The sequence below is a fragment of the Dendrobates tinctorius genome, unplaced genomic scaffold (genome assembly GCF_039654945.1).
Source record: "Dendrobates tinctorius isolate UK_male_01 unplaced genomic scaffold, ASM3965494v1 ptg000192l, whole genome shotgun sequence".
Lineage (NCBI taxonomy): Eukaryota > Metazoa > Chordata > Amphibia > Anura > Dendrobatidae > Dendrobates > Dendrobates tinctorius.
Genome location: NW_027361859.1, coordinates 3,462,261 through 3,534,349, shown reverse-complemented (window position 1 = coordinate 3,534,349; position 72,089 = coordinate 3,462,261). Strand labels below are relative to the sequence as shown.

General features: G+C 45.3%; 1 protein-coding gene across 1 annotated transcript; it reads right to left on the bottom strand.

Moving 5' to 3' along the window:
* Positions 1-15,474: 15,474 nt before the first annotated feature.
* LOC141055815 (uncharacterized) lies at positions 15,475-40,135 on the bottom strand. The gene is made up of 7 exons (XM_073552529.1): positions 37,858-40,135; positions 37,211-37,358; positions 36,902-37,081; positions 36,700-36,823; positions 36,522-36,616; positions 24,210-24,300; positions 15,475-16,907 (listed from the first exon to the last, which is right to left on the bottom strand). Exons 2-7 carry the CDS (start codon positions 37,286-37,288, stop codon positions 16,234-16,236), a joined length of 1,242 nt encoding a protein of 413 aa, XP_073408630.1. The 5' UTR covers positions 37,289-37,358; positions 37,858-40,135; the 3' UTR covers positions 15,475-16,233.
* Positions 40,136-72,089: the final 31,954 nt, after the last annotated feature.

Genomic DNA, 72,089 nt, shown 5'->3' with positions numbered 1-72,089 from the left:
ATATGGAGGACTATGGGGTGCATTATACTTCTTATACGGATCCCCATGACTTCTATGTAAGCCCCTGATGAGTATAATGGTTTATTTTCTTCTATACATTACAGAACAATGGCAGAACGGGGGACAAATATGTACCAGGATGAGGCACTGGATAGTTAACGCCACTGAAGTCAGACTATATAACATTGCAACAAAGCTATGGTGAGTGAAATGAATAGGGAAAATGTGAATTTGAGTGGAAAATATTTTGGCATGAGGGGGCCCCATTTGAAAGTTCGCACCAGGGCCCATAACTTTGTAGTTACGCCACTGCCTACACCTACCCCATGGCCACGGGCAGCAGTGGGTATCCGTGACCAGTGTTACCTGACTGTACAGTGTGCTCCTATGTAACGCTCGGTGTCTATGGAGATAGTGCTCAGCTGTCAGTATTGGTAGCAATGTGTCCTGCCTGTGATCTATCATGTATCCATTTACTTCCTTGGCCTACTGAGAGAAATGTTTTGACCAGTTGAAAGTTATACAACCTGAGGATTGTGCATGTGTGCACTGCCCACATGTAGTAATATGTGCATGTGTGTGTGTATGTATATATATATATATATATATATATATATATACACATATATATATATTATAATTTACTCCGACCCCTATATAAACCCTGCCCCTGCAACCACTTTCTCATGCTCCTGTTTCAATCCTGGGGTCTTTTTGTCCCCCCTTGGTCCTCCACATGCTGAACATCTGGGACATGACTAACATTGCGCAATGTGCGCTTGTTCGTCGCCAGATGCAGCGTCGTGTCCAGTGTGTGAGGAGACGGCGACTTGTCTGTGTTGTTAAACCCCTTGCTGCCATGTTGGGCACAGCCTATGAAGAGGAGCATCTCTTCCTGTGTATCTGGCCACAGGCTGCACATAGGAGGCTGCTTCTTCTATCTGGTGAAGTTCCTGAAGCAGAAGCTCCTGTGTGACTCATGTGAAGTAACTTGTCTGACAGGTCATGGGTCCAGGTCAGCAGATGATTGCAGACTATTAGCTGGTTTCGATGTTACGTACAGGTGAGTCAGGACTAGATGTTGGGTGGAAGCCTTCCAGTATTTGTAAGGCCTTGTGCACACACTGAATATTTGGTGAGTTTTTACCTCAGTATTTATAAAGCCTTGTGCACATGCTGAGTATTTTGTGAGTTTTTACCTCAGTATTTATAAGGCCTCGTGCACACGCTGAGTATTGGTGAGTTTTTCGCTCAGTATTTGTAAGGCCTCATGGACACGCTGAGTATTTCGTGTTTTTTACCTCAGTATTTGTGAGGCCTCGTGCACACGTTGTGTATTTGCATTTGTATTTGTTTTTTACCTCGGTATTTAACCCCTTCCAGCCCCTTGACGCACCGTATGCGTCATGAAAACTAGTGACTTCCCGACCCTGTCACATGACCCCGTCACATGACCAGAGTGCCCACTGAGTCTGAACAACCCAGGGGCCTGGCTACCCTTAATCCACCCTTGTATAGAGATATAGGTAAATTTGTGTAATATATGTATGCAAGTGGGCCCCCAAAGTCAGTATTACCGGTTGGCCCTTAGCACCCCAGTCCGACACTGTTCAATGGGATGGTGTTTAGATGGTTGGTGACACTGCTGGTGATGGTGCTATGACTTCCTCACTACAGTCTTCATCCCAACCCTATCCCATCTCTTTAACCTATCAATAACAACTGGTGTCTTCCCCTCATGCTTTAAACACGCTGCAATCACATATACTCAAAAAGCCTTTCCTTGACCAATCCTCTGTTTTTAGCTATCACCACATATTTCTCCTCTATTTCTCAAAACTACTGAAACAGCATGTCCATCTTGAACTGATCTCCCACCTCATCTCCTGCTCCCTCTTTGACTGATTACAATCTGGCTTATGACTGCATCATTCTACCAAAACTGCCCTAACTAAAGTCACCAATGACCTACTAACCGCCAAGGACAAGCAACACTACTCTATCCTGGATCTGTCCCCTACCTTTGATGCAGTGGACCATTACCTCTTACTACATATTCATCTCTTGGCATCACAGACTCAGCATTTTCCACTCACACACCACCTCCTCATGTCGCCCTGTTGGTGTCCTCCAAGGTTCTGTTCTAGAACCCCTGCTATTACCCATCTACACTTTTGACCTGGTACAGCTGATAAAGCCCTACAGCTTTCAGTATCTTCTGCATGCTAATGACACACCGATCTTAACAACATAATTGTGCAGGGCAGGGATTGCCCACCTGGAAAAGTAGTGCCGGCTAGAAACCATGTAATGTGGTTCCCATGATCCCAAAGTATTGATAGCCCTTTAAATCACTTATGAGACCACATGTAGAATATGAGAGCCAGTGTTTCGACGATCTGCAGTTGAGTGCTTCAATGGGATGGTGTGGAGATTCTCTGTGATGCTGGTGGTGGTGCTGTCACCTCCTCTCTTTGCAGAAAGCTTGGTGACTCTGTTGATCGGGAGCTTGAGGAAGAGGCCGAGAATGCAGCAGACGGGAGCAGGAGGAGGCTCAGATATTTCCTGTTTTTTCAGGTCTCTATTAAACGTGCTTTGCATTCAGATGCTTCGTCAAGCAGGTGGTGCTCAGGTAAAGAACATTTATGCCTCGCTTCAGTCTCTGACAGCACAGCATGCAAACCACCCGTGTTTTGTCTGGGAACTCCTTTGAGCTGTCTATGGTATGTCACTGGAATGAGTACCCAATTCCGGTGACACACTAAGTAAATTATTTAGTACCTACTTATCTCCTATACAGTGATTTCTGTCTGTAGTATGTCTACAGTATGGTATGCTCAGTTCATCAGTGCAGAGGGTAGAAGCAGTAATTTCTATTTTGTGATTTGTAAGTAATCCCTCCTCATGTACACCACCATGGAATTAATTAATGGTGCTCGAAAAATAAATATTAATAAAAAATAATCACCCACATGATATTCCACCCAGTCCTCACCCCTGCCTTCCTTGCCAGTCTACACACTGCAGAAAGCTGCAACAGCTGGCACCCGTGTTTCACAATCATCATCAACATCATTGTGCTGCGGTGGTTCGCTGACCATTTGTACTACCCCTCCCATGTACTCATTCTCAAACAGAACAAGTGGTTGGGCAACAGGTGGATGACCCGCAGAACCACAGCCAGCAAAGTCATAAAAAAAACAGAAGTTACTGTTGCATGACTTGGGGCTTAGACTGGGTGCCTGATTTGCAAAGGGGGTGGGAGGTGGAAGACAGTTGCCCATAGACTACAGAAGCAAAATCTACACTTTCAGCAGGGAACCAGGAGGAAGACAAAGAGAAGGAACTGAAGACACTTTCAGCCACACAATCTAAACGCACCTCTTCTTGTTCTGGCCTCACCATTCATCCAGCGGTACCAGTCATCCAGTCAGGTCCCCGGAGAACATGACTTGGGTCGGTTTCTACCGTGCCCAGTCTTATGATCGCCGTTATTCACCGAATAACGGCGATCGCAAAAAAAAGGTCTGATTTCCCATTCATTTCTCTCTCCTCTGACATGATCTAGCATACCAGAGGAGAGAGAAATGGGATCCCCCGATAGTACCTCCGCTATCCCTGGACCCTTGGTGTCTTCTTCCTGGAAAAAACTGGTGGTCGCATGTGTGGTGCCCCCGCCGAAATCTGAAGGCCGGTACCCGGCAACAAAAGGAGATTTTTCCTATTTGTTCATTTTGTTCACTGAGATAAACAATATCACAGTGATCAAAATAAAGAAAATAGTAAATCAAACCCCCCTTTGTTAGGTAAAAGTAATAAAATAAAAAAAAAAAAGTGTTTTTTTTCCCATTCTTTGCAGGTAGGGTTGGGACTAGGGTTAGTGCTAGGGTAAGGGTTGTGTTGGGGTTACAGTTGTGGTGTTGGTGTTAGGGTTACATTTGTGTTGGAATTACGGTTGGGGTGTTGGGGATAGTGTTGTGGTTAGGGTTGAGATTAGGTTTAGGGATAGGGCTGTGTTAAGGTTGGAGTTAGAAATGGGGGGTTTCCACTGTTTAGGTACATTAGGGTGTCTCCAAACGTGGCATAGCACCCTCCATTGATTCCAGCCAATTTTGCGTTCAAAAAGTCAAACGGTGCCCCGTTCTTTCCGAGCCCTGCCGTGCGCCCAAACAGTAACTTTCCCCCACATACAGAGTATTGGTGTACTTAGGAGAAATTGCACTACAAATTTTGTGGTCCATTTTCTCCTGATACCAATTTTAAAATAACAAAGTTTTGGTCTAAAGTACTTTTTTTTTTTTTTGCGATAAAAATAAAATGTTCATTTTTTTCCTTCCACATTGCTTTAGTCCTCGTGAAGCACCTGAAGGGTTAATAAACTTCTTGAATGTGGTTTTAAGCACCATGAGGGGTTCAGTTTTTGAATGGTGTCACAATTGGGTATTTTTTGTCTTATTGACCCCCCCCAAACCCACTTCAAATGTGAGATGGTGCCTAAAAAAATGGTTTTGTAAATTTTTCTGGAAAAATGAGAAATCGCTGGTCAAATTTTAACCCTTATACCTTCCAAACGAAAAAAAATTATGTTTCCAAAATCATGCTGATGTAAAGTTGACATGTGGGAAATGTTATTTATTAACTACTTTGTGCGATATGACTGTGATTTAAGGGCACAAAAAAATAAGTTTGAAAATTGCAAAATTTTAAACAATTTTGCCAAATTTTCATCTTTTTCATAAACGCAAGTCATATTGAAAAAAGTTTAAAACTAACATGAAGTAGAATATGTCATGAAAAAAAACATTCTCAGAATCAGTGGAATCCTTTGAAGCGTTCCAGAGCTATGACCTCAAAGTGACAGTGGTCCGAATTGTAAAAATTGGCTTGGTCATTAAGGTCAAAATTGCCTCGGTCACTAAGAAGTTAATAGAGGTGCCAAAAACAGCCAGAAATAAACTTAACCCTAGAACCCCCAGGGCATGGGGTATAGTAATCCCTACTAGAAAACATGGCAGTTCAGAAAAATAATTTGTTTGGCCTACCAATGGCAAAGAGACAGGTGCAGCACAGACAGACAAGCAGCAGCAAAGTGAGAATGCCAAAATCGCGCACACACTGCCCTCACTTTCAGCAGCAGCTCTAACAGTCTCGTAGAGACACAGCGGAGTATAATTATTTTTTTTATACAAACTACTCGCACACAGATGGCTGCAAAGTATAATTATTTATAACGTCCGGACACAACTCGTACAGACACCACTGTACAATAAATGAATTTTCTAGACCCACAAATGGGAAGAGATGGCTGCAGACTAGAATTATTTTGTAGGCACACTACAGGCACAAAAAACGCACCAAAGTAGAATTATTTTTTGGGTCCACAAATGAGGAGACAGTTGCAGCACAGACAGGCAAGCAGCAGCAGAGTGAGAATGTCAAAAGCAAGCACACACTACCTGCACTTTCAGCTGTAGCTCTGACAGACTTTCGGAGAGACACAGCGGTAGAGTATAATTATTTTTTATGCAAACTACTAGCACATAGAATGCTGCAGAGTATAATTATTTATTACGTTCCGACAACTCGTACAGGCATAGCGGTACAATAAAATAATTTGTTAGGCCCACAAATGAGAAATACAGCTGCAGACTAGCATTATTTTGTAGACTCACTACTAAAGACAAAATGAACCACCATGTCCTCACACACAGAATAGAAGGCAAAGGAGTGTGTATTTCAACAATAATTTTATTAATCATCCATTTACATAACAAAAAAGATGCCTCAGGTCTAAAAAAAAGACTTTCAACACACCACTGCTCGAATTATAAAACACTGGGAATATACATCACCAACGCACAATATAATGCCATAAGTGAACCTGTTCTTATGTGGACAAAATCTTCAAACTATGATTCTTAACACATCTCATTACCTATAAATTCACAAGGGGCCCAACCTCACTCTAAAATCAATAAAGTGTCTCTGTTCCCGTAAGTGATTAATGAATAACCAATATCCCCATTTATCCTACGTCATGCTCCCTGTGAAAATCACTTAGAAAAAAAGCCTCAAAATATCAATGAAATAAGCTTGCACTGTATATATATATATATATATATATATATATACACAAGTGTAAGTGCTTCAATGCATCGCAAATAATCAAATGATCAGGGCTAGCAGTAAAGGCTGTAAAGAACGCATGTAAGCAACTTTTACCTTAATGGTGAGCAGGGGTATACAGCGTCTATCACCCCAATGCGCGTTTCGCAATCTCTTCTTCCGGGTGCGTGTCTAATGGGAGAGGCGGAGCGTCTATTAAAATGCCCGCTGTCCAATCACTTTGTTGCCTTACTCTATCACATAATCCCCAAGGTAAATAACGCCGCACTTCCGCCCCTCTATATCAACAGATGTATGAAGGCTAGGGAGAGGACGGCGCATCCGGCGTCACTGCCATGAAAGGACCTCCCACCTCTGGACACAGTGACATGATTGCGTTCCACCTAGCTGACGCCAGGCAGAAGTCATCGCTCCACCTGATGTCGGGAGTAGGACGGCCCAGCAAGACGACAGCAGCGCAAGCCCGCCTCCCGGATCATAAAAGTGATCACACTGCATCAGTGTGCTAATATAACAAACGAGAATTGAAATTCCATATTAAAATTAAAGTGATAACGTGAAGTTTCTATATAATAAAGTGCCAATACTAAATATAATTCTAATGTAAAGGCATTAGTGAGACCTATGAATCCGAAACTAAGCAAGTGATATATTCATCAGGTACAAATCATGATTCATACATTTCATACATACAAACAAATACATTAAGATACATAATACAGTGTTATGAATGAGTCACCATAAGAGGCAAAAACAGAAATACAAGCTAAGTCCAGAAAACCAGAGAAGTTGGCAACTATCAGATTGCAGACCCCTGAACCTATCAACACAACTAGCAGTAGCCGTGGGGTGTTCCTACGATGCCCTAGACCCCTCGATCACAGCCGGAGAATTAAATAGGCCTAAAGAAAGAAAGGGGAAATCTAAGCTGCCCCAGAGCAGACCCCAAAGCAATAGGCAGCCCCCAACATATAATGACGGTGAAGCAAGATGAAAACACAAACACAGACAGAAAGACAGACTGAGCAAAGACGGGGCCCAAAACTACCTAGATAGGAAAGGACAGGAAGGCTGCTGTCTGCAATCTGCCAAAACCCTATCAAAGACAAAGCCAACAAGCTGATATGAAAAAGGCCCTGAAGCAGCTAGGCTTCAAAAACTAAATCAACACTCAGGTATTTTCAGAAGACAGAGCTAAAGGAATTCAGTACACCCCAGCAGGGAATGGCAGAAATCCAGAAAAACAAAGCAAAACAAAGTCAAAGCACCAATGCAAAAAGCCGAGCAGAAAACTTAGCTTTAGAGGAGCAGGAATTCAGACTGGTCTCCAAGGATCCCACAGAGAAACCACCCGCAGGGCAGAAGGGCGTCGGCAGCCTTATATCCAGTCAGTAACTCCACTCAGCCAGTCATCATCATCAGCCTCAGGTGTTTGATAATCAGGCTCACTACCTTTCTTTACCAGAAGAGAGAGTTCCTCGGGCCTCAGTAGTGAAGGGGAAAATGAACTCACAATAGTACAGTATATACTGTATAATAGATACATAGAACATATTAAAAAACATGATAAATATGCATGATTATTACATGACAATTCAAATGAATGATAATCAAGGGGACCGAAAAATTTAAAAAATTCTCTTGTTGCAAGGCGTTGAATCTTCAATAGCTTCCAAAACCACCAAAAGTGGAAGTTGATGAAATAATAACCAATGGTGCAGGTCAAGAGGGTATCACAGCCAAATATAAGCGCGGGACAAGACATCTATATAATGAAGTAAACACATGATTAGACAAATATATAAAAACATATAAAGACTCATATAAAAACACCCACCCTCCCATAAAACTGAAATACCAGAATAGATACTAATGTTTGACTCCAAACATCAATGAACTTCATAATACCCAGATTCACAAAAAAAGCCCCAAACCCGAAGTTTTCATTTAACCCTTGTGGGGCCAGCCAGTAAATCCAATGGCTTTCTAATTGAGCCAAAGGCTTTCCTACATGCCCACTCTAACTCCTATTAAAATGGAGTCAATGCCCTTAACCTTGAGCCCCCCTGCATTGCATTGATGATACCTCTTAAAATGTTTAGGTAAGGTTCTTAAAAAGGACTCATCCTCAATAGTTTTAGCTTTTTCTATGTCCCTGCAATGCTCACGTACCCTAACCTTTAATTCGCATGTTGTCAGCCCAACGTAGATTTTCTGGCACGGGCAGGTGGCATGGTATATGACACATCTCGAAGAACAGGAAATATACTTCCTGATGTCATACACCTTGGTATTATCAAAGTTTGTGAAGGTCTTTGCCTTACTTAAATTTGAACATGCCTTACACGTGCCACATGGAAAGAAACCGGCATTTGTTGAATTTCTAAGATTAGTTTGCACTCGAGTTGGATTATAGAGGCTATGCACTAGTATATCACGAAGACTTTTGGATCTTCTTGCCACAACTGATGGTTTTACGATACAGGATCTGTAGAGAGTAACTTCCAGTGTTTATTTATAATATCCTTAAATTGAGGCCATTTATTATGAAAGGTTGTAATCATTCAAATTTGATTAGATTTCTCCTCTTGGATTCTCTTTTCACCATATAATAATTAATTTCTGGATATACTTACTGCTTTTTTATATCCCCTTTTGATATTCCTTTGACTATAGCCTCTTACCTTGAATCGATCCTTCAGATCTTCTGATTGGATCTCAAAATCATTAGGATTAGTGCAAATTCTTTTAATTAGAAGAAATTGTCCTACTGGAATTCATCTTATCGTAGAAGGAGGATGAGATGAGGTAGCGTGGAGCAATGAATTTGTTGCCGTAGACTACACTACTAAAGACACAGTAATTATTTTGTAGGCCACCTACTCATAGGACACAGCAGCAGTTTAATTATTTTGTAGGCTCCCTAAACACAGAGGATTCCTGGCACAGTTCTACCATAGGCAGGGGTTCAGAGTACATACAGAGGCTTTTTAGTACAGTACTCCCACAGGCGGGGATTTGCAGAGTACACACAGAGGCTTAAAGGCACAGTACTTCCAGTTTATTTTTTGGAACTGACTTAAAACAACCTACAATTAACAAAACTAAAATTATCAATCTAGAACCAGGAGAAATAGGTTCAAGGATAGAAAGAGGTGGACTTGGCGGTGTAGGAGGAAGAGACAAGGATGCAGAAATCCAACATGGTTTTTGTATTTTATTTTTTTTACTTTTTTTATTTTATGGAGCTGACCTAAAAGAACATAGAATGAACACAAAATAAACAAGGTACAACCAGGGGCAGAGGTCCAACTGTAGGAGGAGGTATAAGAGGTGTTTGTGTCGGTGTAGGTGGAAGAGGTAGCCAACACTGATTTTTTTTTTTTAATTTGAGAAGGCATTCAAATGAAATGAATGGCAAATACAGTGGAACGCTGGCTAGGTGCAGCTGGTATAGTGGTCTAATCAACCAAAGGTGTGGGCAAGTCCTGTGTGATCCACGCCTGGTTCATTTTAAGGAATGTTAGCTTCCCCACATTGGCTGTGGAAAGGTGGATGCTCCTGTCCTTGATCACACCCCCTGCCATGCTAAACACACGTTCCAACAGTACACTTTCTGTAGGGCAGGACAGTATGTCCAAGGTATAAAGGGCAAGTGAGTCACCCCCAGGGCAGGTGTGGGGATCACTCGGTACTGGGCCGGTGTCTTAAAGGGGAAGTGTCGCGGTGGCGGTGACCCGGTCCGTGGCCCTGGGTGTCCATGTAAAATAGGTGGAATGAAGCTGAATAAAGTTTATAGGTAGATAGTTCATGACGCCAACTGTGGTATCTGGTCATAAGAGGGACCAGCGCTGCATTGCAGATCCTCTGGGACAGATGGTGTGGTGCAGCAAAGATGTAATAGCTCTCCACAGGCAGAGCTGTAGTCCCAGGGCAGTGGTAGTAGATGTGAGGTAGATTATGTGGTGTTAGGCACAGAGATGTAGCAGTGCTGAGTAGGTTGGCGCAAGAAGAAGTCAATGACACAGCTGAATGCAATTCCGATCCTTTACTCACATTTCTTGCAAAGACAGGTGCCCGCTTCAGTGCCGCAGCCTCCAGGTCAGGGGCTCAGCCAACTCCCAGGAGGATGGAATACACCATTCCAGCACTCCTTTCTAAATGTGCCTTTTCTGAATGTCTCCTTTCTAGTGCTAATCTGAAGTACTTGTAGTTATGAATTACACTCAAGTTCCTCCTTCTTGATGTTACTTATAACTCCACTCGCATGACAGGCAGCTGCAGCCTGCTTCGGGGACTCCAGATAATCATGTCCCGGCTAACACACGTTGCTGCTGTGTCTTCAAGTCTTAGGTGGGAATAAAGTGGTCACAACTTCTATTACTCCGGTTTCTGCTGTAACGTCATTAGTATCACACACAGCCTCGGATACCGGCGCCTGGCCTTGGCGCATTAAACTCAGAGAAGGGCTCCGCTCTAGCCCTAGTCCCCAGTCTCTCTCCTCCTCAAATTCCGTTCTTATCTATCTTCCTTCTGAACTGATCCTTCTTTCTTCCTCTTTCCTTGCCAACAGCTCCAGCTCACAGGAGGCTGCTGCATCTACATCCTTTCCCTCCTTTCCCCAGTGGGGAAACTGTCTTCCTCCCCCTCTATGGGGATTCTGACTGCAGAGAGGTCCTCTCTCTGCTTCCCCTTGTGAGGAACTGACCTAACTTCCTGTCAGCTTTCCCCTCTAGTGTAATCTAAGCTCCACTCACCACCCAGCACTCTTCATGAACCAAAGCAGCTGCCATAAAGGGTGCTCTGCTGTTCTAAGTTGTCTGTACAGGATGGAGGTGCTGGAGTCTGGTCAGGTGTTACCATCTTACCTGGGGAGTGGGATACTACACCTTAGAAGGAGGTTCAGTACCTCTGTGGCGACTGAACCCTCAGGGGCGCCTGAATCCTCAGGGGCGCCACACAAGCTCAGACCATGTGTGCAATTTGAACATCCAGAAGTTTAATGGGGCGAACCCATCAGTTAGTATGTGGAGATGTGTGGACACATACTCTTCCACCTTGTAGTTGTATCGTTGCCTCCTGCTAATATGGACCATATTAGATGGTGGTGCCAGACGTTGTGGCATGCTGAGACAGTTTTGTCACATTTCCACCATCCTAACACTGCCTTCTGAGGGTGTGGATGAGCCCCAGATGCATTGGCGACTTCCTCTTCCACCTTGTTCTTCCACTGAGTTCCCGCTGTCAAGTGGGAAAGTCATCATTAGTTTGTCTACCAGTATGTTTTTCTAGTCACGCACTTTGCGATCCTGCTCCAGTGACAGAAGTAATGATAGTCCTTGTAGCAGGGATCCAGCAGGGTGAGCACCCAGTAATTAGCACAGGTAACAATCCAGGCAATTCAACGGTCATTAAGCAGGAACAGCAACATGCATTGGCTCATGTGATCCAAGCTGCCCAAAGGCATCAACAAGCTGTCCTTAATGGGAGGTGTATGGTCTGGGTCCTCCGGATCCTCCCAGCCACGCTCCCAAACTGCATAAAGCCCCTGGCCTGGATGGGTTCTCGGTAGAGTTTTATAAACTGTTACAACCCTTAATTACTCCACACCTCACCTCTCTTTTTAACCATATTTTGGACTCGGGTTCTCTGCTGGATCGATTTAATGAAGCCTGTCTGTCATTACTACTAAAGCCGGGCAAAAATCCGCTTCTCCCTGCCTCGTACCGCCCGATTTCCCTTTTAAATTGCTCACCAAAATCATGGCTAATAGATTATAGTCTATGCTTCCTGATATTCTTACCTCATCTCAAACGGGCTTTGTCCATGGTCAGTCTATCACTTACAATATCAGGACGGCGTTAGCGGCCATCACACATAGTTATCAGGCTAAGGCCAAGCAGAATATACTGGTCAGCCTCGACGCTGTTAAGGCTTTTGACCGTGTGTCCTGGTCTCATCAGAACTCTGAAGTATAGACTGTTTGGCTTTACATTTTTTAATTTTATACGCACAATTTACACTAACTCCCAATCTTCGATTTGGTTTAATGGTATCCAGTCAACCCCTTTTTCCATCTTCAGGGGGACGAGGCAGGGCTGTCCTCTGTTACCTTTGTTGTTTAATATTGCCCTTGATCCCTTACTAAGATATCTGGAGATGATCCCTTCCTTTGGGGACATAGGGGTCGGTCACCATACACTTAAAACGTTGGCAGTTGATGATATCTTACTCATGATATCCAATCCTAAGGAATCCATTTCCTCTATAATGGACGCCTTTAATGAATTTGGAGCAGTTTCGGGATTTTGTATAAACTTTAATAAATCTCATGCTTTAGCTATTTTTAAAATTGTTCAGAAACGGTGGCCGTTCCCTTTTCCCTTTCAGTGGAGAAATTCTTTACCTTATCTTGGTGTTGACCTACCATCAAATCCTCATGATATCTATAAATTAAATGTTCAGCCTCTTATTTCTGTAGTTATACAAGAAATTCAATCCTGGAAATCCCTTAAATTATTCTTTGCAGGTAAAGCCCATCTAACTAAATTGATCTCTTTCCCTAAAATACTCTTTCCTTTACAGACGCTCCCGATTCTACTTTCTAAAGCTGATGATAGGCTACTGACACGAGCCTTCCGCCGATTTATTTGGGGCTCAGAAGGGGGCTCTAGAATTAGTGTTTTTAAGCTACAGCAAACCAAATCTTTGGGTGGACTTAGTCTCCCAAATGTACGCCTCTACAGTATAGCAGCTGCTTTTCGCCATTCCCTTGATTGGATATACACCTTTGATCGCTTCACTAATGCCCCAATAGATGAGGCCATGTGTAGACCCTTCAGCCTTCCAGCATTGCTTCACCTACGAAATGCTGAAATTCCAGTGGAGGTTAGAGATAATCCTCTATTATGGTTGGTAATCTTGGGATGGTGTCAAGCTAGAAGAGTTAGCGGTCTTGACCCCTACATCTCGATGTTTCTTCCCTTTCAAGGTAACTCCTCTTTTCTACAAGGCAAGTCACCTCCGATTTACAAGGTGTTGGGAAACAATGGGTGTAGACTAGTCCGAGATACATTAAAAAATAATCAATGCCTTCTTTTAGAGGGCATGGTTTTCAAATACCCAATCCTTACAGAAGACAATTTTACTATCTCTCAAATTAGACATTACGTAAGCTCAATATTGAGAGACATACCGGATGATGCTAGAACACACCCTCTAAATGTAATATCCATTAAAGCCCAAATGGGAACTTATTCTATGAGTCTTATATATAAATCATTAAAGCCTTCTATAAATTGGTCAGACTCTTCACCAGGCCCTAGAAAATGGGTTGCTCAATTAACGAACTGTCGGGTAAATGACCTTTAGAAAGCCACTCTGAATATTAACAGTGGGCAGCATTAACTAGCAGAGGGCAGCACCAAGGACAACATCTGCAAGGAGTTTGTATGTTCTCCCTGTGTTTGCGTGGGTTTCCTCCGGGCACTCCGGTTTCCTCCCACACTCCAAAGACATACTGATAGGGAATTTAGATTGTGAGCCCCATCAGGGACAGTGATGAAAATATGTGCAAACTGTAAAGCGCTGCGGAATATGTTAGCGCCATATAAAAATAAAGATTATTATTAACTCTATATTACCATATGACAGTTACATAACCATGTCTCTTAAGATATTTCATAGAGCATACATCTCCCCGGAGGTCAAGTCTAAAATGTCCCCCTCAGGGGACTATCCCTGCCCTAAATGCTTACACTCTCCAGCTGATATTTTCCATTGCCATGGGACTGCCCAAAAAAAAGGGAGGTGTGGGCTACACTTCTGCAACATTTCATCAACACTTTTGGCATATCTATCTCTCTCTCTCCAGAGTGGGCCATATTTAATATTCTCGCACAGGACCAGTTGGTGAGGCTTTCTGTCCAGCAGCTCTGCATCTTGTTCATATGGTCGGCAGCCACACGTAAAAGTATTCTCCATTTGTGGGCACAGGATGTAACACCTTCTTTAAGCTTAATTACTGCAAAAGTAACATATCTCTTCAAAATGGATTGGATAGAGAAAAAGACACTGAACGCTTTTATTTCACATGATCCTCTTTTATCAATACTTAGACATCTTCCACACGCCAGGCGATACATAGTTGTTTCCAGATCACCAACTGGTATATGAGAGAGCAGCTTGCCGGTAATATCCCTATTAGACTGGATTGAAATTGTGTTACGAAGTTATGGAGTTTGCCCGGGGGACAGAAGGGGGAGGGGCAGGTGTTGTGAGTTCATTTTCCCCTTCTTCACTGAGGTCTGGGGAACTCCCTATTCTGGTAAAGGAAGGTAATGAGCCTGATTATCAGGCACCTGAGTCTAATGCGGATGACTGGCTGAGTGGAGTCACTGACTGAATATAAGGCTGCCGACGCCCTCCTGCCCTGCGGGTGATTTCTCTGTGGACTCCTAGGACACCAGTCTGATTCCTGCTTCCCTAAAGCTAAGTTTCTGCTTTGCCTGTTTGCATTTATGTTTTGTGTTTGTTTTCCTTGCTTTTCTGGATTCTGCCATTCCCTGCTGGGATGAGCTGAATCTCCTTTTGCCGGTTGCTCTGTCTTCAGAATATTCCTGAGTACTGACATAGCTTTTTTGAAGCCTAGTGTCTTCAGGGTCTTTTTCACTGTCAGTTTGTTGGCTCTTATTTTCATAGGGTTTTTCACGGATTGCAGACAGCAGACTTCCTGTCCTTTCCTATCTAGGTAGTTTTGGGCCCCGTCTTTGCTCAGTCTATCTTTCTGTCTGTGTTAGTGTTTTCATCTTGCTTCACCGTCATTATATGTTGGGGGCTGCCTATTGCTTTGGGGTCTGCTCTGGGGCAGTTTAGATTTCCCCTTTCTTTCTTTAGGCCTAGTTAATTCTCCGGCTGTGATCGAGGGGTCTAGGGCATCGTAGGAACCCCCCACGGCTACTGTTAGTTGTTGTGATAGGATCAGGGGTCTGCAATCCGATAGCTGCCAACCTCTCTGGTTTTCTGGACTTAGCTAGCATTTTTGTTTTTGCCTCCTACGGTGACTCAATCATAACAGGCAGGGGGGTTATAGTTAAAAAAATGCCGTCTAATGTTAATAATATTGCATAAATGTTCTTCTGTTATGTTATTGGACATTATATGTATACTTTGTATTACACTCAATAAAGACGGCTTTAAAAAAATAAAATAAATAAATTATTTTTTAGGCACACTACGGCTGCAGGGTACACAGACGCCTTTTGGAACAGTACTCCCTCAGTCAGGGGTGCAGAGTACACACAAAGGCTTAAAAGGAACAGTTACTTTTTAGGCTTTTTGACTTCTACAGTAGAGTAAAATTTTATTTTTTAGGCAAAGCCAGAACTCATACAGATATAGCGATAAAGTAGAATTATTTTTTAGTCCCCTTACTCATACAGATACAAAGCAATTAAACTGTGCCGCTGTAAGCCTTCTACTCGTACAGACATGGCTGCAGATTACAGTGGATTTTTGCCATAGTACTCCCACAGGCAGGGGCGCAGAGTGCACAGTACTATCACAGGTGAAGGTGCTTAGTGCTCCTACAGGTGGGGATGCAGTGTACACACAACAGCTTTTGGCACAGTTCTCCCATTGAGACATGTGCAGAGTACACGGCGGCTTTTTGGAAGAGAATGCTACCTAACACTGTCCCTCACTCCAGCTGCGTCCTATCCCTACACTAATCAGAGCAAAATGGCAGTGGAACTCGTGATCCGGCCTGTATACTTGGCAAGGCTGTGATAGCTCCAGAAATGCCCACAGCCTCAAAGCTTGTTGACTGGCTGCGCTGCAGCCTTTCATCTAGCATTATTAGTCTGACAACCCCAAACAGAAAAACGCACTTACAGTTAAAGAAGGGTTTGGTAAAGGACCCTAGGTGTTCCGTCCAAACCCCGAAATTTACAGTTTTGGTTCAGTTATCCCTATTACTCCCATGTGAGTTCGAAGAAATTAATTAACATTTTCTTTGACATATTCTGAACATGAAAAGGACTTCTCTCCCATGTGAATTTTCTGGTTCTCAATAAAATCTGATTTCTGGCTAAAACATTTCTGAAATTCTTAACAGGAAAAAAGCTTCTCCCCTGTGTGAGTTCTCTGATGTTTGATAAGATTTGATTTCACTGTAAAACATTTCCCACATTCTGAACATGAAAATGGTTTCTCCCTTGTGTGGGTCCTTTGGTGCACAACAGCATTTGATTTCTGGTTAAAACATTTCCCACATTCTGAACAGAAAAAAGGCTTCTCCCCTGTGTGAGTTCTCTGATGTGCAGTAAGATTTGATTTCCCTGTAAAACATTTCCCACATTCTGAACATGAAAAAGGCTTCTCCCCTGTGTGAGTTCTCTGGTGACAAACAACATTTGATTTATGGTTAAAACATTTCCCACATTCTGAACAAGAAAATTTATTCTCTGCTTTTTTAATTGTTTGATGTTTAAGAAAAGTCTTTTCAAAGGGAAAAATATTTCCATATTCTGAACGTGAAAATGGCTTCTTTGGGTTAGGAGCAATTTGTTTATTAATGCTTATTTTGTTACTTTGATTTTCCTTAGTAGTCTGTAATGAATCAGAAGACAGGACTTCTTTCACAGGATCAGATGACAGATCTTTGCTGTGAAGGAATGATCGTATATCTGGAGCAATGGCAGTCACTTCAGTTGTATTCTGTGGCATCTCAAGATCATCTGATTTAAAAATTGAAGATGTCAGCTGTCCCTCTGTGCAGTCATCTGGAAGAATAAAACCAATTATTATCTTTGAATAAAATATCCTTGAAAGTTACATTTTTGAACATTTCTACTTACTGTCTGTAAAAATGTCAAGTTATGTAAAAATCTTGAATTATTCACCGAGACAATGACAGTTCACGGTCTAATAGAAAACCTCATGGGATGAACCAGCAGAGTGTGGGGTTCAATTATTTGTTCATTCTGGCTCCCAAATAAGGAATAAAAAGCCACCAAACAATGTTATGTAGATGAAAAGAATACCATTAAAAATGTCTACTCATTCCACAAAACACAAGCCCCGACTTAGGACCATTATCTGTCAATGGAAAAACAAGTTCTCCACATTAATAGTGGCTCAAGGGCTGTTGAAAAGCAACATGGCTTCCATAAACCAATCCAGTAAAATCTGCTCTGCCAAAGTCAAATCTCCCCCTCGATTCTGAGCCTTGTAATGTGCCCAAACCACATTTAGCATCCTAGTATTTGGCATTACTATGGTGAGAAGAACCCACTTCATTTACGGTGTGCGTGTGTTTCCTGGAGCACAATCTGGCCACTAGGTTTTTGGCAATAAAATAGGGCTTCTGCAAATGGTGTGTACCACTTTCTCTGGGATCTGCTTCTGTCACCATACGCTGTGATGGAGATGTTGGAACCAGAAACTCTGGGCGGCACAGACTCTGTCCTGCCACTAAGATTAGGGTGCCTGCGACCAGAAGTACCATCCAGTCTGGCAGTATGGGTGTTTGTGCAATCTAGATGGAATAATCAGCTTCCTGATTCAAGTAATTGGAAATCATCACACCCCACTAAAGTTCAAAGCATATTGCCGGAAGCTGCCAGATATAGCTTTGTTCTCGGCTCGTATTTGTTTCCTGTTTTAACCCCGAGTCGTTTACTGACTGTTCTTGTGTCTTCTGATTTTGTATTTTCTCTGCCCTTCCGGTTTTGAATCGGCTACCTCACTATGCTTCACATGTTAAACCACAGAACACCATGGCCCAATCGTAGAGGCCTCTGTGTAAATCCAGATACGTATAGAGGGGTTACAGGATGATGAGTAAGGTAATTCATGGGATCTGGAAAACAGAGTAGATAGTGCCAAGCCTGTTCATGGTGGCCATCTTCTGAGCTGCCAGGTGACCACGCACAGTGCCCACGTTACATTGTGTCTGAAAACTATTCAAGCAAGAGCTGCATTCAAATAGCTAAATGGAGCTCCTTTCCTTCTAAACCCTGCCATGTGTCCAGACAGTAGTGTACAATCGTATATAGGGTACTGTCACATTAAAGAGAAGTTGGAAATAATTTGTAAGGTTCATTTGTTTCCTATTATACCTTGTGGAACATTCCAAAGTTATCACTACAAAATGTGACACACGTCAGATTTGAAAAATGGGACCTGGTTAGGAACAAAAAAACTGTCTGCAGGAAGTGGTTAAATCAGAGTATTTTGAAAACTAACTACTGTATTCAAAAACTGTAAGTATAGACAACATCTACTGAAATGATCAAACTCAACAGTCTTCATCAGTAAAAAATGAGTAACTAGTGGTGAAACCTCTCTGGGGTAATTAGAGTATGGGGCCCGGTGGCTCTTGGCAATCTAAACTATCGTAAGGGCCAATATTTTTCATCAGATGAGCTTCTTTAAGAAATATTAGACATATAAAAGAAAACTTTTTTTCTTTAATAGTGCAGAGCTGAGATGTCCTAAATTTAGATCTCATCATTTGGGAGAGATAATGAATTGTTGGGTTTTTTTTAATGACTACCAGGGAGTTACAGACTCACATAAGTGTGGCAGGCCCATCCCACCACAATCAAACTAACAAAGAATTGTTAAAAACATAGAATAAAAAAGGTTACAACCCCAACAACAATGTATGCGTATGCATGAGGGGAGAGCGCCAACATTAAACCGTTGTTCTTTATTTATGGTGGACCACTGGAGCTACGACGAGTTCTGACCAGAAGTGTAGAGAAAGTATTAGCACCCCCCATTTCAGGAGAGATTGTGCAGTAATCTGAATTCCTTAGGATCAAAAACAATGTAACTTATGATGTGGAGTGAATCCATAAAACCAGAGATCAAGCCATGCCAACACATCTCCTGCAGGTGTGAATAAATGTGTATTACAGTCATCAACCGGGCACAGCTAAGAGATCTATCATGGCACAGGTGTAATTTTTTTCTATAGTTTATCATGAACCTGTTTGAAGTTAGTTGGTTTTAAAAGAAATTGAAAAGTCAGGAAAAAGGGAAACTCTGTTGTTATTGCAGAGAAATTCACACTTGGCCTCACAGCACATTTAATGTTGTTGACCATAAAAGTGAAGTTTGGAAAGAAAGACTGGACCTGGTCTTGTAGGGACCATAGGAGAACATTCAGCAGTACAGAAGGGGGAGAAGGTAGATTCACCCAATAACATATCTGGGTTCTAAGAAGCCAACAGCATCATTACCCTCTGCTTTCTCTTACAGACCCATCATAATATTTTCTTCAAGTGATTTTCTAACTTGTCAGCACATTCTACATATGCAGTTAATTGGCTTTGTAGTTTACAGACCTGGGCAGGTAAGGCCTCTGTCACAATTCAGTTTTTTGTGTCAGTTAAAATCCGCCAAAAAGGCGGACACGTTCTTAACTGATGTGAACGGATGCCACAGGATCCGTTTGACGGATTTGCAAAATGAGGAAATTTAACCCCTTCCTGCCATCCGACGTACTATCCCGTCCATGGGACCTGGGTCCCTATGCCCATGGACGGGATAGTACGTCTCAGCGATCAGCTGCGCCCACGTGGTGAGCGCCGCTGATCGCGGCCGGGTGTCAGCTGATTATTACAGCTGACACCCGGCACAATGTGTCAGGGGTGGTCACGGACCGCCCCCGACACGTTAACCCCTTGCACACTGCGATCAAACATGATCGCGGTGTACGGGGGGTTAAAGGGAAGCATCGGCAGGGAGGGGACTCCCTCCGTGCTTCCCTGAGCCCCCCACGGCAGCGCAATGTGCAGCGCTGCTGCGGGGGGCTCCTTTCCTGCAGGCCCCCGAATCCAAGATGGCGACGGGGGCCTTCGGGGGCCTGCAGGAAGCTGGCTTCCTCAGTGCCTGCAAAGCGCAGGCATGAGGAAGCCTTCTGCACTGCCTGTGACAGATCGCTAATCTGTCACAGTGATTTGTGATGTGACAGATCAGCGATCTGTCACAGGACAGTGATGTCCCACCTGGGACTATTTAATAAAGTTAAAAAAAAATAAAAAAAAGTGTTAAAATAATTTTAAAAAAAAATCGCCAAATAAATTAGAAAAAAAAAAAAATATTCCCCCAATAAATCCATTTTTTGGAAATAAAAAAAACAAACAAACAATAAAAGTACACATATTAGGTATCGCCGCGTCCGTAACGACCCGCCCTATAAAACTGACTCATTAGTTAACCCCTTTAGCGAACCCTTTAAAAAATAAAAATAAAAAACGAAGCAAAAAATAATGATTTATTATCATACCGCCAAACAAAAAGTGTAATAACGCGCAATAAAAAAGACGCATATAAATATCCATGGTACCGCTGAAAACGTCATCTTGTCCTGCAAAAAACGAGCCGCCATACAGCATCATCAGCGAAAAAATACAAAAGTTATAGCTCGCAGAATAAAGCGATGCAAAAATAATTATTTTTTTATATAAAATAGTTTTCATTGCATAAAACCGACAAAACATAAAAAAACGACCTAAATGAGGTATCGCTGTTACCGTACTGACCCGAAGAATAAAACCGCTTTATCAATTTTACCGCACGCGGAACGGTGTAAACGCACCCCCCCAAAAGAAATTCATGAAACGCTGGTTTTTGTTCATTCTGCGTCCCAAAAATCGGAATAAAAAGCGATCAAAAAATGTCACGTGCCCGAAAATGGTACCAATAAAAACGTCAACTCGTCCCGCAAAAAATAAGACCTCACATGACTCGGTGGGTCAAAATACGGAAAAATTATAGCTCTCAATATGTGGTGATGCAAAAACTATTTTTACAATAAAAAGCGTCTTTTAGCGTGCGACAGCTGCCAAACAAAAAAACCGCCATAAATAGTAAATCAAACCCCCCGTTATCACCCCCTTAGTTAGGGAAAAGTAATAAAATAAAAAAAATGTATTTATTTCCATTTTTCCATTAGGGTTAGGGTTAGGGCTAGGGTTAGGGTTAGGGCTAGGGTTACGGCAAGGGCTAGGGTTAGGGCTGAGATTAGGGTTAGGGGTGTGTTGGGGTTCGGGTTGGAGTTAGAATTGGGGGTTTCCATTGTTTATGCACATCAGGGGCTCTCCAAATGCAACATGGCGTCTGATCTCAATTCCAGCCAATTCTGAGTTGAAAGTCAAATGGTGCTCCTTCCCTTCCAAGCTCTGCCATGCGCTCAAACAGTGTTGTACCCCCACATGTAGGGTATCAGCCTACTCAGGACAAATTGCAAAACAATTTTTGGGGTCCAATTTCTCCTGTTACCCTTAGGAAAATAAAAAATTGGGGGCAAAAATATCATTTTTGTGGAAAAAAATGATTTTTTTATTTTCACGTCCGAGTGTTATAAACTTCTGTGAAGCACTTGGGGGTTCAAAGTGCTCACCACACATCTAGATAAGTTCCTTAGGGGGTCTAGTTTTCAAAATGGGGTCACTTGTGGGGAGTTTCAATGGTTTAGGTACATCAGGGGCTCTCCAAACGCACATGACACCCGCAGACCATTCCATCAAAGTCTGCATTCCAAAACGTCACTGCTTCCCTTCCGAGCCCCGACGTGTGTCCATACAGTAGTTTTCTCCCACATATGGGGTGTCAGCGTACTCAGGACAAATTGGACAACAACTTTTGGGGTCCAATTTCTCCTGTTACCCTTGGGAAAATGAAAAAATTGGGGACTAATTGATCATGTTTGTGGAAAAAATACGATTTTTTTATTTTCATGCCCGGGCATTATAAACTTCTGTGAAGCCCTTGGGGGTTCAAAGTGCTCACCACACATCTAGATAAGTTCCTTAGGGGGTCTAGTTTTCAAAATGGGGTCATTTGTGGGGGGTTTCCACTGTTTAGGTACATTAGGGGCTCTCCAAAGGCAACATGACACCCACAGACCATTCCATCAAAGTCTGCATTCCAAAACGTCACTACTTCCCTTCCGAGCCCCGACGTGTGCCCATACAGTAGTTTTCTCCCACATATGGGGTATCAGCATACTCAGGACAAATTGGACAACAACTTTTGGGGTCCAATTTCTCCTGGTACCCTTGGGAAAATAAAAAAATGGTGACTAAAAGATCATGTTTGTGGAAAAAATACGAATTTTTTATTTTCACGCCCGGGCGTTATAAACTTCTGTGAAGCACTGGGGGGTTCAAAGTGCTCACCACACATCTAGATAAGTTCCTTGGGGGGTCTAGTTTACAAAATGGTGTCATTTGTGGGGGGTTCCACTGTTTAGGTACATCAGGGGTTTTCCAATCGCGACATGGTGTCCGATCTCAATTCCAGCCAAAAACGTCAAATGGCGCTGCTTCCCTTCCGAGCTCTGCCATGCGCCCAAATAGTGGTTTACCCCCACATGTGGGATATCAGCGTACTCAGGAAAAATTGCACAATAACTTTTAGGGTCCTGTTACCCTTGGGAAAATAAAAATTGGGGTGAAAAGATCATTTTTGTGGAAAAAATATGATTTTTTAATTGTACCGCTGTACGTTATAAACTTCTGTAAAGCCCTTGTGGGTTCAAAGTTCTCACCACATATCTAGATAAGTTCCTTGGGGGGTCTAGTTTCCAAAATGGGGTCACTTGTAGGGGGCTTCCACTGATTAGGTACATCAGGGACTCTCCAAACGTGACATGGCGTCCAATCTGAATTCCAGCCAATTTTGCATTGAAAAAGTCAAACGGCGCTCCTTCCATTCTGAGCTCTGCCATGCGCCGAAACAGTCGTTCCCCCCACATATCAGGTATCAGCGTACTCAGGACAAATTGCACAATAACTTTTGCAGTCCAATTTCTCCTGTTACCCTTGGTAAAATAAAAAAAATTGAACCTGAAGTATTTTTTTTATGAAAAAAGTTAGATGTTCATTTTTTTTTAAATATTCAAAAAAATTCCTGTGACGCACCTAAAGGGTTAATAAACTTCTTGAATGTGGTTTTGAGCACCTTAAGGGGTGCAGTTTTTAGAATGGTGTCACTTTTGGGTATTTTATATCATATAGACCCCTCAAAGTGGCTTCAAATTTGATGTGGTCCTAAAAATAAAATGGTGTTGTAAAAATGAGAAATCGCTGGTCAACTTTTAACCCTTATAACTTCCGAACAAAAAAAAAAATTTTGGTTCCAAAATTGTGCTGATGTAAAGTAAACATGTGGGAAATGTTAGTTATCAAGTTTTTTGTGTGCCGTATCTCTGTGATTTAAGGGCATAAAAATTCAAAGTTGGAAAATTGTGAAATTTTCAAAATTTTCGCCAAATTTCCGTTTTTCTCACAAATAAACGCAAGTTATTTGAATGAAATTTTACCACTAACATGAAGTACAATATGTCACGAGAAAACAATGTCAGAATCACCAGGATCCATGGAAGCGTTCCAGAGTTATGACCTCATAAAGGTACAGTGGTCAGAATTGTAAAAATTGGCCCGGTCATGAACGTGCAAACCACCCTTGGGGGTGAAGGGGTTAAAGGGCTGGCTGGCTGGCTGGCGAGAGAGAGGAAAAAAAAATAAATAAATTTTTTTCTTCCGGCAGCCAGACAGAATTTGGGGTTAAATCAGTGTCTGGAGCATCCGCCGGCCAAAAAAAACGTTGCAAGCTCCATTTGGAAATCTTTGAGGATGTCGACGGACAGCAACATTATGGCGGATCCGCACAAAAACGGATGCAACGGACAACAATCCGTCAAGATCCGCCAATAATGAAAGTCAATGGGGAAAAAAACGGATCCGCAAAAAAAATTGCGGATCCGTTTTTTTCAAAACCTGGCGGATTTTGACTGATTGTAAAAAACGGAAGTGTGAAAGAGGCCTAAGAGTCAACATATAAAAATTCCAGTGGGTAGCTGAATCCTCCATGTTGTAAGTTCTATAGAACAGGGCTTTCACAATTTCAAAGTAATTTGACATTTTCGGATGGAAGAGAATGTTATACTCTAGCAGAAAAATGGTGATCATACAATTGCAATATGGTCGAACTACACCACAGATAAAGTAGCAACAGCCGGTGACTGAGAAGAATCTGTGACTTCTCTATATTTAGTGATTACTACTCACTTGGGCTGTTAATTGTAGGAATCTCCTCTTTATACCGCACATCACCCCTCATATATGTATCTGTAGTATTAATATGGGTCAGATCTTCACCCTGAAAAAAAGATTGTGAAAGTCACATCCAGATGGAACAGTCACATCTATGGTCATCTGTAATCCTGCTATCTCCAGCGTTTTCATTAGACAAGAATAAAACATAATACTGGGGCGTGGCGCTGTAGCGGCGATAGAGGACACGTCTGAGGAGAGCTCCTGCCATCCTGATCATATTTGGCCAGCGGACCCTTACCTTGGCGGCGCGGTCGCTGCTTTTTTGGACCCCCCTGGACTCTGTGGAGCTCCTGGCCCCCCGCGGGAGAGCGGAGCTGGAATCCGGAGTGCGGTGAGGCTGTAGAGAGCGGGGCGGCCGGCGGGGCCTGCACAGGGCAGCAGCCATCTTGGAGGCATGCGCTCTGCCTGTGAGAGCCGCGGCGTCAGATTCCCATCCCTGTTGCGCTGGAGGACGGTGAGCAGACACCCTGAATATTTGTGAGGGGCAAGCGGTGAGTGCCCTGAAAGATTGGGCCCCGCTCCCCCTCTGTTACATCACCTGGCCTGCCAGCGTCATTACTGTAGGGACTTGGATCCCTCCCTCTCAGACTGCTGTCCCTGTGGGGTGCTGGGGATCTCTCCCTGGGCTATAAGGGCCCTTGTCTGCCGCTTGGTGCTGGACATTGCCTCCCTGTGTGACATTGTGGGTCTGTGCTGCTCCCGAAACCCTGCAGCCACCATCTGATAATCTTATTCTATTTATAACCTCGATTCAGGGGACTCCGAAGTGCGCTGTCCCTGATATCCGGCTGTGCCCCATTGCTATTAAAATGAGTCATTCCAAGGGGTCTGGAACAGCGACTGAAAGCCTGAAGGAATACGCCAGAGTGGACCATTCTGAAGGTTCAAAATCTCTTAAACTTAATCCTTCACAATCTCAGCGTAAGAACCGCCCCTCTGAGGGTGGGGAGGACAGTGAGCAAGAAGAATTAACCCTTAAGCAGGCATCTGACAACTCATGCAGGCCATCTCCTTAACCAGGACGTCTCTGTCTGGGAAGATAGAGGACGTGCACACCGAGGTGGGACGCCGCCGACAAGACATGCAAGCCATGAAGGGCCACATTACGGAGGTGGAAACGCGGGTATCCCAGGTAGAAGACGCCATTACACCCATGGAAGCCAAACTAACGAAGGTGGCAGGCTCTATGAACGCGTGGAATAACATTCGAATTGTTGGTCTACCAGAGCGCTCGGAAGGACAACATCCGGAGCAATTCCTAGAAGACTGGCTTAAAACCACTTTGGGAAATGAATTCTCCCCAATCTTTGCGGTGGAAAGGGCTCACAGGGTCCATGCTAGGCCTCTACCTCCTGGAGCCCCACCTAGACTTTTTCTGGCGCGTCTCCTCAACTGCAGGGATGGAGACGTGGCTCTGCGTCTGGCGAGACAAAAGAGTCCTATCAAGTTCAACAATGCCACGATTTCGATTTTCCCAGACTTCTCTATGGAACTCCAGAAGCAACGGGCACAGTTTACGGAGGTCAAAAGACATCTACGGGAGAGGAATGTTATGTACTCGATGATTTACCCGGCCCAACTCCGGGTGGTCCACGGGCGTTCTACTTTATTTTTTACAGATCCAGCGGAGGCGGTGGAGTGGCTGCGGTCTCACAAAGGCTCTGCTGCAAAGGAATCCTAACGTATCTATGGCCAGTTGGTACGTTTTCTATTAATCAGCTGATGGGAGCTCTATTCGAAAGAGTCCAAGATACCAACAATACCGGACACTGAATTCAGTGATGGTATCCCCTAGTTTGCTTTGTGATCTGAGTACAGGATTCTGCTCCCGCGTTGTTAGTTGTTTTTTCACTTTGTTTTTTTTTTCCGCTGTGGTTTTTTTTTGTATTTTTTAGGTAGTAATCGCAGTCGACAACAATTTCAGTTTCTAGGTGATGTCTCTAAATTTTGCCCGGGTAATATTATGCATTATATTCAGCAGAGTAAAACATGGGGTTGGAGTTGATATGTATGACATGGAATGTGAGGGGGTATAAAACCCCCTAAAAAAAAGATCAAGGTTTTCTCACAGATCAGACATTATCACCCTCACATTGTGGCCTTGGTGGAGACACACCTGACTAGGGATACAGTGCGGTGCGTACAGAAGCCTTGGGTACAATGGTCTGTCCATACATTTCACACCAGCTACTCAAGAGGGGTCTCACTGTTGGTACATAAAGATGTTAGATGGGAAGCTAGGGAGATGCGAAGGAACCCTGAGGGTCGTTTTATTTTTGTCCATGCAATGATAAACACCAGGAAATATGTGTTCTTATGTATTTATAATCCTCCCCAGGCCCGCATGTCCATTCTGCAGAAGGCAATGAGTTTTGCCCTTAATTACCCAGACGCTGATGTTATTTGTATGGGAGACTTTAACATGGTTATGGACAACTGTCTCGATAAATTAAGGTTGGATGATGGAGCGACTGGGGGGTCCTCTCCACCGACTACAACCCCGTTGTCATTATTCATGGGGGGTGATGGGTGGTTGGATTTGTGGAGGGTGCGTCATCCTGAGTTAAGGGAATATACCTGCCACTCATCCACTAAACGCTCTCTATCACGCATAGACTACATATTTGGTTCTAGTGGCCTGGCAATGTGGGTGACTGATATAGAACATGGAAGCAGGGGGATCTCAGACCATAGTCCGGTTATCCTTAAACTCAAATATGGGCATGTAAACAAAGGGATAGCTTGGAAGTTGAATCCTTTCTGGTTAAAGTAGATGGGAACCCCAGACAGAATAATTGGTCAGTTGCATTGTTTCATCGCGTCCCATCCGAAACCTCAAGATATTAATTTACTTTGGGATGCCCTTAAGGCATATCTGAGGGGCTTTTTGTCCTCCACGATATCTTATATTAAGCGGGTAACTTCGGAGAGGGATGATGAGGTGGATCAACGACTAAAAGATTCAGAGGCTACATATATATCTAACCAAACCAGTGGGAACAGGAGTGAGTGGTTGGCTGCCCAGAGGTTATATACTCAGCATGTGGACACTAAATCTAAACGTAAATTATTCTTTACCCGTCAATCCTATTTCTAATTGGGGAACCAGACGGGCAAATTCTTGGCCTATCTGGTGCGCCAACATAACACCTCCAACACGATATTACAGATTCGTAGAGCGGATGGTGTCTTTGACCGAGGAGATTCTTGGCTGTTTTCAGGAATACTACAGGTCATTATATGAATCTAAAAGTGACTCTTACACTCTGGGGTGCCTAGACTATTTATCAGATGTATCATTCCCCACATTAGATCCTGAGCAACGGGCCCTTATGGACGCTGTGTTCACCGCAGAGGAGATAGATAATGCTATAGTAGATATGGCCTCTGGGAAGGCCCCTGGACCCGATGGGTTCCCTATTGAATTATATCGGAAGTACCGGGATATATTGACGCCACTTTTGGTGAAGGGGAATTTGGGAAGGGAATTCTATGCCTGAGTCCTTTTACGAGGCTAACATCATAGTGCTGAGGAAGGAGGGGAAGGACCCTTTGGAATGTGGATCCTATCGTCCCATTTCGCTAGTGAATGTGGACTATAAAATTTTCACCAAGATTCTAGCTACTAGACTGAATTCAATTATATTGAATCTTATACATCCTGATAAAACGGGCTTTATGCCTGGTAAAAGTACTTCCATTAACATCAGAAGAGTCCAGTAAATAGTCCAATATAGCTCCCTGGTGCCAGACAACAGATGGGCATTAGCATCGTTGGATGCTGCCAAGGCTTTTGACTCTCTTGAATGGCCTTTCCTCTCCGCATGTTTGCAAAGATATGGCTTTGGTGATAAATTTATAACATGGATCAAAGTATTATATATGAAACCCAAGGCCCGTATTATAATAAATAATTCTATATCTGAGTCTTTCGCATTGCATAGGGGAACCCGTCAGGGTTGCCCTCTTTCCCCGGCCCTCTTCGCCCTTGCGATAGAGGCACTAGCAATACGTATAAGGTCCTCCCCTAACATCCGAGGCATAGATATAGGGGGTCGGGTGGATACCATGGGCCTTTATGCCGATGATATGGTGATATTCTTGAATGATGTGGAAGAAACTTTGCCGCAGGTAATATCCCTTATAGATAGAGTCAGTAAATATTCAGGTTTACATATAAATTGGGAGAAGTCTGCCCTGTTACCCCTTTCCCATGCCCCAGCTGGAGGCTCTCTCCTCGCTGCCTACTGCATCTAGTTTTAAATATTTGGGCATCCATATATCTAACAATAGTACACTAATCTACAACTTAATGTCCACCCATTGTTGGAACTAGTTAAAGTTAAATTTGCATCCTGGAGTAGGCTCCCATTATCTGTGGCTGGATGCATTGACCTGATTAAAATGATATTACTCCCTAAATTTAGCTACTCGCTTCAGCACAGTGTGGTAGCGGTGCCCAAGTCCTTTTTTGTTAATCTCAATTCCCTGGTCACGTCCTTTATTTGGGGGAAAACTAGGCCCAAACTTAAACTGTCCACTTTACCAAGACCAAAGAAGGGAGGTGGGGCGGCGTTACCAGATTTTTTCCTATATTACTTAGCTGGGCAGGCTAAAGCTTTAAGTAAATGGATGCCGGGTAATTGTCTCCCCAATTCTGAAAGCCACCTGCTTCACGCTGCACAAGCGGATTGTCCATTAGGTTTCCTGGAGTTGGAGAAAACTAATGTCCCATGTCTATTACCTCTGCTCCGGCTGGCACGATTAATATGGAGACAAATCAAGAATGTAATAGGGTTTAAAGATTTTATAGCTGAAATGCCCCTGTGGAATAATAACTATTTTCCGGGGTTGTTGGATCATCCGTCCATTGTTTTTTGGACCCAGTGTGGCGTCTCTTCAATGGGAGACTTGTACGACAAAGGGATCTTAAAGTCTTTTGAACAATTACAGGCCACACATGATATTCCGAGATCTCAATTTTTTCTTTGCAGTTGAGATCGGCTCTTCAATCACACATGAGGGATGGGGGTGTGGACCGTACTATTTCATCTTTACCTCTGATAGGAATCCTTAATTCGCAGGGTCCCCAGGGTCTCATATCCTCTTTGTATACGTACATGCTACAGTATCAGTAAGGGCAGAATTGGCCATAAGCTCTATTAAGAGGAGGTGGGAACGACTCATCCCTAATACGCAAAGAGAGGAGTGGGAGGAGATTCTGGAGTCTCCGATTGGAGTATCACCATCTATTAATAACAGAATGATACAACTGTATATAATAAATCAATCATATTTGACTCGTTGCGACTTTTTAGGATGGGTCGGCTTCAATCATCATAATGTATGCGATGTCACTCGCCAGATGCTGATTTTATTCATATGGTGTGGCAGTGTCCCACTATCCTACATTACTGGAAAGAGGTAACTACACTCTTACATCCCTGGTGCAGGCCCCTGTCCCTCTAGAGCCATTGGTCTGCTTATTTGGAGTGTGGGGGGAGGAGATTTGGGATCGCTATACTGGGGTCTTCCTGCGCGAGACGCTGTTTATGGCACGGAAGGTGCTGGCATTGCGGTGGATGGGGGTTCATGTCCTTCCATTAGATTCTGGATCGAGTTGGTAAATTCGATTGTTCCATATGAGCACACGTTATACCAAAATAGGGGATGCCCGGGTAAATTTGAAAAGATTTGGGAGAGGTGGAATTCCTCTCACCTCACTTTCCAAGGCTGAGACATCATACGCGATATAATATGATATAGGAGACCAGGCTGCGGAAATAGTAGATACGGTACTAGTTGATGTAGTGGTAGTTGTAGTTTAGGAATTTTAGTTAGATTTTATTTCTGAGTGATATGACAAGGTTTGTGAAATTGGATTGATATATATGCTTGAAAATGTATAAGTAATTATCCTTCATGTGTGCTTGGAAAGATATTGTGGTGTAGTAACCACTATGTCCGCTAGGGGGCGCTGTGTGGAGGTTCCAAGAGAAAGGATGAGTGGCAGAATCCTGAAGGATGGTTATGTATCTCAAAGTGAGTGGCTTTGAGATGGAGACTTAGTTATGTGTATTGATCAGCAATGATATTGCTGAAGTGTTATTTCAAGATACAAGGGAGAAGTCTCCAGGTAACTCAGGAGTTGGGCGGGCCGGTTACCTACAAACCCACCCAGGGGTGTGTCTGAAAACGCCTGTAGTAAAAGACTATGAAGGACCTGTGATGAGGTTATAGTCACGTGACCCGGTGGGTGTGGCTATAGACCATATAATGTGGCCAGGGAAGGTCACATGTGGTGAATGCTGGGACCTGGTTGGTCCAGTGTGGAAGGTCCTGCAGAGATGGAACTTCCTGCCTGACAGCACGTGTGAAGTGGCTGTGAGCAATGGCGATGTGTGCCTGAGAGTTCCATGGAGGGAATGAAACGTGTGCGGAATGCTGAAGCCGCATGTGGAGCCCTGACCTGGGTGAGACCGTTGTGAGGCTAAGTGAGCCTGCGTACTATATATTGGTAACCAGAGTAAAGCATTATAATGGACGCTATGCTGGTAATGCTGTTAAGTGCACTTTCTGTTGCTGCTGTGGTTTATGAGGCGTGAATAAACCACAAGGACTGTATAATTTGTTGGAAAATCCTGTGCCGGAACTGGTTTTTATTCGCTGCAAGCGAGAATCCCCTAAGTAGATGACTGCGCTACCTCACATTTGGTGGAGAAAGCAATGGGCAATGTTGTAGCCTTGTTGCTGGGAGAAACGGAAGAGGACTGCAAAGATTCGGTTGCTAAGGGCAACGGTTTCCAAAGGCGTATGTTGCAGTGCTGGCAATGCTGAGCCAGGAAGGCCGAAGAGGAAGCCACTGCCCGGCTGTGGTTCTGGAGCCGGAGGGCGGCCTAGTGAGTAAGGCACTGTCCGGTGAGCCCAGTGCGGCCGTTTCCTCAGGAGAAAGACTGGTGTTTACTAGGATACCTCTGCTGTAGAGGGGTCCGAGAACCTGCGCCGCCAGCAGGTGATGGTCATGAAAACCATGTTGTACTGACCGGGGTCAGTGAGCAAGAGACTTGTGATTGCTATAGGGTGCCTCTGTGGATAAGAGGTACCCGAGAACCTGTGTGGCCGACACAGGCAACGGACTGGTGTTCGTGTGGTACTGACCTGGGTCAGTGGGAAAGACTGTGCTCCTGGAGGGTTCAGTGAGCAAGGTCCTGGAGGGTCAGTGTTGGGAAGATCCCTGGAGCACGTGGTATGACCTTGGACCTGGTGAGGCGTAAGTGTTGGGCTGTCTCAGGCCGAGATGGATGTCCTGAATAGCACCCGCTAAGCCCCTGGACCTGGTGAGGCCGGTGTGTTGCGGAGATGGTGCGTCCTGAATAGCACACAGACTGGACATGTGAGTTTTGTGTTGGTGAGGCCGGTATTGGGAAACCCTGGGAGGAGGGTCGCTCCCTGAATAGCACCCGGTGCACCCTGTGTGTTGGACGGTCTCAGGCGGAGACGGTACGTCCTGAATAGCACACAGAAAGGACACGTGAGTTTTTGAGTTTTTTTGTGTGGTGTTTTTCTTTTCTTCTTTTCTCAACTCAGCCGGCGGTGGCTCAGTGGGAGTCAAGAAGGTGACAAGCGGCTTGATGTGGCTCAGTGGGGTCACGAAGGTGACAAGCGGCTTCCGGTAACTCGGCGGGGTTACAAAGGTGACAAGCGGCTTCCGGTGGATCGGCGGGTCCACGAAGACGGCGCAGCAGGAGCTGCAGTGACTCCAGCCGCTGTGTGTGTGAACAGCAGCCGGTGGTGTCGGTGATCGGTGACAGCAGGAGCTGTGGTGGTGCCAACAAGGACTTGTGTGGTATCGTTAAGACATAAACTGTGTTGTGAGAACTGTGGTCTGAGAAGACCGGTTTAACGGACATGGGGAGATCCCGAAAGGGGGTGGAGTCCCAGAAGGGGGTGGAGTCCCAGAAGGGGGCGGTGACCCAAAGCGGGGTGGTAACCCAAAAAGGGGTGGATTCCCGGGAGGGGGCAGCAACCGAAAGTGGGGTGGTGGTCCAGAAAGGGGCCAAGTTTGAAGGAATGACAGCACTGGGTGACTCAGTGGGTATGTCTGGAGTACGGCAGTGTATGTGTATGTCATTTCCAGAATGTGGGATATTCTTTCCGAATGATGACGGGCCGCAAGTGTGTACCATGATGCTACACCAGGAAGGGATATCGGGACGGCTAACTCAAAGAGTCAGGTGACTCTGGTAGGAACTCCTCTCACTCTCTGTCTGACCGAGAAAATGGTCCTGGTTCGCTGTGCACATGGGGTCACAGTGAACTATGTATGCGGTAGACAGAGTAATGTTTAAGGAGTTCGGAGGCAGTAAGTGCCAAGGTGGCAGTATACCACCAGACTTAGTTTATGCCTTGGAGTGCGGCCGGAATTGGTCAGGTTTGATGACCTATGCCAGGAGGATAGAGACGTGTCTACTGTATGGATAGCTGACACTGAGACGCTGACGCCTCCTAATGTGGACAGGCCAGACGTAGGGGCAACCGGAGAAAGGATGGCGTCGGATGAATTTACTGACCTGACGTCACCTGAAGGGTACCTCAGTGTGAAGGAGAAGGGGGTGGTAAACCAAAAGAGCAGAGCTGACACACGGGAAGAGAGTGCCTTGGGCGTTCACCGGACGGTGTGGTGTGACTGTGACGTGTTATTACCAGTAGCCACCCCTAGGACAGAATCTAGTGCTGTGCTGACTGAAACTCGTGACAGGACGGATGGTAACCTGGTCGAGAAGATAACGGGAGTAGAGACACAGTCAGAGGGTAACTGGGGGGTTCACTCGACTGACGGGACTAACCCAGGGGTACCTTTTGATGATATGATTAAAGAAGTAGTAGTGCAACCCATACTGGCCAAAAGAGAACTAGAGCAGGAGATACAGTCAATAAAAGAGACAGTAAGGGATCATCTCGAACGTGAAAGTGTGATGAGACAAACGGTCGAGCACAGATTGAAGGAGCTCGAGAAAGAAGTCTTGAACCTCAGAAGTCACCTGTCAACGTGGCAAAATGTGAACAAGACCCTTACAGAAGAAATGGAAGAACTCAGAGGAGTAGTTAAAAGTCTTCTGCGGGAGAAGTTGGATGAAGACTTACCGTGGGTGACCGCAAGTGATAACAGGACAGAACGGCCAGTATCCCTCGGGGCAAAGGGTCATGAAGGGACCGAGTCATGTGAAGTTGATGAGTTAAGAACGGAAGAAGACAGTCACCCGGTCGGGTCAATGGCAGTGAGGGAAGGGTCCGTGGTAAAGCTAGAGCCTCCGGTCCAGGAAGAGAGCAAGACCACAACCTTCCAGTTTGTATTTGATGTACCAGAGGACATGCAAGAAACCTGTGCGGAGGAAGGAGTGCATGAGGCTTTCAAAGAAGCGGTCAAAGTGTGTAAGGTGCGCTGGGCACCTGAGACTCGGCAGTTGGTGATAGTATCGGACAGAGAAGATACATCAAACCGAGTAGCTGTCCTGAAAGAGATGCATCTACAATGTCTCCACACCAAACAGCGGGTCAGGCAGAGTAATGTGAAGGCTGCTCGACGCCTAGAGGTAGCAAGGAAGACTATGGATCAGCTGGGTTTGCGGAAAGATGTGGTGCTGGTACTCAAAGCTCTGATTGGGAGGATTATTGGAAAATCCGGGAAAGTAATGCAAGACCTTGTCAATATCTCTGGTGTGGTGAGAGTGAGGATTCCTCCGGATGATGAAGACCAAGTATCCAGTGAGCTGGGTAGGATTCCCATCCTTGTGGTTGGCTCCGTGGAGAGCCTGAGAGACTTTCAGATGCTCTTGGAGTATCGAGTGAGGTAACTGCAAGAGATCGAGCAGTTGAGGCAGGACCGCCGGCGGATTAATAAAGAAGTACGGAATACCAGGTGGCGGCCGCCTGCAACCCAACCAGATGTAAGAAATCGAAGAGTTCCACCAAGAAGTGACAGGGCAGATGGCCGAAGAATTTCAGCAAGTGGTAGCTCGACTGGCAGGATGACGTTGAGAGACCGTAGTTCCTGTGAGACCCTGAATGAATCAGATTCAGGCCAGATGGTAGGCCTGATTAGGACTAATGACCGTACCAACCGGGGGAGCTGGTCGGGGAACGGAACAAACAGAGAGAGGAAGGTGGTGACTGGACTGTGTCTGATGACGCCGACAGACTATAACTGGAGGATCAAAGATCAAGACCGCTGGGGGCGGGGGAGGCCTAACGTAGAGAGGAGGTGTTATGGTCAGAGGAACGCACCAGATATAAAATAATAGGAGGTGCATTCGCCGCCCGGGGTCCACCGTGCAGTAGATGGTAAGACCCCTGCTGGGTAATGGCAGATGCACCAGAAGGTGACGTAGTGCGCACGGGTTAACGTCACCCGAAAGCTAGGAGCGGCTCTGTTCAGACACAGAGTCGCTTGGCAGAAATAAATTCAAAGACGCTGGCCCTGTTAACGTCACAGGAGCCGGCGTGTGGCGTCGCAGCCGCGAACACCAATAGCTGCTGTTAATGCAGCGCAGCAGCACTATAGCCGCAAGCGTCGGTGCCGAGAACCGGGCACCGACGGACGCTAGTGTAGGTGTGGAAAGCACTGTGGCGTGTAGCTTGCCACAAACTGGAGCTGACTAACCCAACACACAGTCACCATTCGTAGTATCCAAGGGAAGGGGTTTCATAATAAGTCAGTCACCAGTCCATGCATCTATCACCATACATACACAGCATAATATGCTACACTAGCGCATGGCCGAGCCGCCATGCGGGCTTTTTATAGCCATGCGCTTCCGGGACCTTCCAGTACCCTGGAAAGGACCAATCAGATCCGACACAGGACCTGAACATGTGACCCCTGCTCTCCAGTGAGAGGTCACCTTGCGGGCATGCCCAGTAGCACGGCATGAGGACTTAGCCTCTGGAGCGTTTCCCTGCAGAGCAGGTTGCGCTACCATTGCTGCACCAGAGGTGGCAGCAACATCCAGGCTGTCAGAGCGAGTCTGAGCAGTACGCCTGGCTCGCCGTGATTGCTGAGCAACACCCGGAGCGGTCGAGACAGCTGGATGTCTGGCTCTGGATTCCTGCTGTGCAGAGTCAGGAATCCGACGCCTAACAGGAGGCCGTATGACACTTGGAAAAGGTTCTCTTGACCTGTGGGGCAAGGTGTGATGAGTGCCCGGTCTCGAGAGCCCGATGTAATGTTGTGTGTTCAACCCCCACAAGTTTGAACAGAGGGGCGAAGTATGTGATGTAGTAACCACTATGTCCGCTAGGGGGCGCTGTGTGGAGGTTCCAAGAGAAAGGATGAGTGGCAGAATCCTGAAGGATGGTTATGTATCTCAAAGTGAGTGAGTGTTATTTTCAAGATATAAGGGAGAAGTCTCCAGGTAACTCAGGAGTTGGGCGGGCCGGTTACCTACAAACCCACCCAGGGGTGTGTCTGAAAACGCCTGTAGTAAAAGACTATGTGAGTGTGTGAAGGACCTGTGAAGAGGTTATAGTCACGTGACCCAGTGGGTGTGGCTATAGACCATATAATGTGGCCAGGGTAGGTCACATGTGGTGAATGCTGGGACCTGGTTGGTCCAGTGTGGAAGGTCCTGCAGAGATGGAACTTCCTGCCTGACAGCACGTGTGAAGTGGCTGTGAGCAATGGCGATGTGTGCCTGAGAGTTCCCTGGAGGGAATGAACGTGTGCGGAATGCTGAAGCCGCATGTGGAGCCCTGACCTGGGTGAGACCGTTGTGAGGCTAAGAGAGCCAGCGTACTGTATATTGGTAACCAGAGTGAAGCATTATAATGGACGCTATGCTGGTAATGCTGTTAAGTGAACTTTCTGTTGCTGCTGTGGTTTATGAGGCATGAATAAACTGCAAGGACTATATAATTTATTGGAAAATCCTGTGCCGGAACTGGTTTTTGTTCGCTGCAAGCGAGAATCCCCTAAGTAAATGACAGCGCTACCTCACAATATGTACATATCACCTTGTTTATAAGAGTGTGCAATTTCTCTGTATTATATTTTACAATGGACGGGAACATGTGTGGTATGTATAATGCTTGTTATCATAAGCCACTGTGTATTTTGTACATTCTTTGTGTCCTGAGGTTCAATAAACGAACTTTAAAAAAAAACAAAAAAACATATAATACTGGTGGATAAAACAAGACTGAATACAAGAACTTCACATCCATCTACACATCATAGGGGAGATCTCATGTCACCTTCTCTCCATCTACCTGATGATCCTGAGGAATATTGAGACTTTCTTGTTTACAGTTCTGTGGAAGAAGACGGGGACATCTTTCTGCTGCTGACCTCTTGGTGGCTAAAACTAGAGGAAACACATACACAGATTGAATTAATTCTCTACATACAGATATGTTTAGGCCATGTGAATTTAGTTCTGTCTACTACCTGGTGATGTTAGAGGCTGGGGAACCTCCATCATGACGTCCTTGTACAGATCTTTGTGTCTTTCTAAATACTCCCACTCCTCCATGGAGAAATAGACGGTGACATCCTGACACCTTATAGGAACCTGACACATACAATGATACCGTCATCCCCCCCCCCGATCCATTCATAGTGTTATTGTATAATGTCCCAGCAGTGTCACCTCTCCAGTCAGCAGCTCAATCATCTCGTAGGCGAGTCCTAGGATCTTCTGGTCATTGATGTCCTCATGTATCAGGATGTGAGGTGGCGGCCCCGTGATTGGGCTCAGGGGTCTTCCCCATCCCTCAGACACAGGGTCCTGACAGCGCTCACTAGAGGTCTTCTTCACTACTGTGTAATCCTGGTTATGGAGAGACACATTAATAAATCTCACTACAGACATTTCCAGAGTCCTCACCTCTCCAGTTCTGTCCATCTGTTATTCCCATAGATAAGAATGATGGAATGTGATGCCATCAGAATCTCTCACCTCTCCAGTAAGCCGGAAGAGGATCTCTAGGGTGAGATGAAATATCTTCTCCGACATTTTCCTCTTGTCCATATCCATGCTTGATGGGTAAATCCAAAAAATTTTCTAAATAGAGATCTCTACTGAGAAGATCTGATATCATAGAGACCTGAATGTGAACAAGATGAGACCAATGTAAAAAATCCCATGTAATAATACAATTACTGGAGATAATAAGTGGAAACATGATGAGATTTAATTTGTAGATGTCGTATTTCTCTTATCTAGTATGGCTTGGAACATTAGTTGAACTTCTGACCAAGTCATCTCTTCCATGCTTCCAATCACTGGCTATGATGTGCAGTGCTTCAGCAACTAATTGAACATAGTGGAGGACTTAAGCAGTGGAGGCATTGGAGCAGAGGCGTAGCTATGAGTTTAGCTCAGGGGGGGGCGAAACATCTGAGTGGGCCCCTAGCCAGGTAACCCTGATTACAACTATAGTGGCACACACCCTAATTATTGGCATAGGGGAACCTCTGCTGATGACCATGGTATTACTGAAAATAAATCTCTATACAAAAAACACTTATTACCGTCATATGGTGCTAGATACCATTACTGCAGAACATATAGGAGATTACAGTACAGTTATAATAATGACTTACAGAGGCCGTTCTTTCTGATGGAAACAATCACTTTCACGTCTTTTCCATCTAACCCAGACCGACACGACAACGTCTCCAGCCAGGACTCAGCTGTAGAAATCACAACAAAGACACATATGATTTCTCACTTTTCCAGCACCGTTCCCATCTATTTCCTGCCTGGCACAAACACCTCATCCAACTGATATCTCAATACTGAACCGCATCTGCCGTATATGTTCCTATTAATGCACCTGCCATACAAAAACAGGTCTCCTCTTACTGCCCCACATAGTAATTCCACCATTGTACCTATGTGAAAACAGTTTCCAACTTTAGTCTTTAGAAAGAAATTGTTAAGCGTTGGGTTCCTGCCACTGCACATCAGGAATCCAGAGCCTTGCACCCAGCGGTCTCCCATTCTTCTTCAGCCACAGTGGAGCCTGCTCAGCAGATTCGTCAGTCCCAACGCTCTATCCAGGCCAACTCCGTGGGTTTGCTTGCTGCTGCCACCTCTGGTACAGCTATGACAATGCATGCTGCTCAGCAGCCAGATGCTCCACGGACTAAGTCCTCATGTCGGGCCACTGAGCATGCCCGTGGAGTGATCTCCCATTGGAGATCGAGGGTCACGTGCACAGGTCCTGCACATGTTCGGATTGGCCCATCCGAGAAGCCAGGAAGGTCCCGGACGCCCGTGGCTATAAAAGGTTCGCATGGCCGCTCGCCCATGCGCTAGTATAGACTGTATTTACAGACTATGTGGAGTGAGTGATGTATGCACGTATGAATGACTCTGGTGAATGACTCATTAAGAAACCCCTACCCTGACGGCGAAAACCTGATGTGTGAAAGAGGCCTAAGAAACCCCTACCCTCGGTACGCATGTGTTGTGCAGCCTAGCCTGCTAGCGCCCAGGCTTAGGCGTAGGTAGGTCTGAGGTTGAGTCAGGCATCTGGCCTCACCAGGGACTCGGCACGCCTCAGTACACGTGCTTCATAGCCAGCGTCTATAGCGGCGCTCGCGGCAGCGACGCCGCGCGTTCAGTGGGCCTAGAAGGACTAACCCCGTGTCCTTGGGGTAGAGTTCTGTGGCCGTACACTGTGCACTCTTTTGGCCGGGTTCTGTGAGTTAACAGGCTCCGGCATCTACTTTCAGCGGTGGTTCGGCTCTGTGCAGTAACAGAGTTCGCCCTGTTCACATTGGGTGACGTAACCCACGTGTGACTGGTTTCACACCGCTTAATTCTTCCGCCATTACTTAGCAGCAGTGTACCACCTCTGCACGGTGGACCCTGGGCTGCGAACACACCTACTATTATTTTATAATTAGGTGCGTTCCGCCAGCCCTAATATTATACTAGCGCCAGGGTCTGGCTAGTAATGGCGGTTGAACAGCGACTGCTGCAGTACATCCAGCAGCTGCAGGGTAGGTTGGCGGCTCTCGAGTGTTCAGCCTCAGCTGCGGATGTTACTGCGGTCGCTGTTCAGGCAGCCACTGACGCTGTCTCCCGTGTGACCACAGCCATCCCTGCCCCGATTTTGTCCCGCCTCCCGCTGCCCGAGAAGTTCTCTGGTGATAGTGCTTCTTGTACGGGTTTCGTAAGCCAGTGCTCTATACAGCTGGAGCTGCTGGCCGCGCGATTCCCCTCTGAGCGGGCTAAAGTGGGATTTATTATTTCCCTCTTGTCGGGCAGGGCTTTGGAGTAGGCCACACCGCTGTGGGAGCGTGGTGATCATGTGGTGCAGAGTGTCTCGCGGTTCTTGGAGACTCTGAAGCAGGTCTTCCTGGGGCCACGAGTCACCCATGACACCGCGCTCTGGCTGCTGGCATTATCACAGGGCTCGTCCATGGTCAGCCACTTTGCCATCCAGTTCCGGACGCTGGCCTCAGAGTTAGAATGGCCAGATAAGGTCCTCATTCCGGCATTCTGGAGAGGTTTGGCTGGCCATGTGAAGGACGCTCTGGCCACCAGGGAGATTCCCGCTACACTGGAGGAGCTTATCACTGTCTCCCCCTGTATTGATCTTCGCTTCGCCGAGCGAAGGTTGGAGCAGGCCCAGTGTAGGCAGAGGTTTAGGTTGGCACCTAGCTTTGCTAAACCTCTGGAATCTTCCGATCGGGCGTCCGAGGGTCAGGGAGCTTCCCGTGAGGGATCCAGGCCCCGGTCCGCTCGAGCTCCTGTGAGCTGTCATGTTTGCCAGCAGTCCGGTCACCTTGCCAACCGGTGCCCACAGCAGCTGGGAGAATGCTCGCGCCTAGTGGCCGTAGGAGGCGGCGCACTAGAATCAGCGGCGTTTTCCTCCAAGCTGTCCTTTAAGGGGACACTTGAGGTTGATTCTTCCACTCTGGCGGTGGAGGTTTGTGTGGATTTCGGGGCAGAGGGCAATTTTATGTTGTCAGCCTTCGCTCAACGGCACGCTATACCCCTGGTTATGATGTCTACACCAGTCACTGTCAGAGTGGTGAACGGCGCCTCTCTACCCTCACAGATAACCCACCAGACCGCCCCCTTGTTACTATCAGTGGCTCCATCTCATCAAGAGACGATATCCCTCCACGTTATGCCCGAGGGTATTGACCAGGTACTTCTAGGGTCCCCTGGTTGCGGTACCACTCCCCCCATATAGAGTGGTCCTCAGGGAGGATTATTGGGTAGAGTAAATCATGTGAGGGTAGATGTCTGAGGGAGTGCGTTCAGGTTGCCTCCACCGAGGTTCCCGCAGATCTCTCCTTGCTCCCCAAACACTATCGACAGTATGCGGACGTGTTCTCCAAAAAGGCGGCGGAGACCCTTCCACCGCATCGCCCCTATGACTGTCCTATTGACCTCTTGCCTGGTGCTGAGCCTCCCCGGGGTCGAGTCTATCCGCTATCTCTCTCGGAGACAGAGGCCATGTCTCAATACATCAGGGAGAACCTGGCAAGAGGATTCATTAGGAAGTCAGTGTCACCAGCGGGGGCGGGATTCTTCTTCGTCCAGAAGAAGAGTGGGGAACTACGTCCTTGCATTGATTACAGGGGACTTAACGCCACCACCGTTAAGAATAAGTATCCTCTGCCTCTGATATCAGAGCTGTTTGATAGGCTACGGGGAGCAAGAGTGTTTACCAAACTTGATCTGCGGGGGGCTTACAACCTGATTCGCATCCGTGATTGGGACGAATGGAAGACGGCATTTAACACCAGAAATGGGCGCTATGAATACCTGGTGATGCCCTTCGGCCTCTGTAATGCCCCGGCCATCTTCCAAGACTTTGTGAACGATATCTTCCGGGATATGCTTACCACCTCGGTTGTAGTCTATCTGGATGATATTCTCATCTACTCACCAGATATTGACTCCCACCGGAGAGATGTTTGCAAAGTTTTCGATCGCCTGCGGGCAAACTCCCTCTATGCCAAGTTGGAGAAGTGTGTGTTTGAGGAGTCCTTGCCTTTCCTGGGCTATATCATCTCCGCCCGGGGGTTTGCCATGGATCCTGCCAAGCTACAGGCGGTGATGGATTGGCAGGAACCTCATTCTCTCAAAGCGGTGCAGCGCTTTATGGGGTTCATAAATTACTATCGCCAATTCATTCCCCACTTGCCGACTTTGGTAGCACCCTTGGTAGCCCTCAACAAGAAGGGTGCAAACCCCAAGTTGTGGTCGGAACTGGTCTCCAAGGCCTTCTCCTCCATTAAGTCCCATTTCGATAGCGCTCCCATTCTACATTGCCCCGATGTAGATAAGCCCTTAATTCTGGAAGTGGATGCCTCTTCCGTCGCTGCTGGAGCGGTCCTGTTTCAGAAGGACACGCAAGGTTGGAAGCACCCATGCTTCTTTTTCTCCAAGACCTTCACACCGGCGGAGAGGAATTATGCCATCGGGGACAAGGAGTTGCTAGCGATGAAGTTGGCCTTCTCGGAGTGGAGACATCTCCTGGAGGGGACTCGCCATCCTTTCCAGGTGTTCACCGACCACAAAAACTTGGCGTATTTACAAACAGCCCAGCGGCTAAATTCTCGCCAGGCCAGATGGTCTTTGTTCTTTTCCCGGTCCACTTCACCCTCCATTTTCTCTCCGGGGAGAAGAACGTCCGGGCCGATGCTCTCTCTCGCTCCGTGGAGTCATCGGAGGAAGAGGAGGAGGAGCCTCGGCTGATCCTCCTATCCGAGAGCCTGAGGACTGTGGCTCCGGTTGCCCTTGAGTCAGTACCTCCGGGCAAGACATTTGCCCCTGCCTGTCTGCGACCGGAGGTCCTCTCTTGGGCTCATTTGTCCAGGGTGGGTGGATGTACTGGTGGCCGCATATGGCCCGTGAAATCAGGGACTATATTCAGGCGTGCGTCTCTTGTGCCCAGAATAGGTCCTCTCGGCAGCGGCCCGCTGGGCTTCTTTTTCCTCTGCCAGTAGCGGACAGGCCCTGGGAGATGGTCGGTATGGATTTTGTGGTGGGGCTACCCAAGTCCAGTGGCAGCACGGTCATTTGGGTTGTCACCGACCATTTCTCCAAGATGGTGCACCTGGTACCTCTCTCCCGGTTACCTTCTGCGCGGGGCCTGGCAGTGTTGTTCATTAAGCACGTTTTCCGCCTGCATGGCATGCTGGACAAGATTGTCAGTGACCGGGGTCCTCAGTTTGCGTCCCGATTTTGGAGAGAACTTTGTTCCCTGCTCAGCATTGAGCTGAATCTCTCCTCGGCCTATCATCCCGAGACGAACGGTTTGGTAGAGAGAGCCAACCAGACCCTGATCACATATCTGACATTTTGTCTCGGCCAGGCAGGACGACTGGGCATCCTTGCTGCCGTGGGCAGAGTTCGCTTTGAACAATGCTGTGGCCGACTCCACCGGTCAGACCCCATTCCTCCTAAATTACGGCCAGCATCCGCGCGTTCCCGTGCCCATGCCCGTGTCATCCACCGACTCCAGGGTGGCAGACTGAGCGGTGGAGGCACGCGACATTTGGGATCGCACCCAGTATGCTATCCGGGCTTCCAAGGAGAGAATGAGGACCTCCGCTGATGCACACTGGCGCCCTGCTCCGACTTTTGCTCCTGGCGACATGGTGTGGCTCTCCGCCCGAAACATCAGGCTGCGGGTAGAGTCCGCTAAGTTCGCACCGCGCTACATTGGCCCCTTCAAGGTCCTCGAGCAGATCAGCTCTGTGGTCTACCGTCTGGCCCTTCCACCACACATGGCTATCTCTGATACATTCCACGTGTCCCTCATTAAGCCTGTTCACTTGTTCCAGTTCTCCAAGTCATCTGCCGGGACATCAGACTTGTCTTCGGATGAGTTTGAGGTCATTGCCATTGTGGGATGCAAGGTGATGCGGGGCAAAAAGTTTTATTTGGTGGATTGGAAGGGTCATGGTCCAGAGGCTCGGACCTGGGAGCCATTGGAGATCATCCACGCTCCGCTCCTCATTGCGGCGTTTGAGCGTAGCGAGGCTCAGAGGGGAGGGGGCGGTAATGTTAGGCGTCGGGGTCCTGCCACTGCACAGCAGGAATCCAGAGCCTTGCACCCAGCGGTCTCCCATTCTTCTTCGGCCGCAGTGGAGCCTGCTCAGCAAATTCGTCGGTCCCGGCGCTCTGCCCAGGTCAATTCCGTGGGTTTGCTTGCTGCTGCCACCTCTGGCACAGCTATGACAATGCATGCAGCGAGATTCTCCAGGGACCAAGTCCTCATGTCGGGCCACTGAGCATGCCCATGGAGTGATCTCCCATTGAAGATCGAGGGTCACGTGCTCAGGTCCTGCACGTGTTTGGATTGGCCCATCCGAGAAGCCAGGAAGGTCCCGGACGCCCGTGGCTATAAAAGGTTCGCATGGCCGCTTGCCCATGCGCTAGTATAGACTGTATTTACAGACTATGTGGAGTGAGTGATGTATGCACATATGAATGTCTCTGGTGAATGACTCATTTAGGCTACTTTCACACATCAGGTTTTCGGCGTCAGGCGCGATCCGGCGTCGTGCCGGAGCGCTGGATCCGGCAAATATTTTGTAAAACCGGATGTGACGGATCCGTTTTTCTGCCGGATCCGTCTTGTTCTTGACAGACAAAACCGGATCCGTCTCATCCGGTTCATCCGGTTTTTGTTCCGTTTTTCGACGGATTACGCCGGATCCGGTTTTTAAAATCGCCCCTTGTGGCCTTCCGAACGGGATTGGCTACTGAAAAACTATATATAGCGTGTTCCTACAGCCCTTCTTTGACAGGTTGTAGAGGAGAAAGTGCAGGTTGGAGAGAAGAGCAAGTTACTGGCGAAGATGGATGTTGTCATTGGAAATATTTTGAAGAATTTGGCGGATTTTATAGCGGAGGCGAATCGTTTGAGGGTGATTGTTCTGGAGAAGGAGAGAGCAAGACAGCAGCGCATCAGGCATCGTAGACGACGTTTGTGGATCCACCCCATCACAGCCAAGAGAATGACGCGTGGGGTCTATTCTACACTCTGCATGGACCTTCGACGAAACCCGGATAAATTTTTTGGATATGTTAGGATGAAAATGGAGAATTTTGATTACTTGGTGGAGCGCATTGCACACCTCATAAGAAAAGCGGACACCTATTGCCGCTTCTCTGTTTCACCCACAGAGCGTCTGATGGTGACTTTAAGGTAAGCCACATTTATTGGATGTGATCGCATCAGAGCACACTTTCACTGCAATCTTGTTGGTGGTAGTTTGTATCTCCAAGTGTTATAGCTCAGTTTTGGTATGTAATGCTGTGATTTAAAACTAATTTATTGTTTTTTAATTCCCCACAGATTTCTTGCAACTGGAGAATCCCTTTCGTCACTGCATTTCCAGTACAGACTCGGGATTTCCACCATATCTGGAATAGTGAAGTACACATGCCGTGCACTGTGGGACCCCTTAGCTGAAGAGTTTTTACCAGAGCCCACAACAGAGAGGTGGATTGAAATTTCAGAAAAGTTTCAACAGATATGTCAGTTTCCGAACTGCTTGGGCGCTGTGGACGGGAAACATATCCGCATTGTAAAGCCAGCCGGATTGGGATCGGAATATTTCAATTACAAGAAATATTTTTCAATTGTCCTCATGGCCATCGCTGACGCAGAATACAAATTTATTGCTGTTGATATTGGGGCCTATGGCCGCTCCAATGACTCTCAAGTTTTCAAACTGTCTGCCATGGGGCGTAAACTGTATGGAAACACCTTCCAGTTCCCACCCCCTAGACCGCTGCCGCAAACATCTGGTCCACCTATGCCATTTGTCTGTGTAGGGGATGAAGCCTTCCAGCTGTCAGAACACCTTTTGAAACCGTACGGTAGCAGAGGATTGTCAAGAACAAAAAGCATTTTTAATTACCGCCTCACAAGAGCAAGAAGAATGGTTGAATGTACCTTTGGTATTCTGACAGCCAAATGGCGGGTCCTATTGACTGCGATCAACCTCAAGACAGAAACTGTGGATGAGGTGATCAAAGCTTGCGTGGTACTCCACAATTTTGTTATCTGCAAGGAACCCATTTCCATTGAGGACACCTCTGAAGGAACCACCTTGCAAGATTACCATGACATTACCACTAGAAGTTCTGTGACGGTTTCAGTAATGAGGGACAATTTTGCACTATACTTTATGTCACCTCAAGGCAGAGTACACTGGCAGGATGACAGAGTGTGAAAGATTTGTGCCCTTAACCAAACTTGTGTACCTTCTGTACCAACAGTATATACCTTTGCCAACCAAAGTTGGCTATCTTGTCATGGTCTTACTATTTTTACCTTTAGGCCACAGGTGTGTACCTGGTTGTGTTTTATGCAAAGTATTTCACCTTTTAACAAAAGTTGTGTACATTGTTAGGAAATCACCAACAATAAACACAACTTTTAGGTGAAATACTTTGCTTCAAACACAACCAGGAACACAACTGTGGCAAAAAGCTAAAATTTACCCATAGTTATAAACCTGGTTTTGAATACCTTTTTACCTTTGAAATACCCTGTATTTAACCTTTTTTTTAAACATAGTTCGCCGCAGAAAGAAATGACAGACAACCATTGTGAAACGATAATTTAACTTTTATTTAAAATATTTTTTTTTTTGTAAAATGTTTTTAATGTGCAAAAAACTTTTTTAATAAAGGTTTTAAACCCAATGGGCATTTTTATTAAAAAACACATTATAAATCTGTGTAGTGTGGGGTCGAAATACTGCTGGAGGGGCTGCGGGACACTTCGACACTGGGAGTGTGGAGAGAGGACTGGGATCGTGGTGGGGAAGGAACAGTTAGAGGTGAAGGTGTGGAAAAAGCTACAGAATGGGTGGACATGTGGGAGGCAGAAGAGGTGGTGGGCGGTAGAGTGGAGGGTTGGGCAGGGACTGTAGGAGCAGATGATGTTGATGGCAAGTTGTATGGGGAAGGAGTTTGGTACGGGGAAGGAGTTTGGTACGGGGCAGGTTGCTGGAAGTGGGGAGATGTCTGGTACTGGGGAGGTTGCTGGTACTGGGGAGGTTGCTGGTACTGGGGAGGTTGCTGGTACTGGGGAGGTTGCTGGTACTGGGGAGGTGGCTGGTGCTGGGGAGGTGGCTGGTGCTGGGGAGGTGGCTGATATGTAATAGGAGGGGGAGGATGGAAAGTGGCTGGAGGGGGTGCAGGTGGAGGAACTACTGGGGTGGGAGGAGGAGGTTGGGAGGTAACGTGCTGGAGAGCACCGTGGCATGAATGCATTACATGCATCTGCTGGGTAGGAGAGAGCGTTTTTCATGCGCTCCACAACAGACCTGAAAAAGGTGTGGTTTGGCGAAGATCTTGCTTCTGAATGCATGGTTTGCAGAAGTGTCTTCACCTCCAGAATGCTGGAGTTGATCTGCTGAAAGCCTGCGGAGATTTGCTCTGACAAGACTTTTAGACAGTTCTGGAAAGATGCATTCAGATGCAAGAACTCTGGCGCATAAGTCTTTTCCTGACTCCTCTGCCGCTGCCGCCCAGTACCCGCAGGTGTACTAGAGGTGGCAGGGGCAGAAGGGTGGGGTAAAGGGAAAGCGATCTCCTCACCAGCAGCTTCATGTAATGTAGGCGGCCACGATGCTCCTGTGCTGGTGGATGGGACAGATGGGTCGAATGTGTGGGAAGGCTGGGAAGGTGCAGATGTACCGGGGCGGTCGAAGTGTCCCTCGGTGCCGGTCTCCTCAGGGATCGCCTCAGAAGGGTCCAATCGTGCGGGCTCCCGAGTGCTGCTCACCGTGCTGTGGAATAAAGAGAAAAAAAAACAATTAAAATAGTGACATGGCATGGCCCTGGCTGAAAAAAAATTGTTACATCTAAACATTTTTTTTCACATGTGGTGTGTAATATTTACCTTCTGGTGACCATTGTATCCCGGAGGAACGACAGGGCTCGTGCATACTTGTACTTCCTCCTGCGTCCTCCAGATCCACTTGGGGCCCGCATCTCTTTATTGAACTCCTTCTTGAAACGATCCCTCACAGACCGCCACCGCTTCACAATTCTGTCCCCTGAAACGAGAAAGGACAAAGTGGTTAGTATAGAACATCAGTGTTTCCCAAACTCCAGTCCTCATGGTCCCCAGGGGTCATGTTTTCAGGATTTCCATAGTAAATAGAAATCCTGAACACATGATCCGTGGGGACCACGAGGACTGGAGTTCGGGAAACACTGCTTTACATCAAGCAACCGGTACTGTATATACTTACGCTCTTTAATCTGGGCCCGAGCATCGAGGTCCTCCCAGCGGTCCACAAGGAGCGAACAGATTTCCTCCCAGTGTCGTCGAGTAACGATCAGGTCAGCATGGCGGCGGTCAGCCATATTCCATAGCGGCTCCCTTTCTCTGACGAGATCGATGAGGTGGTCCACATCAATTCCTCCATCCTCACCATCTGAGTCGGGAGCACGCTGTGATGGCTGTTAAAGTAAAAGAGAAAAATAGCAAAATTAGTTACCACACTTAAGACATGAAATAAAAAGTGTACCAAAATTTCACTTAAATATTATACTTACACGCTGGTGACCGCCGCGTTGCTGTCGCCGACGACCCTGGGAGGCACTGCGAGGACCTCTTGGCCGAGCACCAGATTGGGAAGACTAGAGAAGAAAAGAAAAAAATTTATGTGTTTGGATGTAGGCATTTGTTTGCTGTGTGTGGTCTGCAGAACATTGTTTTCTATGTGTTGTGTGTAGTGTGATGTTGTGTTTCTGCGTTTGATGCAAAAAAACTTACCAATTGTGAGCCCACTCCAGGTGTCTGTCCACCCCTTCCTTCTTCTTCTGGGAGCTCCTCTTCAGCTTGTGATTCCTGTTTTGAAATAAAAGGCAATGAATAGACATATATTACAGAGATGATGGATTTTGGAAATAAAAACTTACCGTCAAACGCTGACGATGCGAGGGAGGGCTCCCAGAAGAAGATGTGCTGTCTTCCTGCTGGCCAGACTCCATGCCTGTGGGTGGTGTTACTGCTGCTGCCAGTGCTGCCACTGTTGCTGCTGCTGCATCTCTTGGGCGGCTGTTGAATAAAGAGAAACAAAGGACCAATGAATATCTTGATATTCCATGGCCCTAGTTTGGAGGAATGGGGGATTTGATAATTACCGTCTCTCATCTGCTGCTGGACTCCCCTCCCGTTGTTCAGCATGCTGCTCCATTTGGGGTGGTGGTGGTGCTGATGGTGCTGCTGCAGTGGTCTCCTGCCTTCTCCTGCGCCTGGTTGCTGTCTTGGGTGGCATGTTGGGTGTGGCTGAGGGTCCCACTGTCATGCTTTTATATATGTGTCTTGTGGGCAGAGCTACTGAGCATGCTCAGACCAAAAAAAACGGATCCGGCGCATTGCGGCGCTCATAGGCTTTCATTGTGTGAAAAAGCCGGAGACAAAAAACGTTACAGTAGCCGTTTTTTCCAGACGCCAGATCGCGACACATTGCTGGATCCGGCGAAAACCGGATGAAACGCATGGCCATCCGGCACGATCCGGCGCTAATGCAAGTCAATGGGGGGGAAACCGGATCCGGCATTGCATTTCGTCGGATCCGGTTTTTGTCAAAAGTGCCGGATCGCGCCTGACGGCGAAAACCTGATGTGTGAAAGAGGCCTAAGAAACTCCTACCCTCGGTACGCATGTGTTGTGCAGCCTAGCCTGCTAGCGCCCAGGCTTAGGCGTAGGTAGGTCTGAGGTTGAGTCAGGCATCTGGCCTCACCAGGAACTCGGCAGGCCTCCGTGCACGTGCTCCATAGCCAGCGTCTATAGCGACGCCGCATGTTCAGTGGGCCTAGAAGGACTCTAACCCCATGTCCTTGGGGTAGAGTTCTGTGGCCGTACACTGTGCACTCTTTTGGCAGGGCTCTGTGAGTTAACAGGCTCCGGCATCTACTTTCAGCGGTGGTGCGGCTCTGTGCAGTAACAGAGTTCGCCCTGTTCACATTGGGTGACGTAACCCACGTGTGACTGGTTTCACACCGCTTAATTCTTCCGCCATTACTTAGCAGCAGTGTACCACCTCTGCACGGTGGACCCCGGGTTGCGAACGCACCTACTATTATTTTATAATTAGGTGCATTCCGCTAGCCCTAACAGAAATAATGCCACCTTTGACAGTCACAAAACTTTGAGTGCCCCTATAACAATAACAATTAATATTGTCCCGAGTCCCCAAAATGTACAGCTCCCCTATACACAGTATGAGGGGCCCACAGCTTCCTTATACACAGTATGAGGGGTTCCTAGCTCCTCTATGCAAAGTATGAAGGGCCTACAGCTGCCCTATACACAGTATGATAGGTCCACTGCTCCCTCAAACACAGTATAATGATCCCCACAGTAACACCCACTCTATATAATGGCCTCCACACTGTCTAATGGCTCCCACAGTAGCCCCAATACTATATATTGGTCCTTACACTTTATATTAGACTCTACAGGCGTCTCCACACTAAATGATGGGCCATAAACTGTAGAATGGTGATCATATTAGCCCTCACACTGTATAATGGCCACACAGTAGTCGCCACACTTTATATTGGTTCCCACACTGTATGAGGGCCTCTCACCGTAGTCCCCAAGCTGTATAATGGCCCCAACAGTAGTCCTCACACTATATTCTAGCCACAACAGTAATCCCCACACTGTATAATGGCCCCCGTTGACAATGACTGATAAGTGTCTTCCTATGTGCGTGTATAGCAGAGACTTGTCAGTCACTGTCAACGGGTGGTGAGAAGCCGCCAGGGACCTGTTTGTAGGACTAGTGCACAGCACTGCTCACTCCCCAGCAGATTACTTTGTATCTCCGTTAATACTGCACCCACACACACACAAATGATACACCATTTGAAAGGTAAACTTGCCCCTTCAGCAAGAGAATAGCCAAACTAACCACACATCCACGATTTGATCACAAAATACAGTTTAAACATTAATTTTCATAAACCTGCAGTAAGGAAACATGACCTGCAGGTTGCACCACAGTACCGCAAAACACACTACCACAAAGCTGCTTACAGACATCACAAACAGATCCAAACATTTGCCTTGGGGTCTTTCCAGCTTGCAGAACTGCTTGCCCAGCCTATTTTAGCCAAATTGGAGGATTGCACACTTCACTGGAGGTGAGTCACATATGCAAACACATTTGTATACATGCACTGTTTTTCGGTGATTACTTCGCCACACAAACACAAATGATACACCATTTCAAAGGTAAACTTGCTCCCTTCATCAAGAAAAGAGCCAAACAAACCATACATTCACAATTTTATCACTAAATGCAGTTTAAACATTCATTTTCATAAACCTGCAGAAAGACACAATGACCTGCAGGTGGCACCTCAAGCGGAAATCATTTTTTGGCCTCTACTTATCAAACCAATTTATTGCATTACCAAGCTAAATACCTGTCCGTGTTCATCATCTCATGAAATACATTTACATTTGACCAGCTTGCTTTTTCTGAAATTGCCTGCGCCCTCGACGACCAATGTGTGAAAATTTCACAATGGCCAAGCTAGTCTTTACTATAATTCTGTTTTTTTTTAATTACATCTACTAATAAAACCTACTGTGAGGACAGGTCACTAACTAAAGACTATTGTAGCAATGTACGTAGAGCGGGATACAGACTTTTTCCAGCATGGAGCACCGGTTACATCAATATTATTGTGGTTTTCTATTGAAGATTTGCTTGCTCGTCAGTTCAGACTCAGGAATCAATGTATCCATTCAGCAAGCAGAGGAAGACGTGCAGGTTGGATCTTATTTACACATAAGGCCAGACAAGAGATTGCTAAAGGTAAATGTAAAGCAATTTTATCAGTGTCATCAGTATCGCAAGGGCCTCAAGTCATTGTTCTCCCAGCCACCAGGCCCATTTTGTGGATGGGGATAGTAGAAACAGGAGAGCCATCATCACAGGGTGTCTCACATGCAATCCCAGTTGAAGGTTTTCTGGAATATTCTTCATTTTTGAGCTAAAAGCAAATGTTTAATGGGGAGGCTGTGTACACTTCTGCTTATTCAGGTGAGTTGATCCCAGGGAGGGAGGAAGAAGCCACATATTTAGTCAGGGGTTGGTGAGAGTGACCTCGAAGGGATAGGATCTACGATGAGGTCCTGGAGCACATGAATGGATGTAATGGATGTATTTGTTCATGTAGTTTCTATCTTAGGTTTTGTTTGTGTAATGGCCAATGAAAACATGCTCCTATACATTGTATGTATACCATCATATACTCCAGTTCATTTCTTTCAGTTTTGCTCCACTTAGAGGACAACCTGTAGTGTCTGGAGTAAATTCCATTAGTCAGTACACAGGGATCTAAATACACAAGATACTCTGCCCCTTTGTCATTTTGATGCCTTCATATATCAGGGATACAGCCGATCTCTTGGTGAAATTGGATGTTATGGTCATACAGAATAACACTATCAATCAATCAAATTTATTATCGCCAAGTACATATTACATATATACAAGGAATTCTTTGTGGCAAAGAGGCAACATAATATATAACAACTGATACAACAAGTAACATCTAACAAGACAGATACAGTATATAGTCTACACATGACGATTTAATTGTTGAACAGAGAGTGGATAGAAGCTGTTCATATGGCGGTTGGTGCTGCATTTGGGGACTCTGAAGCGACGTCCTGAAGGGAGTAGTTGGAATGAGGAGTGTCCTGGGTGAGAGGGATCGGATGAAATTTTCAATGCGTGGGATCGAATACTCTTATCATAAAGATCCTGGATTTTAGGCAGGGGGGAACCTATAATTCTCTCTGCTGTTCTGAAAGTCCTTTGTAAGCGGAGTTTGTCATGCGCAGTGGCTCCCCCATAGCAGACTATCAGAGAGGAACAAATCACAGATCTGATGACAGCATTAAAGAATAAGATCAGCAGATTCTTAGACAAACCATATCTTTTCAGCTGATGCAGGAAGTACATCCTCTGTTGTGCTTTTCTTATAACAGCATCCACGTTTTTCCCCCATTTAAGATCATGAGAGATGATAACACCAAGGAATTTGGTCTCTGTGACCCTAAGAACCACTTCGTCATGGATGTAGATTGGAAGTATCTCATGTTGATCTTTCCTAAAATCCACAACCATCTCAGCAGTTTTTTTAGTGTTGAGTACAAGATTATTGGCTTTACACCAGTCACATATTCTTTTCACCTCACTCCGATACAAGTCTTCAGCATTTCCCCGGATGAGACCAATCAGTGTCATATCATCGGCAAATTTCAAGATTTTTACTGAGTTTGCTGAAGAGATGCAATCCTTCGTATAGAGAAAACAGTAATGGGGACAAAACACACCCCTGAGGTGCCCCGATGTTTGTGACCAAGGTATCCGAAGTGAATGGTCCAACTTTTACACTCTGTATCCTGGCTGTCAGGAAGTTATAAATCCACAAGCATAAGTTGAGAGGGACTCCAAGAGCTACCATTTTCTTATGAAGTAAATTCGGATCAATGGTATTGAACGCTGAGCTAAAGTCCATGAAAAGAATCCGGACATATGAGTGCAGTTCATCTGTATGATCCAAAATGTACTTCAGTGCCAGATTGACAGTGTCGTTTGCCGAACGATTCTCCTTATAGGCAAACTGAAGCGGGTCCCATAGCTTCTGCGTGAATTTTATCAGGTGGGACATCATAATTCTTTCGAAGACTTTCATAGCTACAGAAGTGAGTGCTACTGGTCTATAGTCGTTCAACTCAGAGGATCCCACTTTCTTGGGGACAGGGATAATTGTGGAACTTTTCCAACAGTGAGGTACAACGCACTCTTTCAGTGACACATTGTATATATTTGTCAGTATAGGGGCAAGCTGGGTAGCACATACTTTCAGACACATTGGAGATACACCATCAGGGCCAGGTGCCTTTTTGACCTTAAGTCCCTTCAGGATGCGTATCACCTCTGCCTCGGAGATCACTACTTGGGTGTTGCACAATGAATGATCTTTATATGAACAGACTGAGGAGCTTAGAGATGAATAGCCACTGTGTGTAGAGCTTGCCTCAAATCTGCAGTAGAATTCATTTAACTCTGCTGCCAGACTTCTGCTGGGGTTCACTATAGTGGGGTGGCTTTTATTATTGGTGACCTCTCTTAATCCTCTCCATGCAGATCTAGTATCTTTTGATGAGAACCTTTCCTCCAGAATCTTTGCATACTCGTGTTTGGCTAACTTGATCTCTTTAGATAGCGAGTTCCTAAGTTTCTTGAATTCAGTAATATCGCCTGCTTTATAAGCCTCCTCTTTCCTCTTACGGATCAACCTGACTTTATTTGTAAACCACGGCTTGTTGTTTCCCCGAAAGTGGACAGATTTGGATGGAATAAACGTGTCTTCACAAAAACGGATATATGAGGACACTGCATCAACCCATTCATCCAGACCCGAGCATGTTTCCTGGAATACCTCCCAGTCCGTGCATTCAAAGCATGCTTGTAGTTGCAATTTTGCCTCCTCAGACCATGTCTTCTTTGTATAAGCTGTAGGTTTGGATGTTTTCAACCTTTGCCTGTAGGCTGGAATTAAATGAATTAGACAATGATCTGAAAAGCCCACTGCTGCTCTCCTCACTGCCCTGTAGGCCCCTTTTATGACTGTGTAGCAGTGATCAAGCGTATTGTTCTCTCTCTCGTGAAGCAGTTTATATGTTGAGTAAATTTGGGGAGATCCAGGTTGAGTTTTCCTTTGTTAAAGTCCCCCATTACGATCACAAATGCTTCTGGAGATCCTTTCTCCCATTCTGATATTTTGCAAGCTAATTCACCAATAGCAGCTTTAACAGATGCTTGAGGGAGAATATATACTGCAACCAGAACCATAGATGAAAACTCTCTTGGAGAGTAAAATGGTCTACAATTGAGTGCAAGGTACTCTAGATTTGGAGAGCAACCTTTTCCCAGTATGTCAACATCACAGGACCAGCTAGTGTTGATGTAGAGACATACCCCACCCCCCCTTTGTTTACCTGAAGCTACACAATCACGGTCAGCTCTGTAGATAACAAAACCAGGTAGATCCAGACTACAATCAGGGATGGTCTCATTCAACCAGGTCTCATTAAAACAAAGAGCAGCTGAATTGGCCATATCAGATCTCATGTTACAAAGTAAGCTCAGATCCTCCATTTTGTTAGATAAGGAACGGACATTAGCCAAGTGGAGTGAAGGAAGAGCTGTTCTGAACCCTCTCCTCCGAAGGCGTGCCAGGACGCCTCCTCTCCTACCTCTCTTGCAGTACACCTCCACAGGTTTCACAGAAGTAATGGATTTTATGTACTCAATTGTTGAATTAGCAATCATGCTCCAAGAAGGGGAATCCATGAGAAATTGCGGATCATTCCAGAATAATAAATCGTCCCTTGAAATCATAAGAGTAGGTTTACAGAGTGCAGTGGCCATGATTACACTCAGCTTGTAGCTATAAAGACTGAACAGTCACAGTCACTATTTGGCTTCCATAGATGTAGAGGCACAATATAGCAGTATTCCCTATGAAGCAGGGATCATGGTGGATAATTATTAAATTCAAAACCACACAATGTAATGAACATAACCAATTTCTTTCCAAATTACTTGGATTTACCATTACCAATAACTATTTTCCTATTTAATGGGAAGATATTCAACCAGTTCAAAGGGACTGCGAGGGGCAGATTCTGTACTCCCTCATATGCGTCATAGCCTAAAATAGCATCAAAATTCAGAGTACAAATAGTAGCAAGATAGAGTGCTCAAATAGTATGTACAAATGAATATTCCGGCCAACTAATGCCACATAATAATAATAATAATAATAATAATCTTTATTTATATAGCGCCAACATATTCCAGTGTGTTAGGCGTCAGTTCCTGCCTCTGCACAGGAGGAATCCCGAGCCTTGCCTTCTGCGGTCTCCCATTCCTCTCCGGCCGCAGAGGAGCCTGCTCAGCAAAGACGTTGTTCCCGGCGTCTTGCTCAGTCTACTACTGTTGGCTTGGTTACTGCTGCCGATCAGGGTTCAGCTATAGTAACCTGCAATAGCGAGCAGCTCTTGGGACTAAGTCCTTCTTTCAACCCACTGAGCATGCCCGTGGGAAGTCATCTCATTGGAGGTCTGAGGTCACATGCTCAGGTCCTATTGCTGCTCCTATTGGACCACTAGGAAGGTCACGGAAGGACGCTGCTATAAAAGAGTCACATGGCCGCACGGCCATGCGCTAGCATAGACTCTTATTCTATTTTGTGTGAGTGATGATGAATGCATGAAACTGGTGACTGACGCACTATAACTCCACTCTATTGGATACGTATAGTATAGGGCTTTAGAGATAAAGTCAACGCCTACTAGTGGTTTGGTCTGTGCCACGGTGCTTCCACGTCTCAGCACCTCACTCAGTGCCATATGGTGCCGTCCAGCTCTGGGAACCTTCAGTACCACATTAAGCGGCTGCATCCACCAGTGAGACGCCATGCGCAACTCATGCGCTTTCCTCCCTTGTCCGGGTGGTTAGTGGCATCCGCCAGAGCGGTGCAGTTCGCACATAGCGCGCTTTATTTATTAATATTGATTCTTCCTGGCACCACAGTAGCAGTGCCGAGCACTAGAGTGACTAGAGGGACTCTAACCTAGTGTCTCAGGGGTAGAGTCCTGTGTCTATACACCAGTGCTCACATTGCCGAGCTCTGTGAGCATAAACAGGCTGCGGCATTTGTGTTTGGCGGTCGGGCGGCTCTGTGAGGTAACAGAGTCCGCCTCTGTACACACTAGGTGGCATTAACCCCGAGTGTTGCTCTACTGTACCGCTATATACCGTCCGTCCTTACCGAGCAGCAGTTACCATCTCTGCACGGTGGACCCCGGCCTGCAAACGCACCTAAATACCTTCTTTATTATTTGGTGCATTCCGTCAGCCAGTAACACCATGTCCAAACAAAATGAGTATTTAGTGCCCAAATATTACCAGACATATTTATAACAAAAACCTTCAGAAATAGGTCTACAGTGCCCTTCCTTTACTAAACTTAATGACATTAAATATATGTGTGAGAGTATAATATATATATATATATATATGATATATATATATATATATATATATATATATATATATATATATATATATATATATATATATGATATACATACACACACATATGGTAGATGTGGCTGCCCTCTCTAGAGATACCACATGCAACTATACTGAGAAATAATATTTTCTTATATACAGTGGGGCAGAAAAGTATTTAGTCAGTCAGCAATAGTGCAAGTTCCACCACTTAAAAAGATGAGAGGCGTCTGTAATTTACATCATAGGTAGACCTCAACTATGGGAGACAAACTGAGAAAAAAAAATCCAGAAAATCACATTGTCTGTTTTTTTTTCATTTCCTCCATGCAGATCTCCTCTAGAGCAGTGATGTTTTTGGCTTTTCGCTTGGCAACACGGACTTTCAACTCCCTCCAAAGGTTTTCTATAGGGTTGAGATCTGGAGACTGGCTAGGCCACTCCAGGACCTTGAAATGCTTCTTACGAAGCCACTCCTTCGTTGCCCTGGCGGTGTGCTTTGGATCATTGTCATGTTGAAAGACCCAGCCACGTTTCATCTTCAATGCCCTTGCTGATGGAAGGAGGTTTGCACTCAAAATCTCACGATACATGGCCCCATTCATTCTTTCATGTACCGGGATCAGTCGTCCTGGCCCCTTTGCAGAGAAACAGCCCCAAAGCATGATGTTTCCACCACCATGCTTTACAGTAGGTATGGTGTTTGATGGATGCAACTCCGTATTCTTTTTCCTCCAAGCACGACAAGTTGTGTTTCTACCAAACAGTTCCAGTTTGGTTTCATCAGACCATAGGACATTCTCCCAAAACTCCTCTGGATCATCCAAATGCTCTCTAGCAAACTTCAGACGGGCCCGGACATGTACAGGCTTAAGCAGTGGGACACGTCTGGCACTGCAGGATCTGAGTCCATGGTGGCGTAGTGTGTTACTTATGGTAGGCCTTGTTACATTGGTCCCAGCTCTCTGCAGTTCATTCACTAGGTCCCCCCGCGTGGTTCTGGGATTTTTGCTCACCGTTCTTGTGATCATTCTGACCCCACGGGGTGGGATTTTGCGTGGAGCCCCAGATCGAGGGAGATTATCAGTGGTCTTGTATGTCTTCCATTTTCTAATTATTGCTCCCACAGTTGATTTCTTCACTCCAAGCTGGTTGGCTATTGCAGATTCAGTCTTCCCAGCCTGGTGCAGGGCTACAATTTTGTTTCTGGTGTCCTTTGACAGCTCTTTGGTCTTCACCATAGTGGAGTTTGGAGTCAGACTGTTTGAGGGTGTGCACAGGTGTCTTTTTATACTGATAACAAGTTTAAACAGGTGCCATTACTACAGGTAATGAGTGGAGGAAAGAGGAGACTCTTAAAGAAGAAGTTACAGGTCTGTGAGAGCCAGAAATCTTGATTGCTTGTTTCTGACCAAATACTTATTTTCCACCATAATATGCAAATAAAATGAAAAAAAAACAGACAATGTGATTTTCTGGATTTTTTTTTCTCAGTTTGTCTCCCATAGTTGAGGTCTACCTATGATGTAAATTACAGACGCCTCTCATCTTTTTAAGTGGTGGAACTTGCACTATTGCTGACTGACTAAATACTTTTTTGCCCCACTGTATATTATACACACACAAAAATACGAATATGAACGTACAAGTGTCACACAGATAAAGAACACAAGGCTACATACAGTAGTATTCAACCAAGTCATCTAAACAAAGACTACAATGGCACACTCCTACCATAGGCTTTTATTGATATGACCCTCTGTAAAAATCATTTTCTTAATTCTGTAAACGCAAAGCTCTGAAATCTATGTAATAGCGGGTGGGAGGTTTTATTAACCCATTCACCTTCATTAACCCCTTCACGACCAGGCTAAACTTTACAATTCTGACCAGTGTCACTTTATGTGGTAATAATTCTGAAACACTTCAACCAGTCCCACGGATTCCGAGACTGCTTTTTCGTGACATAATGTACTTCATGATACTGGTAAATTCTGAACATTTTGCAATTTTCAAACTTTTAATTTTTATACCCTTAAATCACAAAGTTATACAACACAAAATTCCCACATGTCTACTTTACACCAGTACAATTATTGAATCAATTTTTTTTTGTCGGGAAGTTAGAACAATTAAAACTTCACCAACGATTTCTCATTTTGCCAACAAAATTTTGCAAAGCCTTTTTTTATAGGACCACATCACATTTGAAGTGACTTTGAGGGGTCCATTTGGCAGAAACATTTGAAAATCTGCTAAACTCAAGGTGCTCAACCAAATTCAATAAGTTTATTAACCCCTTTAGGTGCTGATAAAGCAATGTGAAAAGGTAAAAAAATGAAGTTACCCTTTTTTCACAAAAATTTTACTTTAGACCAAATTTTTTTATTTCCACAAGAGTAACAGGAGAAAATGGACAAAAAAATTTGTTATGCAATTTCTCCTGAGCATGCAGATATCCTGTATGTGGGGAAAAACTACTATTTGGGTGCACGGCAGGGCTTGTAAGGGAAGGAGAGCCATTTGACTTTTTGAATTCAATATTTCCTGGAATCATTAACGGATACCATGTCACGTTTGGAGAGCCACTGATGTGCCTAAAGGGTGGAAACCCCCTACAAGAGACCAAATTTTGGAAACTAGACCCCTCAAGGAACTTATCTAGATGTGTGGTGAGCACTTTAAACCCCAGGGTCTTCACAAAAGAGAAAATAAAAAATATATTTTTTTTTAATATAAAACTGTTATTTTAGCCTAATTTGTTTTAATTTTCACAGGGATTGCAGGAGAAAATGGACCCTAAAATTTGTTGTGCAATTTTTCCTGAGTACACAGATAGCAAATATGTGGATGAAAACTACTTTTGAGGCACAGTGCAAAGCTCAAAAGGGAAGAAGTGCCATATTGGTGTTCAGATTATGCTGGACTGGTTTGAGGATGCCATGTCACATTAGTAAAGCCTCTGAGGTGCCAGAACAGCAGAACCCCCCCCATAAGTGACCCCATTTTACCAACTACACCTCTTGTTGTGTCCCACGAATGGGAACAACCTGTAATGCATATTTCTCGGTGTTTAGTTCTTCCTCCAATCAGCAAATTTCCCTGTGGTTGCTAGGTAGAATTAGACTGTGAGAAAATTGTCCCTATGTCTCTCCTGTAGTTGAGCTCTGTATTAGGTTCCTCCTCCCTTCTTCTTCAGTTTAGCCTACAGCAGCCATTACTCAAGACGCATGTGTACTCCCCTGTACAAATTAACCCTTTTTACCTACTGTCCATTGTAAACTAATACAAGATTTTGGAAGAAATCAGCATCGTTTCTCCTGGTCTTTCTACAGTTGCATTGCCAGTGGAGTTAAAACTATCTGAGGACGCCTGGTTTTGTGAGTACGAGTTATACAATTATCTAAGAAGCTGATAGTTAGAACACTTGGGACTTGCAGTCATCAGGAGGAGTCAGAATAGTAAAAAGGGGGTAGCTGTGACCAGGAATAGTATACAGCTGTAATCCGAGAAGAGGACTGTTTAACATAAGGCTAATGTAAAGCCACAACAGTAGCTTACATGGCTGCAGACATTCTCTGTGCTCTTCACTTCAGAAAACTGCACAGTGAAGGATTTATCCTGTTACTAAGAACAGTTCACAGCCTGTAATCAAGAGAAAGGATCATCTATAAGCTATTGAGAGGCTGCAGTTTACATAGACTTGTATCATTCTGTGCTCTCCAGCTCAGGCTTGTTGCGACTTTGTATTGGTCTCCTTGACAACCAGGAGCAGAACAGCCCCCACCCTTCACTCCTGCCACTATGTCCCAGACCAAAAGAACCCTTTCACTGCCAGTCCTGCAGCAGCAAGAAATGGAAACAGAACTTCTCACAGCTCACAATGAAATATACAAAAGATCAATCCTACATGGAAAGTCAAGGAAAACCTTGAAGTCATTAAACATGAACTTTCTTGTAATATATCCATCTTATGGCAAAGACTGCAGAGTCACATTAACAGCATCTCCCAGTATGCCTCTCATGAGTTACCAGCAGAGGGAGCCCTTGAACAATTGTACTCTGCATACCAGGCTTACAAAGACACCTGCAAAAAATACTTCTCAATGCTACGGAAATTAAATACGCCAGAATCGCTAAAAGAATGCGAGGTCTTCCAACAGCTCAATGCCGAATGAGATAGCACCGTGCGCGACATTGTGAACAAAACAGAAGCAAAAATCCCACAAATGTCAGAAGTGACATTGCACGGTTCCAGGTCTGCTAGGAGCACAAAACACTCAATCAAGTCAAGCTCATCAAGGTACTCAACCCTCAGTGAACAGCTCATAAGAGCGCGTGCCGAAGCAGAATCTACGAAAGTGCAAGCCATTTTCGCCCAAAAGAAAGCAGAGATGGAAACTGAATCCGCACGCAAGAAAGCAGAGATGGAAACTGAATTTGCATGCAAGAAAGCAGAGATGGAAGCCATATCTGAACGCGAGAAGGCGGAAATAGAAGTCCTGCAGAAGGAATACAAACATGCAGCAGCCGTGGCAAAGCTAAAGGTCTTCGAGCAGGCTCTAGGTGGGAGCCAAGGAGGCAGCATCAATTCGTACGAACTCGACATGGAAGACCCACTTAAGCGCACAAGAAATTACGTGCTGAGCCAAACCAACGAACCCCTGACCACCAACAACATTCCCGTCAGCACCCATCTCTCTCTAGAGCATCAGGACGTCGATCCGCCTGCAGATTCTAGCTTTCACGGTCAGTCAAATGAACCACAAACATTCAAACCCGAACCTTCTTCATGTGTCAGTACACGGCCTGACTCTACACCTCAGCCAGTGCCATACGCCAACGTCTACATGCAACCTAACATGCCAACAAGGCACTGCGCTCCTGATAACTGTGTGGTTCCAGTCCCGCATACAACAGAGATCATATGCCACAAACTGGTTGCTGGTCTAAACGCCTACGCCACTCCGTATCTTCCCATGTTCTTGAACCAAGAAGCTAAGACCCACGCTATCAGCATCACTCAGCCGGCAAATGTTACTCCAAAGTCAGAAAGAACAGACATGGCCGATTTTGCGAGGCTCATGATACGCCGAGAACTCACCAACACGGGTCTCACAAGGTTCGACGACCAGCCTGAGAATTACAGAAGTTGGAAATGTACCTTTAAAGCCGCAATTAGTGACCTTCGCATCACTGCTGCTGAAGAGCTGGATCTGCTAATCAGGTGGCTCGGACCTCAATCCACGGAGTGGGTCAAGAGGCTCAGATCCGTCCACATCAGTAATTCAGCAGCTAGACTCATGGCTGCATGGGAAAGACTGGAACGTAGCTTTGGCAGTCCTGAAGCCATAGAGAACGCACTGTTTAAGCGTCTACAGGATTTCCCCAAAATATCTGGCAAGGAGAGTTCAAAATTCCTAGAGCTCAGTGACCTACTCCTAGAGCTCCAGTTAGCCAAGGCAGACATGCACCTACCTGGTCTCAGCTATCTGGATACCGCTCGGGGCGTTAACGCAATAGTTTCTAAGCTGCCATACAATATACAAGAGAAGCGGGCCACTATTGGGTCAAAGTACAAAAGAGCCAATCAAGTCTCTTTTCCTCCATTTGCCTTCTTCTGTGACTTCATCAAGGAAATTGCAGAGTTCAAAACTGACCCCAGCTTCTGCTATGAAGAACCTAGCGGTTTTGCATCATTCCCTAAGTTCAAGAGTTCGTGCTCTCATGACAGCCCCCGCAGTGGTCCGGTGTCTGCAAAAAAGACAGAAGTTCTGCCTACACCGACATCAGCGCCAGACAAAGGCAGTGAAGGTGGTAAAGTTGAAAATCCGAACCGTCAGTGTCCAATTCACAAACTGCCACATTCCCTGAAGAAGTGCATCGGCTTCAGGAAGAAACCCTTCAAGAACGAAAAGAGCTCTTGAAGAAGTTTGGCGTATGCTTCAGGTGCTGCGCCTCTACTGAACATCTTGAGAAGGACTGTGTCATCGACATCAAGTGTCTAGAGTGTGACAGCGAAGAACATGTACAAGCGCTCCATCCATCACAGCCTGACTCTGCGTCTACACCTTCTCCCACCACAAGCCATGGCGGGGAGAGTTCAGACCAAGCGACAAGCCAAGTTGCGGTATCTTCCTCACGCACCGAAGTCTGCTGAGAACGTCTTCGAGACAAGTCCTGCGCGAAGATTTGCCTAGCAAGGGTGTATCCCAAGGGTCATCCAGAGAAGGCAGTCAAGGTGTACGTTAGTCTGGACGACCAGAGCAACAAATAACTGGCCAGGTCAGAACTCTTCGACTTGTTCGACTTAAAAAGAGACGTCTATCCTTACTCTTTGGGCACCTGCAGCGGCGTTATAAAAACCTCTGGAAGAAGGGCCGGTGGCCTCATAATAACTTCTTTTGAGAAGGACGCCATGGAGATACCACTACCTATGCTTGTTGAGTGTAACCAAATTCCATTCAACAGGGAAGAAATCCCAATGCCAGAAGTCGCTCTTCAGCATCCTCACCTCAGAAAGATAGCCAAAGAAATGCCACCCCTGGACGACAAGGCAGACATCCTAATTCTCCTCGGCAGAGACATTATACGACTGCACAAGATGCATCAACAAATCCACGGACTACTCAATGAACCATATGCTCAGCGCCTCGAGCTAGGCTGGGTTATCATCGGCAATGTCTGCAGTGACCATACAAAGGATCCAAGCAGCATCTCCTCTTACAAAACGCTTATCACCGCAGATCACCATGACTTGCTCCCCTTGTCAGACCTACGTCATTACTGGATGAAGGAGAAGTCAAATGTCAACAACCATCTGACAATTCAAGTCTGTTTTATCCTCGAGACTATAACCTCCAGACAACAACACTCGATCCTTCAATCAAGGACAACTCACCACCTACAGAGGAAGATAAGGTGATCATCAGGGTCACGAGCATCAAAACCACCGACGACAACTATAACAGCTGGGTAGCTTCCTCACCTCTTCCCATAAGGTCTGAGTTGCCAAGGGATTCACAACAAGCAACTGCTAAGTTTCCAGATTTTGAAGCCTATTCCCATCACAAGCCTGGTCAAGCCAGAGCCGTACTAGACCTCAGTACTCAAAGTGAGAGCCCCTCTTTCAACAGCCTGTCTTTTACCGATAGTGCTAGCGTTCTCCCCAGGCAACGCAGCTTCAGAACACTGCCGGATGTCGAACAAGACACGTTCACTTCCAAAGCATCACCCTGTGATGACCTCGCTAATCAACTTGGGCCAAGTGGACCAGAGTCTAGAAAGGATCTTGAACCAACCTGCATTACAAGTTGTTTGTCCAAGGTGCCAGTACGGAAGCTGAGATCTCATCACCCTGGACATCCTTCCAACTGGTCAGTCATCATGCCTGCTGACCTGAATTTCAGGTTCATCTGCTGGCTTCTTCAAGCAGGAGTCACATGAACTTGGTTTTGTCCCTGGACTCTGCCACGGCGGGGAGCATACCTTCACATGCTACTGCTGTGCTAGGACACAGGATTATCAGCACCCAACTGAGCTTTATCTTCCCCTTGGGGACTAGAACTTCCACTGTTGGGTTGGTGGAAGAGTTGGAATGTTGCGGCTTCCCCAATCCGAAGATGGGTTTTCTTTTGGACTCATTTTTCATTTAAGCTCTACATTTTGCTACAAGTATGGACTTGATTCTGCATTGTGTTGCATTGTTTTTTCTTTCTCTCATTGCAGGTTTCACGATGTCGAGGGACAGATTTGTCTCCTTATCTCGCACAAGAACTTATGAAATCTGACAATTTCAGACGGGGAGTGTTGTGTCCCATGAATGGGAACAACCTGTAATGCATATTTCTCTGTTTATAGTTCTTCCTCCAATCAGCAAATTTCCCTGTTGTTGCTAGGTAGAATTAGACTGTGAGAAAATTGTCCCTATGTCCCTCCTGTAGTTGAGCTCTGTATTAGGTTGCTCCTCCCTTCTTCTTCAGTTTAGCCTACAGCAGTCATTACTCAAGACACATGTGTACTCCCCTGTACAAATTACCCCTTTTTATCTACTGTCCATTGTAAACTAATACAAGATTTTGGAAGAAATCAGCATCGTTTCTCCTGGTCTTTCTACAGTTGCATTGCCAGTGGAGTTAAAACTATCTGAGGACGCCTGGTTTTGTGAGTACAAGTTATACAATTATCTAAGAAGCTGATAGTTAGAACACTTGGGACTCGCAGTCATCAGGAGGAGTCAGAATACCGCTCAATGAAGTCATCTAGTGGTGCATTGATCATATTGACACCATAGGTGGGTAACAATTTTATACTACTGAGCATTGAAAAAAGAATAATTACGGTACATTTTTACCACCAAAATTTTGTCTTAGCCCCAGATTTTACATTTTCACACTGTGAAATGGGTAAAAATGGCACTAAAATTTGTCACACAATTTCTGCTAAATGTAGAAATACCCTATACAGTGGGGAAAATAAGTATTTCATACACTGCTGATTTTTCAGTTTTCCCACCTTGGTATCCAAGATGACGCCCACCCTGAAGACCTCATGGATCCGCCCACATTGACACCCACTCTGATGACCTCATGGATCCGCCCACAGACTAGCTCATTGCCCAACCCACTAAACAATGGAATATACAGTGGCATGCAAAAGTTTAGGCATCCCTGGTCAAAATTACTGTTATTGTGAACAGTTAAGCAAGTTGAAGATAAAATGATCTCTAAAAGGCCTAAAGTTAAAGATGACACATTTGTTTTGTATTTTAGGCTAAAAAGTAATACACATTGTAATTTTTTCACATTTTAAAAATTACAAAAAGAAAAATGGTCCGATGCTAAAGTTTGTGCACCTTTGGAGATTTGTGTGCTCAGATAACTTTGACCAAGGTTTCAGACCTTAATTAGCCTGTAAGGGATATGGCTTGTTCACCCTCAATGTTAGGAAAGGCCAGCTGATACAGATTCCACAGGTTTAGAAACACATAGCCTCCTCTAACCTTGTGTGAAAAAACAGCCACCATGGGTTCTTTTAAGCAGCTGCCTAGCACTCTGAAAATGAAAATGGTGGAGGCCCACAAAGCAGGAGAAGGCTATAAGAAGATAGCAAAGCGTTTTCAAGTTGTCCTTTCCTCAGTTCAATATGTAATTCAGAAATAGCAGTTTACAGGAACAGTGGAGGTCAAGATAAGATCTGGAAGGCCAAGCAAAATTTCAGAGAGAGCTGCTTGTAGGATTGCTAGAAAGGCATATCAGAACCCCCACTTGACTGCAAAAGACCTTCAGAAAGATTTAGCAGATTCTGGAGTTGTGGTAATTGTTCTACTGTTCGGAGACACCTTATCAAATATGGCCTTCATGGAAGAGTCATCAGAAGAAAACCTCTCCTGCACCCTCACCATAAAATTTAGCATCAGAGGTATGCAAAAGAACATCTAAACAAGCCCAATGCATTTTAGAAACAAGTCCTGTGAATCATTGAAGTTAAAATAAAACTCTTTGGTCGCAATGATCAAAGGTATGTGCAGAGAAAAAATTGTATAGAATTTCAGGAAAATAACATCTCTTCAACCATTAAGCATGGGGATGGATCAATCATACTTTGGAGTTGTGTTGCAGACAATGGCACAGGGAACATTTCACAGGTAGAGGGAAGAATGGAGTCAATGAAATTTCAACAAATTCTTGATGCAAACATAACACCATGTGTAAAAAAGCTGAATTTGAAAACAGGATGGCTTCTACAAATGGATAATGATCACACACATCAAAATCCACAATAGACTACCTCAAAAGGCTATAGCTAGAGGTTTTTCAATGGCCCTCACAGTCCCCCGATTCGATCATCATTGAAAATCTGTGACTAGTCCTCAAAATAGCAGTGCATGCAAGACGACCCAGGAATCTCACAGAAATGGAAGAATTTTCCAAGGAAGAATGGATGAAAATCCATCAAACAAGAATTGAAAGACTCTTGGCTGGCTACTAAAAGCGTTTACAAGCTGCGATATTTTAAAAGGGAGTGCTACTAGGTACTAACTATGCAGGGTGCCCAAACTTTTGCATTGGCCTATTTTCCTTATTGTAATTTTTAAAATGTAAAAAATGACAATATATAATTTTTTTGGCCTAAAATACAGAGAAAATGTGTCATCTTTAACTTTAGCCCTTTTAGAGATCATTCCATCTTCAACTTGCCTAACTGGTCACAATAATAATTTTGACCAGGGGTGCCCAAACTTTTAAATGCCACTGTATCCGATCACTCCCATTTAGAGCTAATCGAGCCCCCTTACAGGGGATATATAAATCTATGTTCAGGATAAATAAACCCTCTTGGAGTTGTGCCATAGAATGATCAAAGAGAGGTTACATCCGACTGTGTGTCTGGTGTTATTTCTCTAGTGCGCACTTGACCAATATCCATTAGGCCAGGAGCAGTCAACTAGTGAACATTTTTTATTTTTCAACCTATCAATGTATTTGATACTATAGAAAAACAGAACTTAATATCTGGTCCAGAAACCTTTGTTTGCAGTTACAGAGGTCAGACGTTTCCTGTAGTTCTTGACCACATTTGCACACACTGCAGCAGGGATTTTGGCCCATTCCTTCATACAGATCTTCTCCAGATCTTTCAGGTTTCGGGGTTGAATTGGCTTGGACATGTACTGGAGTGAGCAGGGGGAACTTGCATGCCCTGCAGGATTTTAATCCATGACAGTGATCCTCCCTTAAGTACACACTTATGGGAGGATTTGTCGATGACACTTATGGGGGATCTGTGGTGACACACTGATATGGGAGATCTGTGGTGGCACACTTATGGGGGATCTGGAGGGTACACAATTATTGGGGAATTTGTGGATGACGCAGTTATTGGGGGATCTGTTACACCAAATATGGCTTATCCATCAGAATACAACCATTGGTACAGTATATTCTGAAGGATGATGGGGTTGTTCCTCCCTTCAATGTGTGCTCACCTCTCCCAAGTATCTTGTACTAGTGTAAATAACAAGTGCAACACTACTGTATACATTCTGCAGGGATAGATATCTGATTGGTGGAGGTAGCTCAGCAACAGTTCCATCCACCAATCAATATCCATCCCTGCAGAGGAGGAGGAAGAATCGCGCTTCTCCACCTCCTCTGCTTTAGGTCTCCGTGTGCAGCGGAGCCCAGAATTCACCTTGCTGCCAGCTACCGATATTTGCCGAGAACTACTGCAGCGCATGCAGATTGAGAGCTCAGTGACTGAGAGCTCCATCTGCGCATGCGCTGGTTCGGCGGCCATTTTCTTGAAGTCTTGTGTGGTAGGCACAGGCGCTTATTCTGGAATCTAAAAACTCCGTATACCGGAAGTGCAATGGTGCCAGCCTGCACTGTGCCGCCTGAACACCAGGGAAAACCGTGCCGCCACCACCAGCTCCAGGCCTGCTGCACTACCCCACCGGTGACCCTGCCTTCTGCCAACCAGCCAGCTCCGCAGCCACCGCCAGCCCCCGCCAGCACCACAGTATGAAATTCCTTCTCTTATTCCCTATTTTTTTTGACTACTCTGATTGTAAGACGCACCCCCATTTCCCCCTAATTTGGGGGAAATAAAAGTGCGTCTTACAAAGCGGAAAATACGGTATACACGGCACATGTCGTGGAGGGGTTAAACGCTTTAACACCTTGTATTGCAACCATGGAAAAAGAAGGATCTCCATCAAAAACAGCTTCTCTTGTGTCAAGTACTAAAGAAACACTTTTTCCTCCCTTTGTAAACGTCCACGTCATCAAACATGCAACAACTCACAGAGACAAATGGCAAAATTAAAGTAAAAGGAATAGTATACTATTCCATCCACCCGCTCGATATGTCTTTGGGCGCTGGAAATTATGGGCTTATTTACGAATTTGCTCATTTTTGTAGACAACCTATGGAAGGGGTCAAAGAAATGCAAAAAGCATTAGTAGCGGCCATGTGATAATTAAATTAACCTTTTCATTCCCCCATAACCTAATTTTCACATGTCTGATTATAAAAGTTGCTGCCCCCAAAGCAGAAGGAAAGTAAAGAAGACCAAACCACTCTGCAGTCAATGACAGAGCCCACCCACTTGGGAGACAAAGCCCCATCTGTGCACATTTGTACCAAGCCCTATATAGGCTGCCATTCCCCCTTAATAAAAAAAAAACAAGCCATTGCTTCAAGTGGATCATTGATCTTATCCCATAGGCAGTCATTAGCAATGTGTCTGCTGCTGCTATACCTTGGCTGCCTCTGCAGAACAATGGACTAAAGTCTAGTACAATGGGCTTCTAGATAAGGGGCAGAACGTCATCAGGCCTCAAAGACAAATTTACTGCAACATGGAGCACAGAAAAAAAGTAAAGAAAACCTGAAACCAAAGCAAACACCCATACTAGGGCAAGAGCTACACGTCTGGCGGGAACCAGTGGGTGGGTGAATATATACATATACACACACACACATATACACTAGATGAAGGCCCGATGCTATCTCATCGGGAGGGCGGTAATGTCACGATGGGGGCAGGCTTTGCAGCGTTGAGAATCTCTCCCCCCATGTGCTCACCCACCTCTCCACTCTCTTTCCCCATGTGCTGACTTTTCCCGTCTATGCTCTCTTCTTTGACCTGTCTACCCCATATGCTATCCCCCTTGTCTGCTGTCTCCTTCCTGTGCTGTGTTCTCCCCTCATGTGCTGTCCCGTTTGAGCCGTCTCCCCCCCCCTGTGCTCTGTCTCTCTCACTCCTGTGTCTGACCGTGTACAGAACATACCACAGCTCCTGGGCAGGGGAGGAAGCAAAAGTCAATACTGACATCACAGCAGGAGATCGCAGAGGATACATTTTGTGAGGTAAAATATTGTTTAAAAACAGTCAGTGAAATATTTTACCTTACAAAATTAATCCTCTGTGATCCCCTGCTGTAATGTCAGTATTGTCTTTTGTTTCCTCCCCTGCCCAGGAGATGCGGTATGCTCCGTACACGGTCAGACACAGACAATTTTTAAAATGAACTTTCGTTCGTGGGAAAACCCCTTTAATGTGACCGGCTTCCTCTGTCTGTAGACACGTCGCACATCTGCCACCGGGATCAGCTGAATGATTCACTGCGCCTGCGCAGAATTCACCCATTATCGTGCCAAAATAATGCTAACAAAATAAAACGGACATAATGTCCATATAATACAAACCAAATACAGAAACCCAGAGCTCAAACACCAAATACCAACATATAGTGCCCAAATAATACCAAAATATACCAATATACAGTGCCTAAATGCCATCATACTGTGCCCAAACAATACAAACCAAATAATACTGATGTACAGTGTCCATATAGTACTAACAATACAAATACCAACATAGATTGCCCAAATAATACTAATATATGGTCCCCCGAAAAATACCAATTTATAGTGCCCAAGTATTACAAACCAAATAAAGCCAGCATACAGTGCTCAAATAATACCAACCATATAACATCAATATACAATACCCAGATAATACTGCCATACAGTGCCTGAGCAAATCAGTAGCAGCAGAAGAAAAATACGTGAAAAAGGGAATGTCTCGCCCGTCTGATAGTTCATGGTTCAGCAGTGGATACCAGTAGAGAATGCGTGGCAAACATCAAAAAACTGACCGTCACATCCAAACATAGACTAGGTGTGAACAGGTGCTTACCTAGAGTCACTATCTCCTGTATAATCAAATAAATAAGGCAGCACACTGCAGCGCTATAGCTCGCAAACATGAAATATGAAAATTGAATTGCATTACCGCACTATAAATATGAAAATTGAGAATGCTTAGCGCATAAATTGGCCAATTCATTCTCGTTTGCCAGGACCTAATGCAAATCCTCTGTTAGCTATAGCGCTGCAGAGTGCTGCCTTTGTTTGATTGTATTTGAGTGGGTGACTCTAGGTAGGCATGTGTTCAGACGCAATCTGTGTTTGGATGTGAGGGGCAGTTTTTTGATGTTGTATGTATTGGCCTTCTGACTCCACCCCTTAGCCTCAGGCGTTTTTAATTGCCCTCCATTGAGATATAGACTTCAGTCTAGGAGAGGATTCACATTAGGTTCCCCCAAAAAAATGTAGACTTTCTGAGGCCGGTTTCACACGTCAGTGTTTCCAGTACGTGTGGTGACAGTATTCTCACATACTGGAGACAATTGAATGGGTCTATGCACGTCAGCGTGTTTTCATGGACCGTGTGTCCGTGTGCAAAACACGCCGACATGTCCGTTTTTGAGCGACAGGACGGATCACACGGACCCATACAAGTCAACGACCCCTCGTCGTATGCAAAACTGCATTTAGCAAGGTTTTTTTAACCCGTCAAATCACAGGCATTAAAGGGAATATGTCACCTCATTTTTGGCCTATAAGATGCGGCCTCCGCCATCAGGGGCTTATCTACAGCATTACAGATGTAACCTGAAAGATAAGAAAAATGAGTTAGATCATACTCACCCGGGGGATTCCGTCCTGTCCGATGGGTGTCGCTGTCCGGTCCTGCGCCTCCCATCTAGCGATGATGTCGTCCTCCTTACTTCTGCTGCGGCTCCTGTGCCGGCGTACTTCATATGCCCTGTTGAGGGCAGAGTAAAATACTGCAGTGCGCAGGCACCGGGAAAGGTCAGAGAGGTCCGGCGCCTGCACACTACATTACTTTACTCTGCCCTCAACAGGGCAGATATAGTACGCCTGCGCGGGAGCCGCGGCAGAAGTAAGGAGGAGGACGTCATCGCTAGAAAATGGGAGGCGCCGGACCGGACCGCGACCCCGGTAAGTATAATCTAACTAGTTTTTCTTATCTTTCAGGTTACATCGGGGGCTTATCTACAGCATTACAGAATGGTGTAGATAAGCCCCTGATGGCGGTGGCCGCATCTCACAGGCCAAAAATGAGGTGACAAATTCCCTTTAATGCAAAGCTATCATTAGCGATTTATTGAAGTCACTTTTTTTTGTCTTATAGTATTCCCTGAACATTTCTGCGTTAAACTTTTCAGAATGACACAAGCAAGTCAATCATTTGGAGAAAAATAGTTTAGAACATTGGGATATGAAAAATAAAAAAAAATCACATCAATATGTCGTTTTAGTCACAAATTTTTCATTTTCACAAGAAAAGCAGGAGATATTGGAGCCCAAAATTTCTGTAGGAGGCAAAACCCAATATGTGGCAAGAAACTACTGCTTGTGCTCAAAATGGAGGTGTCATTATTTGCATTTTTTGGAGTGCAAATTTAGCTGGAATAATTTCCAGGTGTCAAAACAGCAGAAAACCCCCAAAGTGACCCCATTTCAGAAGCAACATTCCTCTAGTAATACATCTAGGGGTGTGAGGAGCATTTTGAACCCACAATTGTTTCATAAACATTTTATAATACCGGGATGTGGAAATTATGTTATGTTTTTTTCACACTAAAATGTTGTTTTAGGTCCAAATTTTTTCCAAAGGTAAAAAATAGACCCCTCAATTTGTAAATAAATTTCTCCCAAAACATGAGGTCAAAACCTCCTGTTGTGCACATGGCAGGACTCAGATGGGAAGAGTCACTATTTGCTTTTGGAGCGGTAATTTGGCAGTGCTAGACTGGGTAGGGTCAACTGTAAAGCCCCCAACGGCATTTCAGACACTATACCGGTCAGGGAATTCATCTAAGGCTGGAGTCACACTA

What these genes read in the sequence shown, in the direction of transcription:
- LOC141055815 (XM_073552529.1), bottom strand. Translation starts at nt 37,288, where the DNA reads ATGGATATGGACAAGAGGAAAATGTCGGAGAAGATATTTCATCTCACC. An exon ending in TCTTCCGGCTTACTGGAGAG is followed by an intron (nt 37,082 to 37,210) that starts GTGAGAGATTCT and finishes CTCCATAACCAG; the next exon opens with GATTACACAGTAGTGAAGAA. An exon ending in ATATTCCTCAGGATCATCAG is followed by an intron (nt 24,301 to 36,521) that starts GTAGATGGAGAG and finishes TCTTTTTTTCAG; the next exon opens with GGTGAAGATCTGACCCATAT.